The following is a 72,089-nucleotide window of genomic DNA, read 5'->3' as shown; positions in this document are numbered from 1 at the left end:
CCGCAATTCAACTCCGATGATGATAAAGTTCAAGGAAATGTGGCACAAACTGAACCTCCTGCACACATGTATGAAGCTGATTATGGTGCAATGTACGGGCCAGAATTTGCGGATATGCCTCATCTCGGTGACTATGGATATTACTCATAAATAAATAATGGTGAGTTATCTTTAGGCATAGAGTTTTCAAGCAAAGAAGAAGCGATGATGGCTATAAAAAATTACAATATATGTAATTCTGTTCAGTCCAGAGTCAACCAATCGACGACCGAAAAATATGTATGTTACTGTGCTCGACACGAAAACGGATGCAATTGGATGGTTCGCGTATCGAGAATGAAGAGGAAAAACAACTAGCAATATACAACGGTCCTCACACATGTTGTGCTGGAGGGGTCAACCAAGATCATCCCAACTTTGACTCTGAAGTGATATGCCAAGCCATCATGCCCATGGTAAAAGCAAACTTTCATATAGCTGTTGCAGTGTTAATTTCAGCTATACAATCGCAGTATGAGTACACCGTCTCCTATAAAAAAAGCTTGGTTGGCAAAACAAAATGCCATTGTCAAACTTCATGGCGAATGGGATGTATCTTACAACAAACTTCCAGGTTGGTTTAGGCTAGTGCGGACGTTGAATCCTGGGACAATTGTGGACTTCGAAACTTCCTATGCATACCATAATGATCGAGTTATTCGCGATCGATGCAAATTCTACCGGGTTTTTTGGAGTTACCCACAGTGCGTTAATGCTGCCAAATACTGCAAGCATGTGGTCCAGATCGATGAGACTTTCTTGTATGGAAAATACAAGCAAGTTTTATTATTAGGAGTTGCCCAAGATGGAAATCGCAACATTCTTCCAGTTGCTTTTGCTCTTGTCGAAGGAGAAGATACAGATTCTTGGGCTTTTTTCCTTCGAAATTTACGTGCACATGTTATCACGAGGGAAAAAATGTATCATTTCAGATCGCGGAGCTAGGATTAAAGCAGCAATGGAGTCTTTGGGTCCAATGTGGCAATCACCCTTTGTCCAAGATATGTATTATCTCCGACACATTGCTACGAACTATCATGGAAGGTACAAGAAGAATGATGAGCGTCAATTAATTGTGTGCATGGGTAAGTGAAAGCAAGTTAGTAAGTTATACATTTTTTGATCATTTTAATTTTGCAAAGAAAACAAGTTAGTAAGTTATACATTTTTTGATCAGGTTACGAACTACTTCCTCGAACGTTGCAAGCAATGCTTCAAGATTTGCGGGTGAAGAACGAGGAATGATACGATTACATCAGCCTCATCGATAAAGAAATGTGGACGAACGCATATGATGGTGGATATCGATATGGACACATGACGACCAACTTGGCTGAGGCAATCAATTCAACCTTAAAGGTGCATGTCACTTACCTGTAGCTGCTTTGGTAAAAACTACATATTTTCGTTTGGGGGCGTTTTTTGCGAAGCTCGGGGGACAAGCTCAAACCTGGATGCAAGGCGGTCATATCTATCACCCTAGATTAGTTGCAGTTCTACATAAAAAAATTACTGCATCAAATGAAATGTCTGTAGCAAGCTTCTCTAGAATGCATGAAATGTTTCGTGTCACAGAGTTGCCGCAACCTCTTCAAGGGATTGAAGCTGTGTCATTAAGAGTAAATCTAAGGGACAGAACGTGCGACTGCGAGTTTTTTCAAGCTCTGAAGTATCCATGCTCTCATGTGATAGCAGCTTGCTCGCATACACGTCAAGACTATAACCATTTTGTGGATCCCGTATACCTACTATATGAAGTTTTTAAGGTATACGAATTTGATTTTCCCCCCATAAGTAATGACAAAGACCCTGATAAGGTTCAAGATTGGCTTTCGATTGTACCAAATCCGAGTTTATTGAGGGAGCGTGGTCGTCCAAAATCCAATCAAATGCATTGCGATATGGATAATCGAGAAAGATTTAGACAAGTCAGAAGATGTGGCCATTGTAGAAACCCAGGACACACTAGAAAAACATGTCCACTTCTGTTGTCATCAAGTAACAATTGATGAGGAAATGATGTATTTGTTTATCAAATAATAATTATTGTATTTTAATTTGCATTTACTTCAAGTTAACGTCATTCGATAATCGCCGATGAAGATTAAAAAAATGAACACAATCATTAAATTTTATCAAACTAATAACAATTTGGAATTTAAATACAACAAACTTACAATAAGAATTAAATGGTAAATAATAACCAAATTACAATAACTGATATTAAATGGTAATAAACAAAATTAACTGAAATATATTAAAAAAAAGTCCAACAAATTTAACAAAATAAAGTAAGTATTAAATGAGAAATAATAAAAAATTACAATTAAACAAAATAAAGTAAATACAAATATAATAAAAAAAATCTATCGATGCCTGCGTCGCGAATGTGTTCCGCAGTGCGGTGGCTGTCGGTCTCGAGGAGGATTTATTCGTATCACTGGTTCTAACTCTTCGTTGTCATCGTCGTCGTCGTCGTCGTCGTCACCATCGTCGTCGTCATCTTGAGCAGGTATATTAGGTTGATGAGGAGTTGATGATGATGAAGCACCTCCATAGAATAAGGACCCTGGAGGTGTATGACTGACTATCCCACCGGCCTGCGAAAACTGGGAAAACCCAGACATCGCTGAGTGTGAAAACTGTATAGGAGGTGTATGTGCTGCGGCCATGGGTGATGAGGCTAAACCCGCCAAATATCCAGCATATGAACCCCAAGTCGGATCTGTAAACATAGACCCATAATAGCCTCCAGGAGGGGTCATCTGTGACGATGGCAGTGGCGGGGTCATAAAACCAGGTGAAGGCGGCGGCATCTGGTAATTAAAAGGCGATGGCAGCATCTGGTAATGGAAAGGCGATAGCGGCATCATATATGGCTGCGGTGGCTGCTGGGAAGGTCCTACTGGTGCAGCTGAGGATGAACCGGAAGCACCTGCTCTCCGTCCACGAGTCGGGGGACGATGATGCTGTGTCGGTGAACGTCTCTGTCGATGTCGTGGAAAGGTCTGCCCTCGTGCATCCTCGGGAAATAAAAATGGTTTCCCGTTACTGTTGAACCACTCATAATAATCCTCAGCATACATCAAGAAGTCAGTAAAAATGGGCTCTCTACGTGGAAGGCGCTGATGTCGATCCTCCCACAACACGACCCACTCATGATGCCTCACCAGCCAATTTGTATCTGTCTTGCCGCGTCTATCTAAGCTATGCAACTCATCCATATTGCGAGGTGCTTCCGGAATTGGTTGAAAACAATCAAACTACCGGAGCACGCGATCAGTAGAGTGCCACTCGACGGTCGCATAACAGATCAGAGGGACCATCGCCATTCAAACATCTGATGGACCCCTCAACTCAGGTGGGATCACCGCCCTCACATCATCAGTAGAATATGGCACCCATTCAAAATAAAACAAATAATATATAATTTTTATCAAAATAATAATCTAATTATATAACTATAATCTAAAATCGATTTTTAAACATTAAAATTCATACCTGTGTGACAGCCTTCTGATCGATTAGCGCCCTAATTTTTTCTAAATCATCAGGTAGCTCCTGATGATTTTTCCTATCAGTAGACCACTTATTCAAGGAAAAAAATTTGTTATACGCTGTATAAAATTATTAGTATACAAAATCAGTTTTATAATTACCTCAGAAGTAGTGGAAATACGAATGGGTTCTTCACAACGGGACATAAAAAGGGCAATCGATTCCATGCCCAAGAATGCAGCAGCATGAGACATCCGCCGATAGCATTACGTCTGTAGTTAGTGGCTCCACACATCTCCCTGTACAACAAAGCCAAAACTGCCGAGCCCCAACTGAATGATCCGGCGAGACGAAAGTCGCTAAGATGTCGCAACCACATGCAGTGAACTAGGTTGCGCGATTTGTCCGACATCAGCAACCCTCCTATCAGCTGCAGTATGCATGCCCGTGCATACATCTTAACCTCATCCTTAGAGGCGTCTGCGCTCAACTCCCAAAAATTGGCATCTAACCAATTTAACGGTATCATACATCCGATAAAATTTTCCGAGACACGTTCTAGACTATCCCGACACAAAGTAGTCCAAGAACCGGAAGCTATCCCCGATATCACATCTTCATCCACTGGAAGCCCCAGGTGCATAGAAACATCCTCAAGTGTGATCGTGCACTCTCCGCACGGAAGATGGAATGTGTGGGTCTCCGGCCTCCACCGCTCTACTAAGGCAGAAATCAGGTCTGGCTCTATCTTACAGTGACCCTGATATCTACCTATGTAACCGAATACAACCTCTACTAAATACGGCAAGACACGGATGGGTATCACTAACTTAAGATTTCAAATAAAAGGATCTAATACACGGTCCTTCTCCTAAAAATAAATAATTACAAAAATTAATTCTTAATCTAATAATCATGCATTAAATAAATCAACTAATTATTACTAATAATTTAAATTAAATTAAAACGTTAAAATGTTACCGTATCAGCAAAGTGTCGAGATATTTAATTCTTAATCTAATAATCATGCATTAAATAAATCAACTAATTATTACTAATAATTTAAATTAAATTAAAACGTTAAAATGTTACCGTATCAGCAAAATATCGAGACATTTAATTCTTAATCTAATAATCATGCATTAAATAAATCAACTAAATATTACTAATAATTTAAATTAAATTAAAACGTTAAAATGTTACAGTATCAGCAAAGTGTAGAGATATATGATTTCCATCCGAGCGAAGTAGACTGCCTTCCATTATATATCTGAAAAAGAATTATATTAGTAAAATATTAAATAAAGTAAATACATAATAGTAAAAATATTATAAAATATACCTTAAAAAGAGAGATTATTTGAGAAAAATTTAGAGAATTTAGTGTGATAAAAGTGATTGAGGATGAAGGTATTTATAGGGAGGATTGGGATGTGAGAGGCCGGGTATTGACTCCAAATTACCGTATAACTTAGTTCAAGGGGCGCGCTTTACTGCTATGGGTGTTAGATCAAGAAATATAATATGACCGATGTTAGATCAGTAAATATATCAATCACCGATAATTTATTAGGAAAATTGCCAGAAAACACCATATTCCCATATAACTTGGAAATGATGATCCTCGCTTTTTGCCCCCCCCCCCATTAAGATGTACGTACAAATTAAAAGGTTTTATACTTTGGTTTATATCGAGATGCTCACGTAAACCAATACCAGCATTAAATAATTATGAATTTTTAATCTAATTCAAAATTATGTATTCTTTAAGTTTAATTTTCTTCTCATTTTCAATCCTACAAGATAATGAACATAACATATATATAATGATATCATTGATGCGTTCAACTGCAAACCTAAAAAATTAGTTTATATAAATAAATTATAAAACGAACATGAGAATAAATGTTCACACAAAAAGTTAAGAAAAATGTGGCTTTCAATTAAATCAACCCCCTAAATTATATGCATACTTTTTTCAAAAGGATAAGATAGAAAAACAGATGAGTTATAGGCCTTTTTCATACATGAAAACAAGATTCAAAGTGGGGTTTTAGATTTTGATTGTGTTCCTTAATAATTGTGACAAGGGTTCAAAGGGTATAAAGTTAAGCTGTTTTGCTTGCTTATTAGAAGCGACTTACGATTGGGACAATGTTATGCTCTCCCGATTAGGTGGGCACACATTAACTAGGGAGTTAATGTGCCCCAATACAAGCATGTACGTGGTCTCTCAAAGAGTTGACACCATTACCTTTTAGGGTTTGTTCTTGGTTTTGATTTGATTTGATTGCTTTAGCTTCCTAGCTCCATCTTAACACTATTTTGCTTCTTTATTTCAACTATTTCGTTGGACTATTCTTTTTATAAAGTTTTGTTGTCCCATTAATTCTGATCGTTTTAAATTAGATCAAATTTGGATAAAATATTTTTAAGTAATAATGTACATTTTTCTCATTTAATCTAACGGCGATAAGAAAATATTATTTATTCGATGCAAGTGTGGTGTGTATGGATATTACAAAATAATTGTATGAAAATATGATTGTAATTATAAGAAATTCTACAGTAATTCTCATGTGAATAAAAGATAAACTTTCATGTAAAAATTAATTAAGAAAAGTCACATATGAAATTAATACATGATTACTTGGAAGTTTCTTATATAACATACAATCATTTGTATTAAAATTCCTAAATATGTTTATAAAAAAAATCCTAAGTATGTGATTAAGGATCGAAACTTCCATATGAATTGCAACTTACAAACATATTTTTTGCTTTGTTTATTCTTATTTATTGTCAATAATTATTTAAAGGAAGAAAACAAACTCAATCATAGAAAATTATATACATTGTCTTTGTCAATGATTAGCAGATATATGAAAATAGAGGTAATGAAATTGCAACCTAATTAATTATTGGACCAATCATTTATTTCCTTCTTACTAAATATGACATTTTATTAGTTTAATTAGTTAACTTGTCCACCGAGTTGCGTGGGTACAGATAAGTGATTATAAATAAATTATAGATTTTGTCACGTAAACCATGCAAGGAAAGAGAAAAATTAAGACTTTACATTATATTATAAGGATAAATATTTAATTTATACGTGGATATATTCTTTTAGAAAAAATATTAAATTTAATAGATTAAAAATGAATGAAAGTTAGATTTAATATATATATATATATTAGCATTTCCCTCAATTAGGGCACGTTGAGTCGGTGGGTAACTAAAAATTTCGTTTTAAAATAATTAATTTTATGCATCGATTTGTCACTTTCAAGACTCAATGGATTCTTCATTTATTTAATTTAATTCTCAAGAATTCATTGGGAAAACTCCCTCAAATTTTGGATCGCTCCAAGACTCTCATTGAATAGTCAAAAAGGGAAGTAAGTAATCCGAGTTGTAAATGCATTCTCAGCACCGCTTATTCCTATTGAGGTCCCCCTCCTGTGCCATTATTTACTCTATGCTATTTAATTTTCGATATTATAAATTCCAATAATTCATTCATTTAAATATTACAAATTTTACAATTTCATTATTTGTATATAATTCATATTTTAATTGGATACTTTATGATTTGTGACTTTCAACTTATTGGGTATAATAAGTAATAATTATAGTTCGTTTAAGTGGTATTACTTATTGGGTAACTACAAATGAACTAACTTATGTTACATTATGATCATCGATGTTATCGATTTATTACAAAATGATCACTCGAATGTTAATTATTATTATATTCATAAAAACATTAATACAAAATTAATTTTTAATTTGATCTCTAGTTTGTAGTTAAAACACCAATTTAGTATTTAAACAAATTTAAGTTCAGAGAATCAAGTGTGAAAACATATGATGAACAAGTTCAAACTTTGAAGAATGAGATAAATGACTTTAATTAAAAACTCTATGTAGATAGAACACCAAAGTTGAAAAAGGTGTTTTAGGTTAAGTCTACATGCAAACTAGGGATGGGGATGGCTTGGGTTTTTGGTCCACCTGACCCGACCCGAGAACAAAAGATCCTCTACCCGAGACCCGACCCGACCAAAACAAAATTTCACCGACCCAAATGTGGCCTGACATATAACTTAGAAATCTAACCCGACTCGACCCGAAATAATAATAAAAATATTATTTTTATTCAATAAAAACAATGACTTAATTGAAAAAATTATATATAAAGGGGTATTATTGTAATTCTTTCTAAATATATAAGATAAAATTATTTTTTTTTGTCGAGTCGGATCGGATCGGAACCCGTTGGGTTCAGGTCCCGTGCCCAACCCTAATGCAAACGTTGCAAGTGTAATAACTTGATTTAACTTATAATAAGGGAGGAACCCATGTTTTTAAATTAGATGCATGAATTTTTAATAAATTGTACGAAAAGGTTTAAGGGATATAAAATTATATAATTTCAGAAAGTATAAAATTGAATAATAAATAGAAAATACAAAAAATACATAATTATGAGAATTTAAAATTTAAAAAAAAAATTAAAATTATTTCAACACCTCTCTTGATTTGTCCCTAACTATAATACCTCTTACAATTCTCGAGTTCTTTTCTCTCAACATGTCGTCTTGACTTTTCTCTCAACAAGTGATTAAAAGTTTTCACTTTAGAATTCTCCTTATTCTCACTTTGTAAATAAAAATTATTAAAAATTAGATATTTCTTAAGTAAAAATTAATGATAATTATTTCTCTAAATTTTCATATATTTACCCGTTTGGGCTATGGCCTGTATTTATTTTCTACAATCTCCCGTCCCGATAAAAAATGATCTTGTCCAGTTAATTACAAATCGAGAAAATAACCTCAGTGATCGAAAATACCTTATAATATACGATTTTGACCAACTTTTTTTCGATTTGCTAAAATGACCAACAAAATCGCAATGCGATCTCCAATATCGCAAATCAGTTTCCAGATTCGCAACGCGATTTTGACTATCGCAATGCGAATATGTAAATCGCAACACGATTCTAACTATCGCAACGTGATTCTGACTATCGCAACACTGAATTTCAAATTCGCAACACAAATGTTTTGGGTATATAACTACGCAGCAGCATCAACTCATAACCTAAATACCTAAATCGTAACTCATTCCATCTCCATCTATCACTCTCTCCGGCGACATCCGTTCCTATATCCAACGACATCCTATATCCAACGACATCCTTCCCCATCCGGCAACAAGTTTTAGTTTCGTAGCTCGTTTGTTTAGTAAATTAATTTACAATAATGAAATCATCTAATATTGATCATGTTTGGATATATTTGTGTTTTGGAGGGTCATGAGAGAATGTTCATGGTGTTTTACAATATATGTCTTTAACCATGAATCTTCAACTAAAACTGTCATTAAAAAAGTTAACTTATGGAACTCTAATGTTACATTTTGTAAATGAACTGAATTTAGAGACCCTAAGTGGATTTAGGCTACCTTATCAAAGAAAAGATAAAGTTTAATTGTTAACCGACAATGAAGACGTTGAACGATTCATTACTTACATTAGTGTTTCACAAGATGATGTTACATTATATGTTGTTGAACCTAGAAGTAGTGAAGTTGGGTCAATAGCGGGTAATAATCAACTAAGTTTTTCAACCCCAATTTATGGTGCTCAAAATTTAATGGTTTCACCACAATTTCATCACCAAGCAAATTTTGTTTCACCACATTTCCAATACTAAACACAATCTCAAAACCCACAACATTTCCCTAATCCAAATCCCAATCAACTTTCAGTACCAAATTCCGATTTTCGTATTGACCAGTTAGATGATGATGAGCCAACAGAAAAAATTGTGAGTACTAGTCAGTATTCGAAATTTGATCTTGGTTAATACCCGGACTTTGATCTTGGTCAATACTCAGATTTTGATGATGTTTTAGAAGAAGAAACAGACCCTGCGTGTAATGATTTTGATATTGGTCAATACCCGAATTTTGATGATGAAACAGCCGCTGCCGAGGAAGATGTTGTTGATGATAATGAGGAGGAAGTTACGACTGTGAATGGACATGTTGAACATCTATTATATAATTCATATAACCCTAAAGAAAAAAGAATAAGAAGAAGAAATCCCTGAAGAAAATGCCACAGGAGTATAACTGGAATATGCCATAATTACTTCAGATACCGAAAGAAGAGTTGGTAAAGATAGCAGTTGATTGTTACCCAAAAATTATTCGTATCAAGAAAGATGATTGTTTTGATACAAAGGAAGACTTGAAGATAGCTTTGTATACGAAATGTGTGGAAGATGGCTATCAACTAAAAGTTAACAAATCAAGCAAAGATCGTTTCGAAACAATGTGTATGATTGACAAAAACTGTACGTGGCGTATGATTGCAAAGAGGATAAAAGATTGCGAAATGTTTCAAGTTAGGACTTTTATTGATAAACATACATGTTTAAGAACCCAAGTTTTTCCTCACCATAGACAGGCAAACAAAAAAGTGTTGGGTGGTTTTCTGGCTGAGTTAATGTTTTTGAATGGCAGGGTATATCGGGGATATGAAATTATGACTGACATGAATGCTCGATTCAAGATTAGTATCTCATATTCTCAAGCTTGGAGAGCCAAATGTTATGCCTTGGAATTGTTGAGGGGGTCGCCAGAAGCATCGTTTGCCCAACTGTCGGCTTATTGTCACAATTTAAAGCAAAAAAATCCTGGGTCGGTAACTCATATCAAAACAGATAGAGATGGACGCTTTGAGTTGTTGTTTATCACCATTGGTGTTGCGGTTAGTAAATCAATATAATTTTGTTGACTCATTTTTGTTAGTTACAAGCATTTCACATTTAAATGATTATATTTCTTGTGTATATTATTTTGTAGATTCGTTCGTTTATTACTTGCATGCGCCCAGTTATTATAGTTGACGGAGCACATTTGAAAGGTCGATACCTTGGAGTAAACTTATTAGCAGTAGTCATGGATGCTAACAATGGGATATTGCCAATAGCTTACAGGGTTGGCAAATCTGAAACCTCTGATTCATATACATGGTTTATTGGGCATCTTAGGGATTACATAGGTCCTATTAGCAATCTGACAATCATATCCGATAGGACAAACTCAATTGACAACGCTGTTAGAAGGTGTTTCCCAGATGCTTTTCATGGACTTTGTGGTGTTCATTTGTATAGAAATCTAAAATCAAGGTATGCTGGTATAAAAAATCACAAATGGACATACTGGAAGGATGTAAAAGCTTATTGGGAAGTAGATTTTAATAAACATATAAATTGTTTAAGACGTGTTTTGCCTCAGTGTGCTCAAACACTAGAAGATGTCGGGTTTGAAAGATGGTCAAGAGTACATCAACTTGGAGCAAGATATGGTTTCATGACGTCTAATAGTGCAGAATCAATCAACGCTCTAAGTCGTCATTCCCGGAAATTACCCATTACTATGTTAATGGAGTTTTTTCGAGCCTCTATTCAACAGTGGTACTACAAGAAAAGAAACCATGCATGTATCATTTCTTTAAATTCGTAACTTATCATATATTTTACTAAGTATTATTTATTTAAATTTACAGGAACATTGGAACATCGTGTTACACCGTGGACTAAAAAAAGATAACGAAACGTGTTGTGAAGTCAACGTCATGGAGTGTTGAACCATGTTCAAACACTTTGTTTGAAGTACTGGATAATAACTTAAATGGGCTTGTCGATCTAAATGCAAAGACGTGTAGTTGTATGAAATGACAAACATCTGGTTATCCGTGTGGCCATGTTATAAAAGTTGCTCTTCATCTAAACCAAGATGATTCAAGCATATACGCTATGGATTGCTACACTACAGAAGTATATCGACAGACTTATGCCGAGATTATCTGCCCTATTCCACATCCTTTCGAGTGGGACATACCAGATGACTTACAAATAGTTTTGCCACCAGCCATGGACAGAAGGCTACCTGGCCGACCAAAAAGTCACGATCGTAAACCGTCTAAGGGTGAAGAGAAGAAGAGATCGACATGTAGTCGGTGCAAGGAAAGTGGTCATACAAGGTTGACATGTGGATCACTAGTGCCATCACAATCATCTTTTCCTCTACCAAAATATGGATCCTCATCAAAATCCAAAGCTCATATGGTGTCAAGCAAAAGGCAATCAAAATCGCAATCAAAATCAAAATCCCAATCACAACCGGCTTCACCTTTTGGGACTATTAACTTATGTGATTTTTAAATGCAAACGTTGTATTATGTGTATTTTATGTGTAAACTTTTAACATTTTCAGTTAGACATGTATTAGTAACTTAAGTTTGAACATTGCTATGATCTGTTCAGTTGTTATCACTTATTACACATTCATTTGAATATCGCAACGCGAATTTGACTATTGCAATGCAAAAATCGCAACGCGAATTTGACTATCGTAACGTGAATTTGACTATCGTAATGCGAATTTGACTATCGCAACGCGAATTTGACTATCACAACGTGAATTTGACTATCGCAACGTGAATTTGATTATCGCAACGAGAATTTGACTATCGCAACGAGTAAATCGCAAAGCGTATTATACTATCGCAACGCGAATTGACTTTCGCGTTGAGATTTTGGCTTTCACATTGCGATTTTGACTTTCGCATTGCGATTTTGAGTTTAGCGTTGCGAAAGTGTACTTTAAATAGGTCTTTTGCCTTAAATATGATGCAGATTGAAATCAACAAATAAACCTTTACATTTCAATCAATTAAACAATCACAAATAAGAATTATTTACACATCAATTAAACAAATCAACTTTTACAAATCAATTAAACAAGCAAAAAATAATAATAATTCTTATTTTTCTCATCAATTAAACAAATCAACTTTTAAGAATCAATTAAACAATAAAAAAAGTGTACCCAAGACAGTTGTTTATGCACCCATACATCAAATTCACGCAGCTCACTTCAGGATTAACCTGCAGAAACCAAACATTTGCTCAAACAACACTTTCTACACATCTAAAACCAACAAACAACAAATTATTGAATTCTAGGTACTTAACAACACTTGCATTTGACTTACCAATTGTTTATGGACACTTTCATAACACGGATGCAGGTAGACAGCGTCTCGCATAAATAACTCTAGCCATAAAATGTCGAAACCACAAGCATATTGCACCTCTATCTCTATCGGTGGGAGGTAGAAACTGTATACTTCATGTCGTCAAACGCTCCAAGCACATGCATACGAGAGGACCACAATCCCCTCTGGCTCCTTGCGTTTGTTGTGGCGCGATCTCATCTCTGATAACTGTAACATTGAACTTCTTTGGCTTCTTGTTTCCAGAATAAGTCCAATAATTAATCGCATCCAATAATTTAGCCAAATGAGAGCTCCATCCCTTAATAATATCTCTCAAATCAGTCAATGATATGTAATTTATCATGATGTCATATACTATTGTCTTCAGGGATGGGAAATGAAGCTCGACGAGAAACCAATGATTATATTCCAAAACAGGGATAAACAACTGTAATCATAAGTAATAATTCAATTGTGCACTTATTTATGAACACCTTTAAAATATTTAAAAAATAAATACTAACCTTATTGACCTCTCATCATGCAGGATAAAGTTTAGCTTGTCCATTACCCAACACATATGATTCATCTCGTTGAGTCTTCAAGTGAACTACGTGAAAAGACGTCGGCATAATTGTATATCGGGTATTTTTTTTTATTTTTCCTCAGTTTCCTCATTATTAGAAGACGTGACACTCATGCATCAATATGCTTTTTTAAAAAAAAAGACATATATTAGTGAATTACATAAATTTTAAAAAAATAATCAAAATGAAATATAAGAAAAATATAAGACTTACCCCCCATCGAAATAGCATTGTCTTCAACCCCTAATAACACGCCCCACCAAGACCGATCAAGAAACAAATACATATCATCGTTGAGTTTGTATATATCAGCGTAACACCCTTGGCTCCGCTCATGTAGATAAAAACCAACTGCGGTCTTAGCCCAAAGAGTATTATCCAGAATTGTTTCTAGTAGTTTTCTCCTATCCACTTCATCTGGTAACTCATACGAAAGCCAACACTCATCCATCATGTCCAGCACGTGAGAGGGTTTCTAAATAATTCGACATATTACGCCGTGTGAATCGGGCTCTTGAATGGTGGGAGCGACCTCTTCAACGATGACAGGGGCCTCTTGAACGGTGGGAGGAGACTCTTGAGGGATGATAGGGGCCTCTTGAACGATAGGAGATGCCTCTTGAACGATGACAGGTGAGTCGGGCTTCTTCTTACGGAGTCTTTGCACTATTTGGGTGAACGGAGACGTAATGGCACGTGCACGTCGTCTGATGCGTGAACCCCGTCGTGCAAGAAAAACCCGACGCAAAGTATCCACCTTATCTAGCCGCTAAAAATAAATTAATACATAAATCAGTAAATAAACACACATGATATTAAACAGTGAAAACAAAGACAAATATGTTTCAAACTTGCACGGTATTCACCAAAGTCATTATTCTATCATAGTTCACAAAATGCATCAGATAACATTCCAGAAGTAAGCACTTATATAAACATTTAAAATGACAACATATAGGTTTAGTGCATGTTCAAGGACAACATAAAGAGTAGTAGTTTATTCTTGAAACTTAAATTTGCAACACTGTAAAGTTAGTATTTGTCTTTGTCTTTTGGTTGAAGTAATGCAATCCATTCAAGTTTCAATTTGCAGAAGAAGAATAGTTTCTGAAACTTAAAATCGCAACACGAAACTTAAAATCGCAACGCGGAAATGACTATCGCAACGCGAATTTAACTATCGCAACGGGATAATCGCAATGCGAAATAAAAATGGCAACGTGAAAATCGCAAAGCGAAAATAAAAATCGCAACACGAATTTAGTTTCGCGTTGCGATTTTTATTTCGCATTGCGATTATCCCATTGCGATAGTCATTTCCGCGTTGCGATAGTCATTTTCTCGTTGCGATTTTAAGTTTCGTGTTGCGACTATTATTCTTTTGCAAATTGAAATTTGAATGGATTGCATTACTTCAACCAAAAGACAAAACAAAGAAGAATACTAACTTTACAGAATTATTTTAGAACTGTTTAGCAGTATTGGCAGCAACCGAATGAATTTACTAAGCAATCTAAGTGAAATGGTTAATCTAAGTGAAATTACGAGTAAATCAAGTTAAATATAAAAAATCTTAAACTTACCTCGTTGCGTAGAGTATGAACCTCATTCTGCAACGATGCTACCATCTCACGTAGAGCGGCTACCTCACCACGTAAAGTAGATACCTCATCACGCCATGCACCATTGTCATCGCGTAAAGTACCGACCTCCTCACGCAACGCATTGACCTCATCACGTAACTCCCCTAACTCATTCCGTGGAGGTAGAGAACAGGGAGATAAATTTTGTGGCATCTTTGTCGGTCGCCTATCATGAGGTGATGGTGGAGAAGAGGCTCGATGATGTGACGGAATAGGCGATGGCTCTCGTTGTAGAGGTGTATAGTGTGGTCGATCAGGTGATGGCTCTGGGTGAGGTGATGGCTCTCGAAGTGAAGGCTGCTCATCATCCGTGCCATCAAAAAAACGCTTACTAGCTTGCCACCAATCAGTGGCAAGCTCAGCCTCTGTGGGTGTCAGCATCTGTAATGGAGTGTTGGCCTCCTAACAATATAAAAGCTCAAACAAAGTTAAAAGTGTACTAGTAATAACTTGTTTATATATAGTAGTATTTGTGTTAACTTACATCATTTATTGTCGTATACCGTAGTAACTCTTCCTAATCCAATAGCCGTCATTTCCTCTTCCAGGAAATAGCCCTAGGAATATCATTTGAAGTTTTTAATGCATATGTCTGCATGCAGGGAAAAGCCTCAAATATCGAAATCTACAAACAATATAATATACAAATATTAGTAATTGTTAAATAATTAATTATAATTTTGGAAACATTATATAGAAATTCTTACCTTAAAGGCCCAAATAAATCCTGACAAAGTGTATTTAGAACCATCGCCACGCAAACTTTTTTCGGTCATCAAAGGCAGACGACAACTTATTCCATGTAGGTTTCCATAGATATGAACCCTACGGAAACATGTTCCATGCATTTAGGTCTTCTACCAATAATATTAGGTCCTTAGGAATAGGTTGTCTGGCCTCTCTACCTAAAAAGCCAGTATGCAAAAGTACTAAAAGGCATACTCGGACAACATCGACGTCATCCATACGAGTAAAACCATCTTTCTTACTAAATAATCTCGTCAAGTCGTCGACGTGTAAATTCGGATTCTCCATTGACAGCTCAGGAAAAACCCGGGATAACCATGATGGACAGGTAATATGACTAGTATATCGACCTACATCATCGTGTCCGAAGTGTAGACCAGTGATTAAGCAAAACTCCTCCCGCCCAAAACACGTATACGCCGGTGGAAAATGAAACCATATCTCTTCATTACCACATTTTATACTCTCGGGTATATCGCCAGTCATGGTCTGAAGCCACAAATGGGTCAACATAGCATCTCCACCCGGATGTTGTACTTTCAGCCATGGCTCGAAGCAAGTATCCTCAAACAATTTTCTTTGTACAAGTGAAAACTTCGACGCAATTGTAGTGACTAGGCTTATTTTATTTCTTAAGGTCAATTGAGCCGAAAAAAAGTTCTACAAAAACAATAAACATACCAAGTTAGATATACCAAAAACTACACTATGAAGATATACCAAAAACAATAATAAACATAAAGAGTAGTAGTTTATTCTTCAAACTTAAATTTGCAACACTGTGAATTTCGTATTTGTCTTTGTTTTTTGGTTGAAGTAATGCAATTCATTCAAGTTTCAATTTGCAGAAGAAGAATAGTTTCTGAAACTTAAAATCGCAACACGAAAATGAAAATCGCAGCACGAAAATGACTATCGCAACGCGAATTTGACTATCGCAACGCGAAACTAAAATCGCGTTGCGATTTTCATTTCGCGTTGCGATTCTCGGTTTCAAATAGTCATTGTCTAAAATTGAAACTTGAATGAATTGCATTACTTCAACCAAAAGACAAAACAAAGAAAAATACTAACTTCACATGGTTAAAGACTAAACAGTTTAGCAGTATTGGCAGTAATCGAATGAATTTAATAAGGAATCTAAGTGAAATGGTTAATCTATTATTGAAATACCAGTAAACTTATCATCAATTTCAATATGAAAAACCTAATAATAATGCAAAAATTTCAAAATAAAAATAATTAAAAAAACTAACCTTCCGTGGTTGATTTTCCATTTTTGACCGTGAATGATTGTGAGGGTGGCTCTGAGAGATGGTGATAGACGGATTTCGCCGGAGATGGGGACGGATTTCGTCAGAGATGGGGACGGATGTCGTCGTAGAGAGTGAGAGATGGAGATGAGACTGAGTTGTGATTTAGGGTTTTATGTTATGAGTTACGATTTAGGGTTTTAGGTTATGAGTTGCGATTACGAGATATATTAATATTCGTGTTTGGAATTTGAAAATAAAATACGCGTTGCGATACTAATGGCGTTTTGAAAATCGTATTGCGATTTTATATTATCGCTTTGCGATTCTGGAAACTGATTTGTGATACTGGAGATCGCATTGCGATTTTGTTGGTTATTTTGACAAATCGAAAAAAATTAGTCAAAATCGTATATTATAAGGTATATTCGGTCACTAAGGTTATTTTCTCTTACAAATCTGATACTTTCTTTTTGAAAAATTTAGAACTAGTTTATTAATAAAAAAATATATTATATAAATAGGTTCCATATATATTTTTCCTTTATGGATCTCTCAGTTTCAGAGCTCATAAACAAAGCTTAAACTCTCAACTAAGCTTTATCGGCCACCAATACTACCCAAAATGTCTCTTATTTCAACCCAAAAACAGAATTTACTTCAATTTAAATGATTTTTCTTTGATTTTCAAGTTATTAATTGATATTTTTATTTGTTTGTTATAGCCGTTTTTGTTTGTTGCAGCTGTTGATTCAGTTGTGATCGAGATCGGAGGGGAAAAAACAATGCGGATGAAGGAAATGCATCCGCTGTGTTGTATATCGTTGGAGAGTCCAGGCATCGGTGACCAGTCACCGGAGATTTCGTTGAATCGATCTCGGAGCATGCCGGCGGAGGCTCTATCCGGATCTGAAACGGGCAATGCGGCGAGGTTGACGACGGGAGGATCCGAAGGTAATGTCGCTGGAATTCTCTACAAGTGGACTAATTATGGAAAAGGATGGAGATCCAGGTGGTTTTTGCTTCGTAATGGAATGCTGTCTTACTCGAAGATTCGCCGGCCGGAGAGTCTGAACATCCCCTCTCCCGATGAAGTCAGATGGATCGGTGATATCTCAACCAATCGGCTTTCGAGGGCCGACAGTTGTAGCGGTAGACGGAGGAACCAGAAAACCGTTGGCATTGTTCATTTGAAGGTATACATATCAGAAAATCAAAATCAAATTTCTAAAGTTACATCCAAACTAAAAAGAAAAAGGAAAGAAAATTGAACAGACAAATGATCGGATCGATCGATTTCGCAGTAATATAATTTTTTCTAGAAATATTTCTTATTTTATTTTGTTCTAAAAAATGAACCGAGTGTTGATAAGTATGTTTTACACTAATTTTACTAACCCTGAATCTTTTCATCTTAAAAACAAAATAAACTCATCAGTGAAAAACTAGGCATTGGTATCTGAGCTAATAATGGAAAGGGGAAAATTGAAGTGCAAGAACCGTAAGTTTCTTGCATTATTCAGCAAGTAATTTACTGTTTGATCTGTAAAAAGGACCTTAAATCTGTAATTTCTCTCTCCTTATTTGAATATCTGCTTTCTGATATTCAATCTTCATGTTTAACTTTGGGGGGGGGGGAAATAAAGTAGAAAAAAAATTATATTTTAATATAATATTTACTCTTTTTAACTGGTTGTTTATGTAGAGTGGGTCACATCAGCAGATGGACTTGGAGGGCTGTGATAGCGCATGCTTTAGGTCTAGGAATTAAGCTCTGGTCAGTCACATCATCGTTTAAATTGGTATTCAATGGATGGGACGTTTTTAAAGCCATCAACGTCGATTCGAACTACTTGAAGCCTGATGTTTTCGCCTCTTTTTTCCCGCATTTCTTTCTTTTGGTTTTGATCTCTTTGCCCTTCTTTTTCTTTCGCTCCTCACGTTTTATCGTATATATTCCCTTTGCTTGCCAGCTGATGCAGTTTTGGCCTTTTGGGCTCTAAAAAACCTGATTTCCCCCCTAAGGTGATGATGAAAGAAAGTAGAAACTTCAAATGATTCTCATTGATTTAATCAAACTCACATTACCACAAGCCATGTATAAGTAAAAAATGAGGATATTAAGCAGTGTTTCTCTGAAATGTAGATGTGGGTTTTGTTTGTAGTCGTCCTTTGATTGAGTTTTGTATTATTTGTCTTGTAACAGTGAGGTAACTTCTTTTTCTTTATTAGTTTTTACATGGTCTTCTCTAGTTTGTAAGCATTGAAATAAACAAAAGACAAAGTGGGGTGCTTGAGGCTAGTTGATGGGCTTTCGTGGTTAAGATTGTATGGAATTTTATGGTGAATACTGTTTAGAAACCCGTGAAAACTGAAAGGATATAATAATATTTCTTTCCCTTATTGTTTTTAAGTACATATTATCCTATGCGAAAGTCGATCCAAACGGTGATTCAGCGGCTCCGTTTAATCCCTTGGCAGTTGTAATGCTTAAGAGGTAGAAATTAGCATCGGCTTCTGTGATCAATTTTTTTGTTTAAAGCGGGATTTTTATTGTATTTGTTGCTAAACCAATATTCTCCTGTTATAGACTTTAAAAGTCTTGTTACTTTGTGCAATCATCTGGTGTTTGATGGTAAATGCGGTTTGGCTTCTGCTGAGGTTTCAGCTTCACAGATATTTGTTTTTCTTCAGGCGGGTTTAGAAAAATTTCAGCAATAATGACACCTCAGCGAGTGGTTCAAGGCTTTAATTTTGTTCTTTTCAACGTGCATCGTCTTGAATTGATAGCATTTATTCCATTTTATTTCTGGAAAACGACTTCTATAATATGTATCATTCATGTATTTCTTCTGTGAATTTATTCGATGTGATCATGGAATCAAGCATAAAAATTTTTGGTGATCTATGTGATTATACCTCAGTAATGGAACTCTTGCATTACTCATGCTGTTGTTATTTGAATTCTTGTAGCAGATTTCATCATTCCGGGAGAGCAAATCTGATGATAGACGGTTTTACATTTTTACTGCTACAAAGACCCTACATTTGAGAACCGATTCAAGGAAAGATCGGGTTGCTTGGATACAAGCTTTGATATCAACAAGAAGCATCCTTCCCCTGAGACCATTAAACGATAATCTCAACCTTGTACCCTATGATTTGTCTATATCAACTGATAGGCTCAAGAAACGGTTGCATGAGGAGGGAATCAGTGATAACCTTGTGAAGGATTGTGAGCAGATTATGCTCTCAGAGTTCTCGGAGATACAAGGGCAACTTAAAATTCTTTATGAAGAAAGATCTAATTTGCTCGACACATTAAGGCAATTGGAGGTAGTGTGAGCTTAGTAGTTACTAATTAGTATGTGTCTTTGAATGAAAATGCTTGAACTTGAGTTATTCACTCCTTCTAATAGTATGGAATCTGAATTGTTTGGAGAGCTAAATTAAATTTCTTCCTTTCTAAATTAGAGTGAAGATCAATTTAGTTAGATTCAGACGAGTATCAAGTTCAACCTAGTAAGTTAAATGATAAAAATGCATTTTTTTAATCCTATGGTGTTTTGTACTAAAAGAGGGTGTCAAGCCTTTGGCAGGATCAGGTTGGTAATTAGCCAACTGGTGGAGCCTTGAATTCAAAGTCAATAATATTTACTTCATGGGCTGAACGGCTACTGTTCACAAATGAGAGTATAGAGGCCTAGTAAAATTAGTATCAATAATCTTTTTATATGTAATATGATGAAAATTATCCTTGATTGTTCTGATGACTGGTGGAAATGAATGTGATGTGAAGAAAACTATCCTGAGTGTTATGATGGCTAGTGGAAATGAATAACAAAACTTTTGGTCAATAGTAAAACAAATATATTCTGTTATTTGATGCATTGGAGTCTATGGGTTTTCTCTAGGCTATACTAGTGATGACTGGTAATGAAGGGTAAATGGTGTAGTGATCAATTAAAACTGATTCTGTGTTTGCAATTGTTTCTCATTGTCGAACGTTTTATTGAAACTTTGGCAATGTAATTTAATACAAATTTTATGTTATAAACTTTATTGAGTTCTGCATTGTTCTAATCCACATTTTCTCTCATGTGGTATCCTTTGTACAAGTATTATTGGTTTATTGCATTTTGTAACATCATAATAACGTATTTCCATTGTACTTTTAACCTTCCTTTTGGTAAAAGGATTGTGATAGCTTACCTTAGATACTTATTGACAATGGAAACCCTAGTTGATCATTAAAACTCTAATAACTGTATTGGTGGGATTGCTGAACAGTGTGTTTTAATTATCTCATCTTTCAGAATGCTGTCTTATTTTTGGTTTTAATAACCTCATCTTCTAAATGGTTGATTCTTTTACGAAATTGCATGATACCACATCGTAATTGACTTATCCTATGCAATATTTTGCTAAGCTATATTGTTTATGGTGTACTGATTTTTTTAAAACATATTTGCATGTTCAGGCAGCTAATATTGAATCTGAAACCTCTGGATTTCATGGGGAATACCAGTTGACGAAGCATGAATATTCCAGTTTGGGGCTTGGAAATAGTGGTACATTACCATCTGTAACTCTGGCTTCATCTTACTTCATGCATGAATGTCCGACTCCTATTTTGATTGTTAAAATTAACTCGATTTTGGAAGGTAGTTCTTGTTGTTTTCTAGTAGTCATATCTGTGGTGGCACTCTATGGATACTGATATCATTAGTGTTTTAGATATGCATTCTTGAGTAAGAAATATGTTCTGAACATCCAAAGTTTCAATGGCAATTTCCTGTCCTCTTATTTGTCATCATCATTCTCGTTTTATTTAACTTTGATGCATGTTTGTTCAGAAATGTTGTGATAAGTAATTATCTTATCATTAAGCTATGTTTCTAGTTACTAATTGTTGTCCTGCTCTCTTATGACCTGACACTTGTTTGGGTTCTCAGAATGCAGCACAACTGAATCATCTGATGATGTAGAGAAGCAAGAGCTCGAGGAAGTTTCTCATGAAGATGGAACCTTGTTCTTTGATACAAAAGAGTATTTTACTGAACCTGCAGTCGATCATGCATCTAATATGAAAGAAACTGAAACCCGACTTGATAATGTGGAAAAGATGCATGCTGATAAAGGAGATTGTGATTCCAGATATCCTCAAATTGAGAGAAGAAAAAAGCTTCCCAATCCAGTCGAAAAAGAGAAAGGGGTTAGCCTTTGGTCTATGATCAAAGACAATGTGGGAAAGGATCTCACACGAGTATGTCTCCCTGTTTACTTTAATGAACCAATATCATCCCTTCAGAAATGTTTTGAGGACCTAGAATATTCTTATCTTTTGGACCGAGCGTATGAGTATGGAAAAGAAGTACGTTATTCATACATTTCATCTTTAATATTTTGTGCTTCTCTTGATAAATGCACTATTTATCTCCTGGTATTGCAAAATTAATTCAAGATTTCAGACAATTTTAACCTGATAGTACATCTAGAATTTGAGAAATTGATGTTCACTCTTAACTGAAAAGTAATAATATCTAGAGTGAAATTTGAGAAATCTCATTCCCTCAGGCATCTCCTGTCCCAAAAGTTTTTGGACTATTTGCAATGCTTTTAAAAATTCTGTAAACATAGCAGATGCTCTTGCTTTATTTCAGTTCAATAATGTCTGGGTTTTCTGTACATTCTCAGGGTAACGGTCTCCAGCGGATTCTTAATGTTGCTGCATTTGCTGTTTCCGGGTATGCTTCCTCTGAAGGCCGACATTGTAAGCCCTTCAATCCGTTGCTAGGAGAAACTTATGAAGCAGACTATCCTGACAAAGGACTTCGTTTCTTCTCTGAGAAGGTCAGTAGTCAGAACCGTAAATGACTAAACTTCATATTAAGAAATTTGCAGCTTTATATTGAAACTGAAACTGACAAGCTATGAACTTTTTTTTTTATTAATTTTGATTACATCAAGTGCTTTTGACTTTTCAACAGTTGGGACAAGATATATTTGATGATATACTTTTGCATACCCTTTGGTAACACACGCATTTATTTAAAAATAAATAAATAAGAGAGCGAGAGAAAGGGACTGTCATCATCTTCTTCATTATGGATAATCAAGATGTTGGAAATTATTGCCTTGGTAGTGTCCTCAAAAATTATTTGAACTATTTATGGGGAAAAAAGTTTCTGGACATTTCTAGGAAGGAAAACTTTCATGTTCATGCAATTATCGGTTTGACATTGTTAAGATAGTGAAGAGAAACATTACAAAAGTGTTTTTGAAGAACTTGGAAGGCAAACTTGAATTGTACTAGTTTGTAGGCCTTGGGAGTACTTATCTTCCTATGTTGTTGCTTCTATTTACCTGGATGTGAAAGTGCAAATATTGTACTGCAGTTCCATAGCACATATGACTTACCTTTCAGGTTGAAACAGGTTAGTCATCACCCAACCCTTATTGCCTGTCATTGTGATGGCCGAGGGTGGAAATTCTGGGGTGACAGTAACCTCCGCACAAAGTTTTGGGGGCGTTCAATTCAGCTCGACCCTGTTGGAGTTCTGACTGTAGAGTTTGATGATGGTGAAATATTTCAATGGAGCAAGGTCTGCACTACTGGGCTTTGTGTTTACTGGATGTGCTATTTAGGCATTTTAGTATACTAGCTTCCCCTTTTGTGTGGTATGAATTATTTGGACCTCATTCTCTGCAGGTAACAACTAGTATTTATAACCTTATCCTTGGTAAAATATATTGCGATCACCATGGCTTGATGCACATTCATGGGAATCGCCAGTATTCATGCCAACTCAAATTCAAAGAGCAATCTATTCTTGACCGGAACCCTCACCAGGTTAGTTGTCAATATCAGGGTTTCAAATCGTGGTCGCGTTTTTCGGTTATTTCGGATTTACTGTGATTGCGGCCATCGCGGACGCTATTGCGGCCGTCGCGGGTAACTCGGACGGTGGCGAAACTGCTATATCGCGGCCGAAATCGCGGTTGCCGACCGTTTTTTAAAACCCTGGTCAATATAATTGTTTTAACCCTCTTGATTGTTTCATATCCTTGGTAGTCCATCCTCTGTGCCTTGAGAGTTATTTTATGTAGTAATTTCTTATCCTGTCCTTAATTTAAATAGGTCCATGGGTTTGTCGAAGATCTTTCGAGTAGAAAAGTCGCAACATTTATATGGCAAATGGGATGACAGCATGTATTACATCAACGGTGATGGCAATGGCAAACCAAAGGACTGCAGTCCTTCATCGAGTGCCACCTTGCTATGGAAGAGGAACAAACCACCTCCAAATATGACTCGCTACAATTTAACATCATTTGCAATTACACTAAATGAACTAACGCCTGGACTGCAGGTAGAGATGATGTATTACATCAGTTTCTCATAAGCAATTTCATTTTCCTCTTATGCATATCTAATTGTTCTCTATAGCGCTGTCTGACTTGGGGTATTTGATCACGGATTAAGGAGAAGCTCCCACCTACGGATTCAAGGCTTCGACCAGATCAACGTCATTTGGAGATTGGGGAATATGATGGAGCAAATGCAGAGAAACAACGGTTAGAGAGGAGGCAGAGAATAGTATGTTTCCACTGCCATGATTTTCATGTTTCTATGCTCATGCATTTATTTGTTGACAAAGTAGCCTCCTTGCATGTTTTGTTTTTTGCGTCTTGATTTCAACGTCTGCCCGCATTCACAATTTCATTCAAATTTAATTATATCTGATTTAGATAAATTACCTATAGTATGCCATACTGTTGTATTCTATACTATTGCTTCATGTTCATGCTGTCTCTGGTCCTGCACAGTCAAGAAAATTACAAGAAGATGGGTGGAAGCCTAGATGGTTCCAGAGAGACAGTGAAAATGGATCATTCCGTTATGTGGGCGGTTATTGGGAAGCAAGAGAACAGGGAAAATGGGATGACTGCCCGAATATATTTGGTGAATTCGAAGAACTTGTTGATTCCTCCGAATGATGCTGACTTCACTATAAGGTTAGTAAATTCATTCACCATAATCTAGCTGTGCCATACTTTTGTTACAATGGATTGGTTTTGTCATTTAGACCTGACCATGCATAATTTTTTTGATCGTCTAGAATTGGCAAACATTCCGGACAATAATGGAGGAAATAGAGTCGATAAACACGTACATAGCTTTGATTCCCGGTCGCCATTTCTAGGCTTCTGCAAAGATTGCAGACAAGATTCATCTTGGTCGTCCGAGAGACAGCCAAGTTAAGAACATGAATCATTAAGTAGATATAGTAGGTATAGGTGAGAGTCTGAAGAGTGGGAGTCGTCTGTGTAATGTAATGTCTCAATAGTTCATTTATTTCTATAGCTCCTTCACTCCAAAATTTAATTTCATAAATATTTGTATTTCCATTCAATAAATGAAATGAAACAATTGAACCCAAAAAAAGGAGAAATGAAAAAAAAAGTTAATAACAAGTCTTATGTATTTATTATATTTGATATTTGCTTAACTAATAATATACATATTTATGACATGATAAATCCGTTTTAAGAACTAGTTGAAAACACAACAGTAGTTAATACCCTAGCAGAAAATCACTTTGGCTTGAACCTAATAATAGGAAAACAGTACACACTATTTTCAGTTTTGGGTTGCTAACGAAAGTATGGGAGACCGAGGTGGCCGTGGCAACCGTGCATGATAGCTGAGCTCTGTTTTCGATTGCCTCGTTAATTTTGACAAGCATAGCAATTAAAGAGGACAAAGGAAACCAGGAGGGTCTTTCCCACAAGTGATTAGAGCTTGAAGAGCATGGGGAATGCGTATAATAATTAATGTTCAGGAGCTCAAGTCTTATAGCAGTGAAAAGACAAACGTTGGATTCGAGCTTGAGAAGACCTCCGAGAATCAGACAGCAAGCATTTTCAACCGGGTTTCCTAACACAATGTGCATCAATCCACCAAGCACATCCTCGCATGGTCCTAGTTTAAGTGAATCTACAGGGCAGGGGCAAGTTGGTTGGGTAGTTGGCGGAGCGATGGTAACATGAGGGTTGGTTATGGAAGCGGTTATTACAGGAGGGTTGGTTGCTGACGGGACAATAACAGGTGGCCACGGAGGCTTTTACAATGGTGGCTTGACCTTCAGGCTGCCTGTGTGTACGGTGGATGCTTGATGGTTGGAGAGTTCGGGTGGTGGTATTCCGGTTGTTTACAAAGGACACAAGCATACATGGGTGGCAAAAACATTAACAAGAAAATCAACAAGATGAAAACTATTGCTTTAGACTTGGAACCCTATACACACACACACACACAGCTGAACTTGATGTGGAACCCATGGCTTAGGGTATCAAATGATGGATTGTCATACATACACGCATGCATGCATATACATGCTAAGTTGCTAACATCTTTCTGCAACTGGAGCCATCGAATTCAAGTGATCGTTACCATCAAAATGAACTTATTCACATCGAGTGGAAATCATAAAATTTATATACAATATTCGGCACCGTATTGTCACCAGTTCTTTAAATAATACTAGCCATAATGAAATTACCGTCCCAAAGGCAATGGAAATTGTGATGCCAGAGATGATACACGGGTCTGGTGAAATAAGGAAAAGATAAAAGCAACGTCGGGAACAAATTTACCAAAGGCTACTGAGAAATCCGATCCCCGAATGTGTTCTCCCCACTGTAAGAAACATAAAGAAATCCATCTTCATCCTTCTTCTCTTCGTATATGGCAGACATAATGGCACCTGCAAAAAGAAAAAGGAGTTTAGCCCCTTTGAATCAGATAGCAAAGGTAAGAATCGAGCAGCGATGGGTGTAAGTGCAAGGGATTACCAGTTGGAGGGAGAACATTGTCCACAAATATGAATATTGCTTTTTCAGCACTCAGTTTGATCCTTTTACGGATAACATATACAAATTGTCCAACGGTCAAATCAGCTGGGACAAGGTACCTGTAAATTTCGGAATCATAGCAATTTGAACGATTTCATACGTCCAAGGCAGTAAAAATGGTGTAAAATGCACGGAATAGCATCCACATCAACACAAGAATCTATATTCATCATCATACACGCACCTAGGGATGCCGATCACCGAAACCATAGTGTCGGAGTTGCAATATGATAGAGATAGATAATTCAAAGAAACTAACACCAGACAACGTTTTTAAAAGGATGAAACAATGAATCAAGAGAATCTAAAGCCACAAATAATATGTAGGTGACGCTTACTTCTTCTTGTCGATGTTCGGGATATCACTCCTCTCTGCTTTCTCCACAATCACCTTAAAAATAAAAGAGGATAATAAACAAGTCAAGCTTGGACTTGAAATCACCAACAAATATACAGACTGATCAAAACCGTAGAACATATTAGACTAACACTAACGATAGATATCAAGATCGGAAATAAAAGTAGAATTGTTACCGGGATCCTATCCGGGTATTTCTCCCGAATCCTAGCAGCCTCTGCCCTCCTCTTCTCTGAAGCCAAAACCAAACATGAGAAAAACCATTAGCTTTCACAAAATATAAATAATTGACTTCCCCATAAATAGCATTACTCACACTGGTTCGCCATAAATAACAGAGAAACTAAAGATAAATATGTTCATAACAAATAAAAGGTTTCAGTACATACCCAGATCATGCTCTTGCTTGAAGTAACTCTTTGCCATTCCTCCTGAAATTACAAGCCAAAAAGAAAAAGAAAAGTTGTAAAATTGAAGACCCAAATCTTATCCCCGATCACACTGTTGTTTCTTTTTAGACAATTGAGGAAAACAGAATAAAAAAGCCCCAAATTTCAACTGAAACTATCCATTCTAATTACCCAGAAAAAACCAACAGAAAATAAAGAAAAAGATCTATCAAATATACATGAAACAGATTGAAAATACAAGGAAAACCCAGAAAGGCAAACCTTGTGAAGATGAACCCAAAGCAAAAAAGGATAAAGCTTTTATCTTTTTCTCTCGATCAAAAGAAATCTTCCAAAGCTTGAAGCTCGTGGTTTGGTTGACAAGATAAAGTATAAAATTAATATAGGCAAAAGCCTTTGTCTTTTGAGTACTTTTTCTACTCTTTCAGCCAAGCTTGTTTGTTTTTTAATTAATGATTGATGAAAGGTTTTACAAATAGCTCATGGAAGGGCCTATGTGTAATTACGATTGCTATGCTATACACGTGGGCTGACATTATTGGTGTTTGTTGGTTAAGGTGTTGGTTAATCCTTGTTGATTACGGTAAGACGGACAGATCATTTTCATGTGTCGATGTTCTTTTGGATAAGGTTGAAAAGTATGTGAATCGGACGGCTAGCAATGTGGCGATGATCATGAGACATTGTCAAACAAAGAGGGGTCGAATAAATTATAAGAATATTCCCGACTCTTCGACCATTTAAAAATGAGAGACTATATAAGTTCTACGGTGAGACATCTTAATATAAGATTAAAATAAGATGTTATTAGTTTTGTTATTATTTAAATAATAAAATTGATAAAAAAAATATTTAAAACATTATTATTTTATTTAAAACATCAAATTTTTAATATTTTTGGTAAAAATGCTCATTAATAATAAAACTAGTAGCGCTTTACAAAATCCGGTAAAACGCCCAATAATAACAAAACCGATAGAAATAATAATGTTTTTGGTATTTTTTATTGGTTTTGTTATTTAAATAATAACAAAACTGATAACGTTTTTTTTAGTTATATATTAAAGTTATCGCACGTGAACATTTCCAACACTGGATCGAATTCTAATTTCTCTAATTTATAAAATTGAATTTTAATTTTAACTATGTGATTAGAACGTTAAATTTTAATGACACTAATTAAAATTTTTTGTTATTATGGTGACATGGATAAAAGATATCGTTTTGGAGATAACAATTTATTTTTTGTCATCGTATTTCTTCGATCGTCAATTATTGTTCATAATTGGAGATCGGTATCATAATGTTCATATTCCACTTATCTTTTTTGTTCTAGGATTGATTTTTCATGAAACACATTCAAAATCGAAGAAAATCTATTTAAAAGTTTGACGTGGTAATAATCTGATCTCTTCTAATAACCATATGTTGATACTAATTTTGAGATATATTATCTGTGTTCTCAAATTAATGTTTCTCACCGTTGGGATTTTCAAACAAACACCCCATATCCTTTGAATCTAAGAAAGTCCCAAACTCCTTAAAAAATCATTTTTTTAATCTAATTTTGTCAACTTTAAGTAGATTTTATGAAAAATCAATTATATGAGAAGAAAGAGGAGTGAAATAAGAACATTTTGATATTAATATTGTAAAAAATAAGATAAATGACGGATGATAATTGACTACCAATGACATCGAAAAAAGTGCAAATGGTAAAATGTGAACTACATAAAATTTAACAACAAAATCGATACATCCTTAAAATTTAATATCTAAAATGACATTATTTTAGACAATAAAAAATGATATCCTTTTCTCAATATCATCTCACCATTTAAGTTTTAGCGATTCAATAATATAATTGAAATTAAAATCAAAATTTAATTCTATAATAGAAGGAATTAAAATTTCAATAATATAAACAATTTGTAATATATATTCCAATATACGTCAGATATAAATATTTAATAAAATGAATATATGAATATTTTTGGACCAACAATAAGTTGGTCTAATAGAATGAGGAATTGGATTTTTTAAGCATTTGCGCATTGAATAAACTGGGTTGGGAGGGTCGCCCTTGTCTCTACAGTACCCGATCTAGATTAGTCGATTAATAGATTGAATATCAGTGATTAATTTAAAAGAATAATGCATGCTTTTGGATCAGGGCTAATTCGAAAGTTATATAGTCATTATTCATTAAATAATTAATACCATTTCTGGTATTACCAGTACCTGAAATGAACAAAAAAATAATGATAATTACATAAAGAATGCAACAAGTTATTGGATTTGCAACTCTACCAAAGCCTTCACAAGGTTTGCTAATTCCATAAAGCTAACTAATGCAAGTACCAGCAGAAGACCTTCCCTTCACTGCACTTTACTTCTCCAGACGAAGGAAAGTAGAGGGAAAATTGGGCAGATGAGCCGACTCGATCATTCGCGGTTCACGATCTCTTCATGACATATCCCGCGATTAATCCGACCAAGCCGATCAAGACAACAAGCATGAATGACAGACCGCCACCACCTTTGCTGGTTTCGCGCTTCAACAGTTCCTAAACATTTGTAATTTTTACATGTGAGAAACTCTGCAAGGCTCAAAATGGATCAAGAGAACGTAATAAACCGGTCGGAGACAAGCATATCGAAAGCACACGTCTATCAGGTGATGGAAATTTTTAACTGCATTTCATAAGCAACCATCATTAAGATGGCATCGGTTTGAAGGAAAGAAGAGTAGGGATCATGCTGGGTCTGAGATGTTGAAGGAAAACAGAAGAGATCGATGTCGACTTGAAAATAAAGGGTCAATGAATTTACTGACTTGGTCATCTATAATGAAAGAAAACTGCAGGTGGAAGCATAGAAAAAGACCAATCATTATAACCACGATTCATATGGTACGGTCACGGTCAGTTCAACTCACCAGCTCTTTGCGAAGCTTGTTATTCTGTTGAATTGCTTTATTTTTTTCTTCAGTCAACTTTGTTATAAGAGTTTTTGCCTGCAATTATAGCAAGTATCATTGAGGCAATAGTCTAAAAGCGTCGAAAGCAATGCAAATATCTGAGTAGAAAAATATTTGATTCGGGTGTGATTTCCGGATTACGGGTATGTTTCCAAAGCCGAAAAGTTCAAATTTTTTCAAAGTTCTTTCATGTATTTGGAGGAAACTGGAGGATCATATTTTCACACTTGATAGCGAATATAGGTGTTGGACATGATTTCAAGAAAATAAAGTGGTGAAGCAACATGGATCCAAATACCAAAATAAATGAATAACAAATCACATATATGCAGCAGTATAGGGTGACATTGAAGATACCGAATTCAGAATTTACCTCAGGAGATTTATCTTAAAATTAATCTGTAGATATCTAACTGGAAAAATATGATTCTTACTATATACAGAAGAAAAACTATGTTACTGATTCCGATGTAAGTTTTAGATACTGGTATGCATTGAAGGATCATATCTTTCGTACCGATATTTGGATATGCATTGGACGATCATAACCGGAGCAAGTTCTTTCATGTATGAAAACGTATCCGTATTGGAGGGAACATATTTTCATACTGATTCAGATATGCGTTGGATATTGGTGTTGGACACGAATATTTCAAGAAAATATCGAGTCAAAGCAACATGGATCCGGAATGCCAAAATAAATGAACAAATCATGCATATGCAGCAGTATGGGGTGACACAAAAGATACAGAATTCAGAATTTACCTCAGGAGATTTATCTTGAACGTCATCTGTAAATGTTCTTGCAGCCTGCATTCACCAAATGCAAACTATTAGCATTCCAGAAAACAGTGTGCAAACAACAGAGGCAATAACAAAAATATTCGCAGCAAGATCTTGGTTTCGGTACCATAACGAACTCAGTAGCATTCGCCTGGCCATTGTCTGAAACAGCTCCTCTCATTGAAGACCCTACTTCAGACCCATCATGTGCAGGTGTATGTTGAGATGAAAAAACATAGACCACTCTCAACTTGCATTCCTCAACCACATTCCCAGCTTCTCTGTTGAACTAGAAAATCGAACATTCGCATAATCAATCAAAACCGTACATCCTAACCCTCAAAGTTATTAATTATTATATAATTATGTTACTCGAATTTGAATGTATATGTCGGAAATGGATACTTCAAGAAAAACGAAGGGCCGGAATAATAATATCATACCATTTCCGCGGTTATATCCTTTGGGGTTGCACCATCAGGGGCTTTTACAGTTTGAAGTAGGAATTTGTCCTTGCATTGCATATCAGCAGGGACCTCCTTTTGCGCTTGCATGGTAACTAAATAAAAGAAGAAAAAACATTGATTGTTTTGAAGATTAATCAGAAAACAACAATGATAAAAATCTGGAAAAAAATGTATTTGATTATTGAATTTGTACGTTGTACCTATAACCTCACATGTCGATATAGGCAAAACGATACCCGTGTTGGGACGAACACAATACTTTTTCGGATTTGTTGTTTTCACCTGAAAAACAAAAGTCAAATGGAGTATTGATTAATCATTCATTCATTCCTGTTGTTTTTTGTCAGCTACCAACCAGATCATTACAAGTCGACATTGATGAACGATACCTTGAAAGCTACATAATCATCAGTTTTATTCGACAATTGAAGAGAACATGAGATCTGCTTCTTCAGCTCAACTATTGAAACGCCATAAGCAACAACAACGAATCAAAACTAAAATCCCAGAAGAAAAAAAACAGAAATCAAAGAGCGGGGAGAAAAGGGAAAGAGAATCCCAGAATAAAAAAAAACTTACAAGGAAACTTGAGCTCTACAGAGTCGACGTTCAGAAGTTCGCCCGTGCTCATTTCGAACCAATGATATTTAATCGAGGACCCAGTTAATCTCTAAAAAGAGAGAAAAAAGAAATGAAAACGAGAAGGAATCCAATCTCAACCTTTATTATTGGTTTTTATAAATTAATTGTTTCAAAAAATTTCCTTTTTCTTCTTATTATTAGTTAATATCACTTGAACCGACCAAAATTATTGGATTGATCGCTTTTATATCTCCATCGTTAATTTGGGTCAGTTTTATATTTAGATTGTTTATAGTTGCTTGTTGAGTAATGACCCTGGATCTTAAAAGAAAAAGGCTCGAACTTTAGTGATAGTTAATTTATGAGATTAGAAAATATCAATGGCTTCCATTGTTCCTCGTTTTGGACCATACTATGGCTTTGTTTGCTACTGATCATATCATCTGTCTATGATTAAAAATAAAAAAGATTAAAAAAAGAGGGCAATTTATGTGCCTAAGGTCGAAATCCGAGCAGTGTAAGCAAAGAGCCCAATCCAAGAGAAAGCAAAGAGTGGCGCAAAAATGGCGGCTGCTGCTGCTGCTCTAATACCCGCCACCGATTCAAACCTTACTCTATCCTCCGTTTCCTTTCATTTTATTCCAAAAACCCAACAAGTCCTCGCCTTTTCCCGCCGCTTACTCGGCGGCCGGCCTCCTTTCACTCAACTGTTCATCGGGAGCGATCCTTCTGCTCCGTTATTTCCGCCGCGCTGCAGTCCGGGGAGATGAAGGAAACGGAATTCCCAGGAAAGAAAGTTGGCGAATTTAGGAAAAAAGTGAAGATAGTTGACATAAAAGGAGGACCTGATGAAGGTTTGAATCGAGTTGGGCAGACTATGGTGATTACGGGCTGGGTTCGAACTCTCCGTGTTCAAAGCAGCGTTACATTCCTTGAGGTAAATTTGAAAAAGAAAAGAAAAGCGTTGCCTTTTGCCTTCAATTAATGTATGTGGTTGATATTATATTCGTAGGTAAATGATGGTTCATCTCTTTCAAACATGCAATGCGTGATGAATTCGGATGCCGAAGGTCAAGATCAGGTAATACAACATTAGTTTTGTTAAGAGTTTCTTAGCACCATTTGTAGTGTGAAAGTGGAAAACTGGAAATTTCAATATATATATATATATATATACTTGCAAGTTATCTATATGGGCGTGTGCAAGGGACTTTGGTGGCTAGCCAAGGATCAAAACAGAAGGTGGAATTGAGGGTTGAAAAAAGTTGTTTTGGTATAGCAGATTGTCCCCTCTTTCATTTTGTTGAAGTCGATTATTGTGATATGTAGGAGTTTGTTCATCCATTTTGCCTCGAGAATTGACCCGGGTGATCTCCGTCTTTTACCATGGAAGCCATTTCATGAAATCGGAAAATTATTTTCCTTATTGTACTTCTGTGGAGAGAAAAGACGGTTTTAAGTTAATAACTTTTAGCCTATCATACTTGCTCTATGAACTGTTATGTTGCGATCCTAAATTGGTTTCTGTCTTACCCTTTTTCATGGTATTTTATTACATGAGTGTTAATGTATGTTCATCTATCGGGTCATTGAAAGAAATGTCTTCCCCAAATTGAAGGACAATTTAAATTTTAAACTTCTAGTGTCTGAACTAATTGTATTGAATATGGATCTTTTGTTTTTCCTGCAGGTCGGAAAAAGTGATCCTTCCTATCCCATTCAAAAGAAAAGGCTCAGCCGAGAATTTTTGAGAGATAAAGCTCATCTTCGTCCTAGAGCAAACACATTCGGTGCGGCATGGTACTGTTGCTCATTCACTATCATCTCTCGTTGCTATTATATCTAGTTTTATTCTTGCCATAGTTTGTGCAAGACATTATCAATTGTATTACTTGCAAGTTGCAACTTTCACTTGCTATTTGCCAGCATGGTTCTTTTGCAGTCTTTCTGCTTGTACTTTTTCGGTTGAATGTTTTGCCTTCCAAATGAGATCATGGTGATTTTCTTTGCATGTTTGTTTATCGATGTGTACGTTCTCTTTAGGTTGCGTGAGTGAGGAATGCTTAGGCTTATGCAACGCATAAATATTTTCAAGAAAATGATTTTGTATGGATCTCAAGTCCTATCATTACAGCTTCAGATTGTGAAGGAGCTGGTATGAACGTATCGATAATGGATCTATTTATTTCTTCCAATAGTTGGATATTGATCATTGGAAGTTAATCTATGGCTCCATAGTATTTTAAATAACTTTGTGTATTTCCTATCAAAAAAAAAAAAACTTTGTGTGAAGTTAAGCTATTGTCGATCGGCGTACTTCGAGCATCTGGACTTAAGGGAATTATTACATTTTGGATAATTTTCTAGCATCCTTATTGCATTGTTAACTTTGTTTCTAACTTGGGGGTGGTTTAGACTATGTTGGGCTTGTTGATTTATACGTAGAATCCCGATGTGTGTGAAATGGTTTCAATAAGAACTCATTAGCAATTATGACTCAATTGTGTTTGAGCTTTTCATTTAGCGTTTTGACTTCTAAAGTCTTTTTTTGTTGTTGTAATTAACAGATTCCAAGCTCGAGAGAAGCTCCTGATTCTCCTGTGAATGCCATTCCGAGTACAAAGGATGGGTTAATAGATTGGTCACAGGTGAGCTAGTTTTACTTCACACTGCTTCTGATACTACTACATCGAGTTGCATCCCTATTTAAAATGCATTAACTTTTATAAAATAGAAGTACTCTCTTTGCATTTTGAGGTTCTTTAACTGCAGAGAGGCAGCCGATTGAATGTCATTTTATCACTTTGCTCCATGCTTCATCTATGGAATTGATGGATTGGTTCATAACATGTTTTATCTGGAAATGTACTTGTAAACTTTTCTTGTGCTGCAATTTCTTCATTGTCTATCACTCCGTGTCCGAAATTATAGTAATGTAGTTTCAACTCTCTCAGGAATTAGTATGTTTTTGAATTCCCCTAATGTCATTCCCTTATGTCCTATTTTTATGTGCCAGGATTTTTTTGGAAAACCTGCATTCTTGACAGTTTCCGGCCAACTGAATGCTGAAACATATGCTACCGCTCTTTCGGATGTATGTTTCCACTTGTTTTCGTAGTAATTCAAAATATGAACCAATCAAGACGTAATGCGTACTTATACTTTGTTAGGTGTACACATTCGGAGCTACCTTTCGAGCAGAAAATTCAAACACATCTAGGTACTTGGCTGAATTTTGGGTAGGCGTTTGTGGTTTAGCCTCGCAAACTTTTAACATTCTTCAGGTCTCTACCTGTTTTTGAGCATTTGATCCGACCTTCCTAAACCTTGTCTTGAAGAACTTATACCGGCTTTTGTTTAGATGATTGAACCAGAGCTAGCTTTTGCTGATCTGATTGATGACACGGCCTGTGCTACTGCATATCTCCATTATGTACTATGTTACTCTTCACATCTATTATGAATTCTTCTTTGTTGCTAGAGTGAGAAGCTTATAGGCAGATACATTGAAATTCTTTACTGTAATGTATTCTCTTTTCCTTGGAAGTTGAGACTCGTGCTCGATCATGGCGTGGAAGACATGGAATTTTCAACGCTTGGATCGAGAAAGGGGTCATTGATTGATTGAATGTATGAGCTCAATGTGTATCTTAACCTTTTTTTTCGAATTTGGAGGGGGTTATTACACATTATTTGCTCTTCTAGATTTTTATCAGTTCTTTTGAACTTGAAACCGTTACTGGCAATGTTATTGTACTAATAAAGGGTAACTTTTATTTGGTTAATAGGATGTGGCTAAGAAAGACTTTGTGCAGCTGACTTATACTGATGCAATCGAACTTCTTCTAAAAGCAAATAAGAAATTCGAATTCCTGGTATTGTGTTCTTTCTTTCTTTCTTTTTACGGTTTCAAACCTATAAAAAATCCTTCTCTTGCATCCGTTACATGCTTGTTCAGTTATGTATAGGAGATTTCCAACTCGTGGTTTCTTTTGTAGGTGAAATGGGGATGTGATTTGCAGAGTGAGTATGAACGATACGTAACCGAACAAGCATTTAATGGATGCCCTGTTATAATCAGGGACTATCCCAAGGCATGCAATTTGCCTCAATCACTCTTCTCCACGTCGGGATTTTATCGGCTTTCTCAGTTTCATGCCTAAAAGTTCTTGAATGTAAAACTCACAAGAGATAAAGGCATTCTATATGCGCAAAAACGACGATGGAAAGACTGTAGCAGCAATGGATATGTTGGTACCTCGGGTAAATTTTAATTTTCTTCATTTATGGTGGCCAACAATCTTCTTTTTTGCTCGGTCGGCGAGTTCATTCTAGTTCCTTGTCTACATCTGGTTAGGTTGGTGAGCTCATTGGTGGAAGCCAAAGGGAAGAACGGCTTGATCATCTGGAAAATCGTTTAGATGAGCTGAAGCTTAATAAGGAGAGCTACTGGTGGTACCTCGATCTGCGTAGTTACGGTTCAGGTTAAGGATCCTTCTCATAAACTATAACAATAGCTGCTGATCCTGGAAAAGTTGTTGCCATGGTTTCTGTTTAATGACCATTTCATTGCATTTTCCAATTTTATCAATATCTCTTAGGTTATCCTTTGCCTGTTCCTCATGCGGGTTTCGGACTCGGGTTCGAGAGACTGGTGCAGTTTGCCACCGGAGTTGAGAATATAAGAGATGAATACCTTTCCCAAGAACACCTGGTTCTGCTGAATTTTACTTTGCTACAATCATTTTTCTTGGTCTATCAATCATTTAGAGAATTATAATTTTTCAGATTTTTGGAAGCAAAAAGTTTGCTACAATGAAAGCATAACCATATTCAATAATGATTACTACCCAGAAAAACTATATATGAAACAAATCCATGTTCTAATCAGTGCCTGCAATGAACATTTGATTGCAAAAGCAAAGGATGGTACGTATCTTTTAGCAACCGGTCACACGTGAAAACATCCTGTGGCTCCAAAACGTCATAAGTTTCGGCCCTGCCGGTATCTGAGAATCTCCGGAATTTTCCATCCCTTCTGCTGACGAGGAGATATCTCCCATGGACATACGTCCGGCGGTGACCGCGGTCGCCGATATTCTTCTCAGCTACAGAATCATAATTTGGTTCCATATAGAAATGACTCAGACTCGGACTCTGAACGTAGCAATCCGAAATGTTGTTGTAATGTTGAGGTCCGCCCGACGAGAGACACTCATATTGCCGGCGGGTTTTGGTGTTCTTCAGTGTTCGGTAAACCAAAGGGATAAGACCCTCCATTTTCCGGGATTCTTTTTTCTGGTTTTTTACAGAAGAAAATAGACTTTGGGGGAAGACTTTTGGTATGTTGGGTTTGGTCGGTGATGGACTGCTCACTAAAGACTATATATATATATATATCAAGTGTAGCACGTCATCTTTTTGACTCCAATATATAAGAATTAGGGGCATTGAATATTTCATATAAATCTTCAGAGTTGGTTAATTAAATTAGATAACTAATTGGGTTCAGTAACATAATACACACACACTGCCAGATGTATTCTGATATTAAACAATTCTTTCTTATAATACTAGAGGAATAATTGGGTAAGGCCTGCATTCTCGAGTAAGCAGATTATAATTTTTTTTTATGTTTATTGTTATTCGATTTATTAGTCAATTAATGTTATATAGGTTTATGAAATGATTTACATATTTATTTGGATTCAATGATGTTAGCTCGATCGATAAATCAAAATATGTCGGAGATGATAAATTAATTCAAATTGATTATCAAAAGATAAAAAAATTGTATATAATGATTAGAATTGCTCTACTCCTAGTTTTTCTGACATTTTATATAATTAAATTTATATATGACATATCTATTATCATTCCATTTCATTTTAATTTTAAATTATTTATTAATTTTATATATTAGTTTGAAATAAGACGATGAACTGTTAAAAGTTACATTATCAAGCTACGAATTTTAATTCTTAAAATTTTAATTTTCATATCATTCCATTTTAATTGTATTATGGAAGAAAATCATGCAATACAAATCGATTCATTTTTGTTAAAATACCGAATCGAACCCCAAAAAATACACTTCAATATATATCACCCTTAGTTTTTATCTCACTACATAAGAATCAAAGGGTCTTCTACGACGACGTTTAAGTCCCCAAATAACAATAAATAAGAGCCAGTATCAATGAGAGAATATAGATAGCAAACTAAGGCCAGGCTGAGCAGACCCTTATTTTATCATACACTTCAAACATTCAACCAACCGCGAGGTGATTGTTTAGAGTCTCGAAGTACGTAAATGTTGTTTCAAAATCGGCCGGATATACTCGTGGTAACCGTCCGGCACGTCATTATCGTTCAACCAACTCTTCCATGCTTCCTCGTAGAGTTTTCGATACACATTTCCGTCGTAGCGACAGAGAACAGAGCCAAGGCAGTGGTCGATGCGATTGAATGCATCGACAAGGGCGATCGTATTCAAACATACCTAAGGTTGAAATGAGATAAAAACATTTCTTATATAATCATCAATGAAAATAACAAATACGAACATCGTCCAGAGAAATTTCAGTCATTGAACAAACATCGAACTCAACTCAACTAAGAGCTTAATAACAGTAATATATAACTAAACATGACATACTTGGTGACACAAGAAAAATAATTAAAAAAATAAATATATGAAAAAGGGCTTTGTTGTGACCTGCCTGACCATAGACTCGCCGCATGTCTCTTCGAAAAGGCTATAAATTTTTAATGATCTCAACCTCAAAACATGGATCCCATTTCACTCAATTAAGTCCATAGTTATATACAGAAGAAAACAATAATGAAAAAGATTTGTTTGGCCATTGTTCTGATCTCAATGTTCGTAATTCTTTGAGAGGATGATATGATATGATGTTGATAATATTCTAATTGTTTTCGGTGAAATTCTTTAGTAAGCAAAGAGTAGAATCTTGACTCGAGTAGCTGTTTTTAAATGAGTCTCAATCGAGACAGATTTTCAATGTAGAAACATATGTCTATAAGTGTTGTTTTGGGAAGAATAATGTCTCTTGTAAGGTTGTAGTTATTAACACAACTAAGATAAATATGTTTGATGGGACTGTTTGAAAACTTGGTAATGTAAGGTATGATCCATATTTAAAAAGAAATATGATTTTATTAGATACTCGAGACTCCAAAAGATACAAATACTCTAGTGAATGTGGAGTTACAAAAATTTGTAAAGGCTCTTTTATTACGATGAAACGACGGGAAAAGGTTATCAGATTTTATAATCTACAGGTTTAAAAAATTTTAGGTGTTGCACTTATTGTTTCTCCTTCCATATTAGGTGTATACATTTAGTAATTGAATTGTTTGTTGTGGATGTACATATATGTACTTGTGTGTAGCCAAGTTTTTGAAATGTGTAGTTTTATTATTAAATTTGTTGTTTGTATGTTTCGAATGATATTATGTGTATTTAAATGTTCGGATTATCATATTCATATGAAAATCGGAGGAATGTATACCTAACATCAAATGGTTATGATCATCTCTGATGGTTAGGGATGAATAATCAAATGCAGTGTTTACATGAATTTTATTTGGGATAACACCACTTATAGCATGCATATAGTCTAGCAGTTCCTTTAAAACCAAGGAAATAAAGTCCGAAAGAAGAAGAAGAAGAATTAATAAGCTTTTTCACCCTCAATGTTTCCAGCAGGATAGTAGCTGCAAATCACATAATACCATCCGTTTGTACACTTTTCTCTAGCGCACCCAACGTTGGTCGTCTTTCTCGCAACAATTTGAGTATAGTGGCCGCAATCGAATCCGCCGCTTTTACATTTACCGGAAGCAGGATCATAGTCAGGCTTCTCTGTAGCCCAAAATCTCACGGAATCCGCGATAGTGGAGTCTTCATAGCCTCCGGCAAGGTTTTCACCGTAGGGTCCCATGGAATGCTCCATCTTACAGTCATTCACCCTTTTCTTGGCATAAACTTGAGCATATTTAGCTAGGGTTTCATTCCAAACCAGTGGAGGAACCCCAACTTGAGCACGAAATTCATTATGAGCTTTCAAGATGTCTTCAGGAGTTTCCTGAGCTCGTGATAAGAGAGAAAGCTTTAAGGTCATGCAGCATATAACAAATAAGAGCTTAATAAACAACACTTGGAACTAGTTTGCAGTACGAGGAAACATAAAAGGTTTTTTGGATGGTTTATATTGATTGATTTTGCTTACTAACCTCCTTTGGGTGTTTGCTTTTGGGTTCTTCTCCCGATTTCGCAGCTTCTGCAGCGTTACCGACGATAGAATGGAGTGAAAGAATTATGAACATTGAGATCAAAACAATGGCCAGATCAATCTTTGTCATTATTGCTTTCTTTTGTATATAGCTATGGACTTACAAGTGAAATGGGATTCATGCTTTGGGTTTGAAATCCTAAATAATTTATAGCGCTTTGGAAGAGACATATGCGGCGAGTCTATGGTCGGGCAGGTGACACCAAAACACAAAGAAATTGAATAAAGTTCAGATATTTCAAAAAAAAAAAATCTGTGGAGGAAGAAACTGTATCACCTTATTTATGGCGAATATTCGGGGAAGACAACGTTGGAAAAGGGATATTGTAGCTTTTTAGCAATCATGGTGAAATATTAGACGTGTTTATTTCTTAAAAAAACTATTATTAGGATTTATGAAACTCAAATTGACAACCGAAAATAGTGTCAATAGAGGATGAATTGACTTTTTGATAATTTTATAGAGTAAGGAGTAAAAAAGATAGAAAATTGGTGCACAACAATTTATAGTAATTCGACATTTTCAATCAAAGTCTACATCCACTATCTAAGCTTCTCACTTAGAATTTTCCAACAAATGTCAAATCACTAATTTGTTCTTTCTTTTTCAGAGACAAAGAGATAATCTTTACAAACTCCCTACCTTTTCAAATGCTTAGCTAGAACAAAAATCCTTTTATAAAATGATAAAAGAAGTAAACAATAAAACCTCTCAAATGTAGGTGTTTACAAAATTAAAAATCACAAGAACAAAAATATTTACAAAATAAAGTAAAATTGAAATAAAAAGCTCTTCTCTTGTGTTTGATTTCTTGAATAGGTGTTCTAACCCTTGTTCAAGTGTCTTGAACTTGTATTTATATGTTGGAATGTGTTTGTGGTCGTTTCTAGCCGTTGGAGATGATTTCTAGCTGTTTGTGATGTTTTCTCTGCAAATTAAAGCTGCCCAGTACAAGGAGTATCGGTACTTTCTTTATTATTTTTAAATAAAACTAGTTGTTATTAGCCGTTGGGCCTGACAGTATCGATACTGTGACCATGGTATCGATACTATAATGTAAAGTAGTATCAGTGTCCCTTTGAGTATTGGCACCTATTTTGCATTCTGGAATTTGAGCAAGATTGTAGTATCGATACTACCTATAGAGTATCGATACTTCTCTTACCTAGAGTATCGATACTTCTCTTACCTAGAGCATCGGTACCACATGAATTGTATCAATACTATTCATATAATATCGATACTATAAGAATAGTATCGGTACTTTGTATGTTAAAAACTTATTTTTGCTCAAATTCTAGTTTATTTGACTTTGAATTATTTTTGAAAACTTTGAACAAATTTAATTAAATGCAAAAACATTTTGTCTTAATTTATTATATCAAAATATTATAAAACATGGTTCAACAACGATCCAAGGAGGGATGACGATAGGGTCTTGTTCGATTGTATGGTGCTGTGATTATCGTATCGTTGGTATTATACAATGAGCGGAAGTCATAGTGTAGTAAGAAAAGAGAAAACTCCGAACAGACACAAGGAGGAAATGGCTCGTGATTGTGTAGGCAAACAAACGAAGGATAGGTGGAGAGCGCTCACAAAAGAAAGGTGGAAGAAAAATGTGTTGAGGGGGTAATAGATTCAAACCAAGCTACCGCTGTTAAAGACTAGAGCGGTAGGATGGTGTTCTCGACCTTACAAAATTGGGGAGGTAGCACCGGAGACGTAGGAGGAAGGATCGGTTGAACCTGATATATCAGGTCGAAATCGGGAGATACAACAATTTATTTTGTTATGTTGTCATCTCTAATATATTCCAATATTTACTTATCAATAAGATAACAACACATATCGCAATCAAACATTTAACTTACTAAAAAAATGACATGTGGATATATCATGTCAACTATTGTTAATGATTTTTTGTGACTAAAATGAAATTTTTATTACTTCAATAATAGTTTTTGGTGACTAAAATGAAAACATTCTAAAAGTTTAGTGACCAAAATAATAATTTTCTCTACTCTAATGAAAGTTATTCGAGAAAGCAAGTGAAAACGACCTAAAAGTTGAGTGACCATTAGTGTAGTTTATCCTACCATTTATCATTGGCACAGCCTGCTTATCAAAAGACCAACCTGAGACTAATCGGTCCGAGCGAATAACTTGACCCTGAACAGACTGAACAGAAGCACAAATACTTGAGGTATGAAAATTGAACTGACTAAACTTCGAAGTTAGCCATTTTTATGGTACATAACCTCATATGTCATCATCCCTGTCCCAGTTCATATCTCATCGATTTGATGAAAAACAATCAAAACAATATTTGCTTCTGGGAGGACCTAAAACTTTTCTTTTGACAAACAAGTACAATCCAACCTTGACTTATAGCTTAAATGCTATAGTGCAGCAATGACTGAAATCGAACTTAGCCTGAGATTGGGTGCTCATTGAATAACAGCTTAATCTCGTAATAGTCGAATGTCTGACTGAAAGCTTCAAATTCAAAAGCGCATATACAGACATGCCTTCCAAGAAGAAAAAGAAGCATCGCGATGGAATTCTATCGAGTAGGTTATCAATGAATAAATGTCAGAATGCAGTCGGAGTTGGACTCGAACATAAATCGTATTTTCTCATAACCTCGATACTTTGTGCTATTGTTGAACCTGCGGTCCCAACAAAACCAAATGAAGCACAACTGCAAACTGTTTCTTCTATGTACAGGAGTACATCAGGTAATACGTCAGGAGAGCAATGCTTCACCTTAGCCACTGCATCCAAACTGCCAGGAACAGATTCAAATCTAAGACCACGTCCAGCTAGTGCTAGTTTCTTTGCCGTATTCATCACCAAGAGATCTTCTTGTAGAAAATATAGCTTAAAGTTCGCTGAATCCCTAGCCAAATCACCCAAGTAATTCCCAGTCTAATTACCTCGAGGGAAATCGGTCATCAGAAAAATACGCACTGGTCGAGAACCCAACTGCCTTAACGAATCTAATTTTTTTCTCAAACCTAGAAAAGTAGCTTTCCAGTGGTTCTTGAATTGTCCGTCGAGCAGCCTAAGCTGTGCACAGAGAAAAGGAGCCTTTATCGTCTCAGCAGCAAACTGCTTTCCCGAGTTTATAATTTCAGGGACAAATGGAAGGAACTCAATCTTGTTGATTAAAGATCCGATCCTCGGATCTCCTGGTGCCTTTTGGATATCAATATAGAGCTCAGAACCTTTATATGGGGAAGTAAAAAGGCTTCCAAATGCAAGCACAGTGGCTGATTCAGCTTCACTTCCAGGTCCAAGAGCCTTATATACATCTCTACGTCTTTTAACATAGGAATTTTTCTTCTTCTTCTTGAGTTGTTCATCAGGTTGGAATGGATCTAACGTCCCATCTGCTCCATATTGGTACGTCCAAACTGTTGATCTACAATCTTCATCGACGGCAAATAAACATCGATCAATATTAACATCAATCCCAGATAGCAGAGAGCCACATTGTTTTAAGCTATCAACCAGAGATGGTGGTGCATTCGATTCATTGGAGCAAACCAAATCAATGTTCAAACCACACCACAATGACACGAAAACCCTGAAATCTACGGAACGAGTGAAGATGACAGTAATGAAGAAACATCAATGATATCAGCCATGGAAACATACCTGCAACAAGAGGTAAGCATTAGCTAAAAACTACGTGGAGTTAAAGCAATGTTTAATTCACCTAGGGATTGAAATTTCATACAATTCATCAGCAGTAAATTTGCAACAACAAAAAAACTAAAACTTGTTTTCTTGTAATAAGCTGAAATAATCTAGTGACTTAAAATGTTCATCATTCATTAGAAATAAGTAAAAAAATCACAGCCCCGTATTCTGAATTTTACAAATTTAACCACATTTTGCCACAATAAAGCCAATAAAAGAAAATTAATCTTAAAAAAATAATATCACATATTTCAAACATAAAAAGGATCTAAAATTTACTAGAGAAATTAAGTGAAATGGAAATATAAATAAAGAAAATGGGGAATACCCGGTTACCTCCTACTTCTAAGAAGCTCAACGGTATGATCCCAAACGGAAACCCGGATCTTTTTAGGGCTCTGAACCCTAAACAGGGCAGCTACCAAGAGCTACGGCATGGTGATCGAGTATCGGAGGGACGATTAAGGTGCGGTTCAAAATAGACGCCATTAGAATCGCATTTTTGAACTCAGAAAGCTGGTTGCTAAACCCACTATCAGGGGCATACCACAAGAACTTCTCCCTTTGAAATCGAGTTTCGCAATGTGGGTAGTTTTGGGATAGGGCTATATTTGGGGTTTTCGAAGAGGTCGAGAAGAACGAGTAATTGGGGAAGGGAGTGTGAGCGAGGAAGAAGAACAACAAGAGGAGAGAAATTAGAAAGATTGAAAGGAAAAATAAGGGAGTTTTGCGCTTTTTTTTGTTCCATTGTTTGGGATTGGCGATCGCTCTATTGAGGTTGAAGAACATGATTTTTTTCCGGTAATTTTTTGGCGGTGGCCGATGAAGTTTTGTGTTGTCGATTTGATTGTGTGTGTGTGCCGGAAACCGTCGGGAATTGCTTGTTGGGCTTCTATGGGCCTTTTACGGCTGCTTAAAAGTTAGGGTAATCTACATGTTCAGTACATCAACTATAACTCTTACTCTATTTTTATCGTCAAATTATTTTTTTATCAAAATGATACCTAATGTTATGTTATACTTTTATTTTGGTCAAACACCGTTAAAAAATTAACAGAATTATTGACGTGATATTTTTATTTTTCAATGATGACGCGATATTACCTTATGATAACATGTCAACATCATCGTTAATTTTTTAATGACAGAGGAACAAAAATGAAATCAAAACTAAATGTTATGTATGTTTTTAAAAGAAAAAAAATATTTGGGTGATGAAAACGAAATAAAAGTGATAACTGGAATAGTAAGTGATAACTGGAATACTAAGTTTACCCTAAAAGTTAAATTCCTATGTATACTAAAAATATTAGAGTAAAATATGAAAATAGTCCCCAAATATAGACTATGAAAACGTATAAAATGGTCATATAACAAATTTGTATTTTCTGTTAAACTTTTAAGTTTAATGCAAAAATAAGTGCACAAAGTTAATTTTAGGTGTCTAAAAAATTTTTAGCTAAAAATAGGTGTCTAACGTTTTCAATGTTACACTTTTAAGTGCATACAATTAAATTCATTCATTAAGTGTCATATGTCACGCTTATAAAAATTTAATAAATTTATTTTAAAATAAAATATAATTTATTTATAAAAAACTCAATTAAAAAAACAAAAACGCTAAAAACCTAATTCCAAACCTCTTTACTCACGTCGATCGTTGTCGATGTTGTCTTGGAAGTCGTCCTTTCCCGTCAACCATTTCATCTAATCAGATTCCAACGCACGACGGGAGGAATCATAGCTTGAATCGTTGGAATCATCGCTCTTAGTCAGAATCAATAAATCACTACAATCGTCCAATTTTTTTCTGCAATCATTGCTTGAATCATGGGGTTCGGTCGTTAGGTGTTCGAGCGATTGGTCGCCGTTGAGATTTCGACCGATTGGCAGTGATTGTGGCGGCTAGTGGTGTTGAGGAAATTGAAATTAGGATTTTTTCGGGATTTTGAGATTTTTTATAATTTAAAAAAAAATGGGTTTTTAAAAATAATAACTTTAAGTATTTTTTTAAATAAATTTTTATATGTTTGACACGTGTAATATAATAATCAAATTTAACGATAATTACGGTTCATACACCTAAAAGTTCAATGTTAAAAACATTAGATACTTATTTTTAACAAAAAAAATTAGGCGCATAAAATTAACTTTCGATATAGTTTGAACACTTATTTTTATATTAAACTATATTAAGCTAACTTTTAACAGTAAAACTGCAATAATAAAAACTTTCAAATTTTACATAATATTATAATTTTGTTTTAATTCTTAAAATCAACTCTTAATACTTTAAATTCGCATCAATTTAATCATTCTTTTAATCCATTTTTAACCATGATTCCGTTCCTACATATTGTTGTTTTTTATTTTGAAAAAAACTTATATTTATGTATAAACTAATATCCAATAGTTAAATCAGTGAGAAAATTGTTGAAATCCATTAAATAAATTTAATTAAGAAAAATAAATATTAATTAAACAATATTTTTCTTATCGTTGTTATGGTAGTTGCACTGGCAGAGCCAGGCTATACGGAGGGATGTCATGTGACACTCAAAAACTTTTGGAAAAATTCTTTTAATATAAATTTTATATAAAAATACTTAAAAAATAATAAAAATTAATATATTTTTAAAATAATGTTTAACACCCTTAAACATAAATTGACCGTCGTTATTCATTTTTATTCACTAAAAAAATCTTCATGCAATTTTTAAATTTAACACCTCAAAATAAGTTTTCTCTAAATTTGACACCCAAAAAATAAATATTCTAACTCCGCCCTGAATAGTTGGCTTTGCCCCGTGTCAGAACACCTTATTTTTCAAACAATAAATATTAGCTTATAATTATTTCAAATTATTTTAAAAATTAAAAATGTAAATGTGTAAAACATTTATTAATTACAAGTCAATTCTCCAACTCGACCGTATTTCAACAACCAATAATGATTCCCACCTGGTTTTGGGTTGAATATCTTTTATGGCCCGGCATGGACTAATAAATTAATTAATAAATAAATATCTTTTTTCATCTTGAAATTGAGCCGTGCAAGTTATAATTTTTAATGTAAAAAAATACAATATTTTTTTAAATTTTTAAAAGCCGCAAAATGCTAGAAGATAGCGGTTAATATACTCGCACACACGTGCTTATAATCTCTTCGATTATTATTCATAATTAAGGTAATGCATTTCTTTATAAGTCAATCTTCAAATTTGACTGTTTATTAATTACAAAATCTATTTGTTGACATAATGTCATTTTTATTACTTGTAGTAATGAAATTTAAAGCAAGAATAAAAGAAAAAAATAACAATATGAGTGATATGATATTATTTTTTAATTGTTTGTGTATTATGAGTTTTACAAAGTTATTATTTATAAGACTAGGATTACAGGCACAAAATGGGTTTTACAATGAGGTGAAACATCAAAAGTTTAGGGAGATGAAAGGTGAAATCACATTTATATTTCATAGAATTCATAATACTCTCTTTTTTATGTCTTAAAAAATGTATTTTGTGAAAATATTATTAGAGAAAATCTCGATGGAAAAAAGCACGGTAAAAAAAAGTACACCATATTTTAGTACACATAACATGATGCCCTATTAAAACCATTTCTAAGAAGTCCTAGTGGGACAAAACCATGGGTAAGGAGAGAATAGTGCAACGAGTGTTTTACTCCCCTCGTAAATGCATCGCTCGAGATCTTCAAAATGACGTAGTCAAATGTTGAAGATTAAGTTCTCAAATGTAGCAGGAAGGAACATCTTAGTACGTAATTTTTTCAAATTATCACTTGAATTAACACGTTGAACATCAATGTCTCTTCTATTTTGTACACCACGAGTGGAAAAAAATAGTGATATGTGGTGTGTTATATCACTCATTATGTAATTTTGTTTAAGTAGTGAAATATATATTGTATTATCTTCATATAAGATTGTTGGAGATTCTTCTTTGAAGCATGAACCACAATTTTATCATATAGGGTGAATTACAAATCTCAATCACACGTTCAAAAATAGCCTTACGGATAACCAAAATTCCAACTTAATTAGAAGAAAGGATAGTTATTTCTTGTTTCATGGAACGTCAAGAGATTGTATTACCACGAAATATAAAAATATAATCAGTTTGTGATATAGTATTACGGAGATCGAATAAATATATTGCGTTTCCAGCACCAAATAAATATGTTTTAGATAAATCAAACAAAAATAATATATTATATTTCGTACCTTAAAAATAAGTAAATATATGTTTGACTTTATTTTAATTATACCATTAAAACTTAAATAAAATTTAGTATAGAAACTAAACGTTGAGTTTCAAAATTTAAATTCTAAAATATCTATTTGAATTTCTTTAAAAATCACATAAAAACACAATTAAACATTTGGTAAATAAAAGTCAATTCTCCTATTTGACCGTATTTCAACAACCAATGGGTTGAATATCTTTTACGGACTGGCATGAACTAAAAAGTAAAATATAAACGTATATTCCTCCTTTTTGAAATTAAGCCATGCAAGTAATACACTATGTTTTCAAATCCTTAAAAAGAAACAGATTTTTAGAAGATATTAATTAATATCATCGCTCACACGTGCTGTTAATCTTTTCAACTATTATTCATAATGCATTTGTTTATAAGTCGATCTTCAAATTTGACTTTTTATTAATTTTAAAATCTTAACTACTAATAACACGCATTCATCATCATCAGATGTAATTGTTTAAACTCGAGATCTATAAAAAAATATCACTTTAATTAACCACTGAAATCACGTAATATACTACTTAAAACTTATATTGTATATGATTTAAAAATAAAAAACTAAATTAAAAAGGGATAGAAAATGGGAAATGCAGACTTTTCTGCGGTCAAAGTCATATAATTGACCAATCTGTTCGTTAACTTCTTATTACAACGTTTTGGTGTGGTTGGTTCATGAATTCAACTATTTTCCTTGACAAAACCTTGAGTGTTAGCTTCACATTGTTTTGAAGAGTGGTTTTGAAAATTATTGTTAGAAAATATTTTTTAAAATTGCTTTTAGAAAAGAATTTGAAATTTTAATATTTGTTATTATTGTAAAAAATATTATTCAGAATATAAAATTCTTGGATATGATATTGTAGGATTTAAAATATATTAATTTGAATTAAATTTTTTATCTCTTTTGGTTTAAACGAAGAATCACAGTAGATACGATGATATAATAACTGATCGATATTTGGATTTTCTGATTCTATAAGAATGTAGAAGAGGGAGCAATAGATAAAAATGTTTCAATCATTCACTTAATTAGTCTTAATTAGGCATGTAAACGAATCGAACGAATAGGAACGAGGGTATGTTCATATTTGTTCGTTCGTTTAGATTTAACTAAACAAACGAACGAACACGAACAAATAAACGAACATAATTTTTCTATTCGTGTTCGTTCCGTAAGGAACGTAGCTTATCCGTGTTCGTTCATTTTAATTCATTAAAATGATAAACAAGCACAAACGAACGAACGAACATAAAATGTAACTTTAGGTTAAATCAAGCAAATATTCTTAAAAGAATATAGATAAACGGAAATAAATATAAATTTAATTAAACAAATGAATATAAATGAACGAATTACTGAACGTAAATGAATGAATTATTGAACAAAAACGAATAGATTACCAAACGTACACGAACGTAAACGAACAAACGAGCCATTTGTTCGTGTTCGTTTGTTTAATTAAACGAACAAAAAAATTTGTTTATGTTCGTTCGTTTAATAAATAAGTGAACATAAACGAATTTCCTGTCGAACGGTTCGTTTACAGACCTAACCTTATTCAAGAGATTTTAAAGAGACTTTTAGTGTTGATATCATGCGTTAAGCGATGATAACTATTTTAATTTGAACAAAAAACTACAATTAATGATGATACGATGATCGATCAATATTTAGATCTTTTATTTTCATAAAAAGGTAAAAAAAAAGAACAATAAATAAAGAGACTCTAATCCTCCATTTAGTCTTAATCAAGAGGTTTTAGAGGAACTTCTTAAGAGATGCAATGTTTCGAAAATTTTATATCTGAAGATGTCACTTTAAAATCTCAACTGCGTAATAATTATTAAAAAAAAATTGATGTACGAAAATAAAGAGACGATACAACAAGATTTTAAATAAACTGTCGACTTTAGGCGAAACTTATCCAAAACTTTATTTACATTATTTTATTCTAGAACATGTCTAGAGGCGATGTATATCTAATGAAAGAGGAGGAAAATGTGAAAAGAAAACGATTTGCCAATGAAAAAGAACAAGTGGGCAATAAGGCACGCCAGCCAATAGACAAAGCAACAATTTGCTGCTGTCACATGATGACGTCATCCTATACGAATTTGGAGGTACCCGACAAATCCAAACGCATCATCACGTGTCCTAAATGAATCTTCGATGCCCTACAGTGTTATTATTAAAAGAATACGAATATTCAAAATTTAAAGGGAAAAAAAACCAAAATCTGTAAAATACGGTTGCTCTGGTTCATGCATCTGTCTTCCCTATATAAAACCCCATTTCCCTTTGCCGAGGAAAATTGAAAATTTTGGAGAGAGTTAAAACTGTTTTATTTGGCTATGGAGATGTATTCAAATTCAAATCATTCCGATTTGGCTATGCTGGACTCAGTTCGGCAGTACTTACTCAACGAGTCATCAGACCTTCGACTCAATGCCTCCACCGATTTTCTTGCCGTTCCTCCCATGTATTGCAGGAGCTCAAGCTTCAGCCGTTTGTATCCTTGTTTCACTGAAACCTGGGGTGATCTTCCTCTCAAAGAAGATGATTCCGAAGATATGCTCGTTTTCGGACTCTTACGAGATGCTCTAACCGTCGGCTGGGCACCGTCCGATAATTCTTCGACGAATTTCCCGACGATTAAGCCGGAACCGCAAGAATTCTCAATGGAGATCACATCCGTGAAAAAAGTTGATACGGCGGAGGTGACAACGGCTCCCGCGGTGGTTCCTCCAAAAGGAAAGCATTACAGAGGCGTCAGGCAGAGGCCGTGGGGGAAGTTCGCGGCTGAGATTAGGGACCCGGCTAAAAATGGGGCTCGAGTTTGGTTAGGTACTTTCGAGACGGCTGAGGATGCAGCTTTGGCTTATGATAAAGCGGCTTACAGGATGCGTGGCTCCAGAGCTTTGTTGAATTTTCCATTGAGGGTGAATTCCGGTGAGCCTGATCCGATCCGTATAACGTCTAAGAGAGCATCGCCGGAGCCATCTTCGTCGGGAAATGCCTCGCCGAAAAGGAGGAGAAAGGCGGCTGCATCAGCTCCTGCTGTGGTTCAAGCCGGGTTAGACATGGGTCAAGTTAGTTTCTGTACACGTGGTGAACAGCTATTGGTGAGCTAATGGTGATGTGGCATTGGATTAACGTCAGCAGTGAGCTTATGTACAATATTAAAAGTACATTCCTTGATTAAAAAGCATTCGTTTTGGAATATTCTTTTAAGAGTGGAGATATTGTTTAGGGATGGCAATGGGTCGGGTTGGGTCGGGTTTTTGGGCCACCCGACCTGACCCGAAAAGAAAGGGTCTTCCACCCGTGACCCGACCCGACCCGACAAAACTATAATTTCACCGACCCGACCCGACCCGATAGACAATTTTAAAACCCGACCCGACTCGAATTTATTTTTATTTATTAAAAACAGACCCGACCCGACTCGATCATATCCGACCCGATTTTAATGTTTATTTATCCCAGCAGCCATTGGAGCTCTTCCAAAGCTCCAAGTCTTTCACTTGCTCATAACAAGCAATCAAGCAGTTTGATGAACGCAATGTGCTTAGCAAACACGGTTTGGGTTAGTTTTCATTTTTCAAGGCTTGTTACAAATTACAATCACAGATCACAGAATGGTGCTCTCTAATAGAAACGAGGAATATTAAATATATTAGTACATATAGTTCACAATTACCGCTTTCAAAACTAAATTCATAATTAAAATACATTCAGATTATCATCCTTATAAGATACATCTCATATGGTGCTCTCTATCCCTATCAAAACTAACACTTAAAAACTCAACATGGAAACAATTTTATAAATCCATAATTAAAATACATGTTCACAATTAAAATTATAAATCCATACAATACTTAAATAAGTTAAAAGTTCAAACATAATTATAATAAAACGAGACATAAATACGGATGTTCGATGGAAAAAAACATCCATTACCATCGGCTTGACAAGTTCACATTCTTCAATCTTAGCTAACCACTCAAGTAGTCAAATCCTATAAAATAAAATTATCAATTAATATTTTAAAAAAAGATTATGATAGGAGTAAAGTAACAAATATGAAATTATTACTTACAGTTATCTCATCTTGTTCGATCTCATCATCTTCATAAAAGTTGCCCTCATTTGAGTTTGATTCTAAAACATCGTAATGAAAATAAAATCTAATAAGAATAATGACAAAACATATAAGTAAAACAATGCAAAATTACTTGATAAATATGTTTGTACCTTCTTCGGCCCATAACCAATTTTGACAACAAGCCAAAGCTTCTACAGTTGAATGATGAAGTCTATTACGTTGTGCATTCACCAATCTCCCTCCATTACTAAAAGTAGACTCCGAAGCAACAGTAGAAACCGGAATGGCATAAATATCTCTTGCAATAGCTTGCAATATAGGAAATTGTGGCCCAATTGTCTTCCACCAAGTCAATATATCAAAGTCCGACGTCCTAGAAATAACATCCACTTCTAAGTAACGGTCTAACTCAGATATGACTTGTGTTTTCTTTTGTCTCTTCCTTGAAACGTAAGCATCAAAATCACCTGGGTTACCCAAATCAACTGGAACACTATCCAAAGATGCACCGTTGAAGGGTTGAGGTTCATTCTTTGAGGACATTATTCTTTCTTCATACTCTGTGACCAAATCCCGACATAATTGCACAATTCTTTCAACTTCATGTTCAGCAGTAACCCCATAAATATTTTCAAAGTAATACTCCAATAATGTTGTTTTGTACCTTGGGTCTAAAACTGTGGCAACACCCATGATACCATTCATATCGTTCTAATATTTCTCAAATTTCTCCAACATGCACTTTGCCATTCTCGAAATAATGATATCACTATGTGTAATCCACTTATTCAATGCCACCCTAATCCTACAAATACTCGGAAAATAAAGATTTGCTGTAGTAAATTTTGTACCTGAAAAACCTTCGGTGATCTCGTAGAATAACTTCAACTTATCACAGATCACCGATGCAAAAACCCAATCATCATCTGTTGGCAAGTACTTGTACAAAGGGTCACGATGTAACTGCACACAACGAGTAAAAACATCCTTATAAGATAAAGCTGTTTGGAGCATCAAGAAGGTAGAATTCCATCTTGTTCTAATATCAGAACATAGTTTTTTTGTAGTTGAAATACGCAATTGTCGTGCCGCCTCTTCAAATCGTTCCCACCTTTTTGGGGTAGCGCTCCAAAAAAGAACACTATGACGGATTCTTTCTATACCATCTCTAATCACACTTAATCCATCTTTAACAATCAAATGCAATATATGTGCACAACAACGCATGTGGAAAAAAGCTCCGTTAAGCAATAGCGTATTAGCTCCCATCCTATCAACCAACAACTTAATGACACCATCATTCACACTACAATTATCAACTGTAATAGATGTGAGTTTCCTATCAATATTCCAATCTAGGAAACATTTCATCAAACTAGAAGCAATGACATCAATGGTATGTGGAGCTGGTACATATTCGAACCTAATAAAACAACAAATAAAATGAATTAATTTTAAACATATCGAAACATAACTAAATGTATAAATATATTTAAACAATTACCTTATAACGCGCTTTTGTAAACTCCAAGAGTTATCAATGTAATGTGCAGTAACAGCCATATATCCTTTATTTTGGTGGTCTGAAGTCCACATGTCAGTTGTTATAGCAATTCTGCCTTCATTAGCCTCCAACTTTGACAACATATTTCTCTTCTCCTTTTCGTACAGATCCAAAATATCACGTTTGATAGTATTGCGAGTAGGCATTTCAAACATAGGTTGTAGACTAGAACAATACTTTCTAAACTGTGAATGATCCACTATCGATAAAGGATATTCATGCATGATTATCATCTTCGAAAGCTCTTTCCTTGCCACATATTGATTAAATGAGAAAGCCCCTATTGTTAATTTTCCATCCAACTTCTTTTGATTAGCTATTAAGACTTGTTGTCGAATGTCTACTTGAACTCGCTTCTTGCACCTTTTGATATGATCACGCAAGTGACTTGTCCCATTCTTAGATTCACCATTGAATTTGTTTTTGCAGTGGTTGCATATTGCCTTCCACTCATTGTTGATCTTCTCTTTTTTAAAGTGATCCCATACCATAGACTTTAGTTTTGATGAAGTGCATTCGCTTGACACATTATTTTCAACCACAACATTTGGTTGACTTAATGTAGGAACTGAATTTCCTTCAGAACTTGGTGATGGACTTCCCTCGGTTGATAGTTGTGGAGAGTTAATAGTATGAGATGTGGATGAAATGGAATTCTCTCCCAAGTTAGACATTTCCTGTACAAATAATGATAAAACATCAATTAATATATCCTAAACTTAAATCAATTAATATATCCATAACTGCAAAAGTTAAGTTTATAAAGTAAAATTAGCTACATCAAATGAACACAACATTTAGAAAGAGCAAAAATACAAGGAGAATACCATTTTGTCAACCTAAGTTTCCCTTGTAGGCTAATTAAAAGTACAAGTTGAATCTGAAACACACATTCGCTTATTATAGGTTACAGATACTAGCAATATAACAATCAACAACCGAAAAAATGAATCTTCATTTTAGGTTTCAAAAGTGAAAATAAACAATGATAACCGAGTAAAACTAGAACAACATATGTGTGACTATATATATATATCACTGTGATACTCAGATCCCAAAACTAACATAAAATCATTTTTTGCTCGCATTATGAGAGCCAAAGCCGATCCTCAAAAAGTCATAAAATCAAGCACCCAATACGATCTATGTGAATTTGGAGTTACATCAGTCGACTAGTAACATGAGGCTTTGGCCATCCTCTTAGCATGCTTCTTCATGGAAAAAAATTCAACAGCTAAAGTATAAAGAATGGCATTTCCTTGATATCAATAATAATTTTACAGTTTCCACCCAGGGAGAAACAATATTATTATTGTCTCACTGAAAAGTGAAACCATTAAAACAATAAGGTTTTATCAAACAGAAAAATTATAGATATCACCAGAATTTTGTCGTCAAACTCGAATATTCCAAATTCAAAGGCAAACATCAAACAAAAATGTTTAAGTACGATGGAATATGATTTAAAAAAAAAGATGAAATAAGCTGGATCTAACAATAAACCAGAATAACTATCAAAATGAACCATTTATAGTGAACTACAACTGTCAAAATGGAATATTTACACTGAACAAACAATATAAAAACATAAGGTAATTGTTAAAGCTGGATCTAAAAACAAATGCTGCAAACAAGATTTGTTGTCCGTAACAAAAATCAAGAAATGATATCTCAAAACAAAATTTAACAGAGAGAATTTATCAGAGATACATGAATGGTTATCTGTTTTGTTGCTTAGAGAATTTAACAGAGAGAGAGAGATGCAGAGATATCAAATACCTGAAGTATAGAAATCAAAAAGTGAGTTGTTGCGCTTGCGTCGGTGGCTCAAACCCTCGGTGGAGAATTTACAAAAGAAATTAGTTAGAGATCTGACCTCAGCGTTTAACTGGTTTAAGTGTTTGAACTTTGAAGATATGCTGCAGATGCTTTGTCGACTAGGGTAGGAAACTAGGAACAGGGAAAGCAAAAAAAGTAAATATATATATATATATATGCAGTAACTATGCGGGTCGGGTCGGGTTATTTTAACCTTAAATCCGACTCCGACCCGACTCCGAAAATTTTAATATAAAATCCGACCCGACCCGAATCCGAATTTTTTTTAAAAAAATCCGACCCGATCGGGTCGGGTTCGGGTTCCATGGCCATCCCTAATATTGTTTGGTTTGTGAATACAAAGGGATTTTTTTTGTTTATATTATTTTTTATATTTATAAAATTAATTAAAATATTAGTAATTGACTTAAATTATTTTTAAAAAATAATTTAAGTTGATTATGAGATAATATTATTATAAAAGTATTTTTAAATAAATATATTTTTTTAGAAATAATGATAAATACAACGTATGCAAATTTCACGAGATAATGTTATCGAACTTTTTATTTCACGAGATAATGCTCTTGCCATATTATTTGCTGAGATAGGGTGAATTCTACATTGCAGCATTAGGTCGCCATGGCATCCGAGCGAGCTTGGAGGTCGCATGGTAGGTCGCCATGGCATCCGGGCGACCAAGGAGCTGGATTGTGTAGGTCGCCATGCACTCAGGCCGTAGGTCACGAGCTATGCATGCATGTGGGAGTTTCACGAGCTATGCATGCATGTGGGAGTTGTGCATGACTTATGCACGTCGAATGTTCTTGGGGTAGGTCACCATGCAGTCCCGACGACGTGGTAGGTCGCCATGTACGCCCAGCGACATGGTAGGTTGACATGCACGCCCAGCGACATGGTAGGTCACCATGCACGCCCGGCGACCAAGCTTTACTCTGCTCCCACTGCTCCCTCATGCATGCATTGCATGCCATAGCTGGAGATTCCTGCAGCCATAGCTGCATTATTGCAGCGTTAATTTAGCTGCTAAATGCAGCAAATATTGCTGTTGAATTGCAGCCTTTCAATGCTCAATAATTACACGATTCAAAGCTCAATATTATTTGCTTCAACGGTCAAATTCAATGACGCTCTCCAACACTCATTTGCTTTATATAAAGGATATGGGGTTTAGGGTAGAAGCAGAAGTAGAAGCAGAAGAAGAAGCGATATAGAAATTTTGCCGAGAGCAAGGAAAGAAGAAGAGTAAAAGAAGATAAAGGCTCAAACATCGTTCGTGAGGTAATTTTTTATTGTTTAATTTAGTTTATTATATGAAATTATTAGTTTGTTAGTTTAGGGTAAAACTAAAATTTAGTTAATTAGTTTGTTAGTATAAATTATTAGTTTGTTAGTTTAAGTTATATATTATATTATATAAAAAATTAGTTAATTAGTTTATTAGTTTAAGTTATTAAATGTAAAAAAAAAATATTTAATTAATTTGTTAGTGTATTTAAACGTATATTAGGTTGTTTGTTGAAGTTGAAGTTATATTATAAAAAAATTAATTAGTGCTTAATTAGTTTGTTAGTTTGTTATTTTAACTAAGTTATATTATAATAAAGAAATAGTTTATTAGTTTAAGTTATATTATAAGAAATGACCATCCAGCTCAGTTGGTAGAGCACAAGGCTCTTAACCTTGGGATTATGGGATCGAGTCCCACGGAGGGCATTTTATAATTCGGAGGTCTCCTACGGAAGCTGCTCTTAACCTGGCGTTGGGGGCAGCCTACTGTTTTACCTCATCCTTACCCTATTACATATGTGAATAAGGGTCATCTAATTTTTTTAAGTTATATTATATATTAGATTATATAAAATTAATTTGTTTAATTTATTGTTGTTTAAAGAAATATTTTGTTTACACGAACAATGTATTATTCTATAACATTTGCTCACGTACAGATTAATTCAAAGAAAGAAACAAGAAAGGAAAAGAAAGGAAAGGAAGAAGGCATAAATACACGGGTAATTTATTATTTTTTGCTGCCCATTTTTTGTTGTTGTGTATGTGTAAATTAGTTAGTTAGTAAGTTTATATTAGATTATATAAACTAATTTGTGCGAGATAATTCCCGTTTAAAAAAAATATTGTGTTTAAAAATATTGTATGTTGTTTTAAAAAATATTTTGTTTAATTTATATTTTATGTGTAAATTAGTAAGGAGTAAAAATTAATTGAATGAAATAATTCTTTCGAAAACATTATCTCGACTTTGCTTAACAAATTTGTTTGATATTTAAAAAAAATAAAAAATATTATCAAACTAATCATTATTTTTAGTAATCATTACTAAATGATTAGTATCAAATCTAAATCATTAATATTTATAATAAATAATTATTAGTAATCATTAATAAATCATATTATTATTAAATCATTAAATATCAAATCATTAGATTAATAATAATTATTAAATCATTATTAATAATATTAGTAATCAATCAATCAAATTAAATAATAAATTTTATTTGATCGTTAATATAATAGTATATTATATTATATTATATTTAATTATTTAATGATTTATGAAATTATCTAATCTAATTTTTTAATCTAAATTTATTTTTTTATTTGTAGAGAAAATGAGCAACAACTTTTTCACGATTGTCCATTATAATGGACATATTATGGAAAATGAGGTCGAAGTTGTTTTTCAGTTTGAAAAACCAATAAATATGATGTTCAAAAAAGATATCACATTTATATAAATGAAGCATAAGATAGAAAGAAAAATTCGAGCTGCAGTTGATGGTTTGAGGTATAGGTTTATGATATGCCCCAGCCCAGTCAGATATGCTGCAGTTCCACTTGAAGAAGATGATGATATTGGAACCATGGTTGGATTACATGAGTCAACCAATATAGCAGTTATTGAGTTATTTGTTGATGTGCGTAACATATGTGTTGTTCCTGGTCATCAAGAGGTGTGACCCAAAATCCATCTGAAATAGTTTTCGATAGTGAGTTTGAGAAGCCGACATATAGGTTCCCAAACAGTTTTATGGCACTATTGAAAAGTGGAAATGAAGTCGGAGGGACATCTGTAACAACAGAGTATGAGACGAAAAACATAACGGAATTGGTTGTTGATATTGATGTTGAAAATTGATGGGGAGAAATTCATGATGATTCAAGCGAAGATGAAGAAACCGAAGAACCCGTTTTGGGCGACGATGAAAATATTTTCGGTGGAGGTGTAATTGATGAAGTTCTAACACCGTATGAAGTTACTTCTCACATGTACGAGGCAGACTATGATGCGCTGAGAGCACCTAAATTCTCATACATGCCATATTTACCTTCGTATGAAATTATTATTAATATTTAATGATTTGATAATAATAATTACTAATGATGAAATTATTATTAATATTTAATGATTTGATAGTAATGATTAGTAATAATGAAATTATTATTAATATTTAATGATTTGATAGTAATGATTAATAATAATAAAATTATTATTAATATTTAATGATTTGATAGTAATGATTTAGTAATGATTAATAATAATGAAATTATTATATCTTCACATTGATTTAGTATTTATGTAATTTTTGCTGATAAATTATTCAAGCAAACTTTTTAAATAGAGTGACCTAATTGATATGACATTCATGATTAAATAATGATTAAGTAATAAAGAAATTGTAATAATGATTTAATCATTAATAATGATTTATTTTGTAACAAATAACAAATGAGTTTATAAGTGTGGACTACTCGAATTTAAATTTATACATAGACTAATTTATTAATGATTTCTAAATATTTAATGATTTGATACTAATGATTTAGTAATCAAGTTTTTTAAAGAGATTCGAACGTTAACCATTTAATTTTTAGCAAAAAACAAATAGGATTTTTTTAATAATTATATGATTTCGTAATGATTTGATAATAATTATTTTAATATTTAATGTACTGATGATTTAGTAATGATTTGATAATAATTATTATAATAATGATTTAATAATAATCATTATAATAATGATTTGATAATAATGATTTAATAATGATTTAATAATGATTTAGTAATTATTATTAATATTGATTTATTATTAATATTTAATTATTTGATACTAATGATTACTAGTAATGAAATTATTTCACGAGATTTGATACTAAAAATCATTATAAATATGTCGAATTTGTTAAAGTTAAAAAAAGCTAGTCTAATTTCAATATTTAATTTGTAACAAATAACAAACGAGTTTACAATTCTTGCCGATGACGGGGTGTTGTTGAATGATAATGTCGGGGCGGACGTCTAATGCGTTGTGGCCGTTGCAGTTGCTCAGGAGTATGGTACCCATCCTCCTCATTCATTGGGGGCATTTGAACTGTCATTCCACCAGTTTGCGATTCCATCCCTCTTGCAAATGTTGACTGACAAATACTGGTATTTGACATCATAGATGTCATATGTTCAAAGTCATACGTCGACACAAACATAGGAGAGTAGATGGGTTCCTCAGGCTGCACAAACTCTGGTATGTATGCCGGGATAGTAGAATCATCAAATGCGTGATGCAATGATCTCGCATCGTCGAACGGTTGTGGTGCGCTATTATCCACATCGGTCATTTTCGCTTCAGGTTGTTGAGATGAACTCCCACTCGGTAAAGAGTATTTAGCTTTACCAAATCTTTTCTTAAACATAAAAAATTGTCGCCTCTTTACCATTGTTGTCAGGAACGGCTTTCCATTATCCAAAAAATAAGCAAGGTAAGTCGAAGTCTCAAAATTAAAGTCGTCATCTTGGATGTCGTCAAGAGTTGGCATGAATGAAGTCCTATTGTTTCAAACATTAATGTAGGTTGCATGCTTCTCAACCCAATTCACCTTTTCTTTGTGGCGACTATCAAATATGTGCAGGTGGTCATGCGTCTCAACCCAATTCACCTGATGACGACCATCTAAGTTTTGGAGGAGGTCATGATCCCATGGACTCCGTGGAATAGATTGGTGGAAGTGGTATTGCCTCAACACTCTATCACCAAATTGGATCTCAACAAAAGCAAAATTGATCAATGGTGTAACAACAAACCAATATTGAAACCCATCTAAACATCGTGCGACACCAACGCCAAAATTTCTTCATTCATGTATAGTCTCCAATTAAACTGAACTCTTTAATGTTGTTGTGCACCAACCCCGTGCCTTCAATTTTATGCCTCTATCTGTATATCAATCAAAACAAAAATATGGTCATTTTGTTCAATAATTTTATAATTAATATTTTATATTAAAATATGTTGAGTTAATCGATCGATGGAATCGACCAAGAGGGGTGAATTGGCAATTAAATTTCGTGAAGCTTTTGTAGAAAATTGAAAGTAATTGCACAGCGATTTACAGTGGTTCGACTTTCTCAAACAAAGTCTACGTCCACTACCTTAGCTATCCACACTAAGGATTTTCCAACAAATTCACTAATTTGTTCTTTCTTTTGAGGCCAAAGAGATAACCTTACAAAAACCCTCAAGAGTATACCCCAACTCTTGAGAACACTTTTTTCCCAAAGAGAAGATTACAAATTTGCAAACTTACAAGAAAACCTCATAAGGTAAGATGTTTGCACAATTCTAGAACAAGAAAAGAACACTCAAAGATAATTACAAATGAGCACAAATGGTGTTCTTGAAAGCAAAATGAATATTGAAAGGAAAAAATGGCTTGATTTGTACAAACTTGGTGTTTGATGCTTTCTCTCTTGTTTCTCTATGATTTCTTGTTGATCAAGGGCTTCAGAACTTGTTTAAATACACCTTGAATCTCTTCTGAACGTTGGGGATGATTAGTGAAGATCATATAGCCGTTTTAGTGTGAAAACAATTAATAAAACAGTTTGGAGCGTGGGGGGAATCGGTACCCCCTATGGGGAATCGGTTCCCTAAGTGTAAAATTCAAATATTTCGACCATTGAACAGGGGGGAATCGGTACCCCCTATGAGGGAATCGGTTCCCTCCGAGCATTCTGGAAATCTCGGAGCTAAACCATTCAGGGGGGAATCGGTACCCCCTTGGGGGGGAATCGGTTCCCTCTGAGCAATCTGGAATTTTTGGCTTTAAAATGGTTCGAAATACTTTGAAAGATTATTTTGAAATTGTTTTAAGATTAAAACTTAATTTTACACTTAAGTAAGGATTAAAAATGATTTTTGAAATATTTTGAGTAATGTTTTGATATTCGAATAATTATATCGAATATACTTGGAAAATCATTTTGGAAAATCTTAAAATTCATTTAACTTAATTTGTTATATCGAAATATCAAAATGTTTCAACAATCTCCCCCTTTTTGATATAACAAAACATTTTAGTAATTTAAGATTTTGAAATCAAGTTTTAAAATTACTCCCCCTTACTTTAACACTTCTCCCATTTATCATTTTAAAAACGCACTTAAAACACACTTCTCCCCCTTTTTGTTAAATCAAAAAGATTCAAATAAACATCAAGAATATTAAGCCAATTGATTAGGTATATGTATGCATAAGCTGCTAAGATCACAATTAAGAGAAACGTTAGCCATTAGTTCCGTAATCAATATTCATAAATAATGTGATATGGCAAAATTGGTCATATTGCTAATAATGATGTAAATGATGCAATAACAAATAAAACATACCAAACATATAAGTTCACACCATCCATAAATCCAAAATCCAACAATCCACAAAATCAAACAATTCAAAATGTTGAAACAATATTCATTTTGTTCAAAGTTTTTAAGCTAAACACAAAATCAAGCATCCGGATCTGTAGGAGGAAAACGGGCTCGCATAGCAGCCATTTCATGAGTGAGTTCATTAATACGAGCGTTCGTTGCTTCATTGTTTTCATGCATCTCCCGAAGAATCTCTAATTGTTGAGCTCTCATTGTGGATAAATGAGACTCTATAGAGGAAAAGTACGAATCCATTGTCGCATATCGGAAATCAAATGTCTCCAAAAAGGATTGAAAATATGGAGGCATTTGAGTCGATTGTTGTGCGTGCTCCTCGGGTTGTTCAGGCTCAGCTTCATCGATATCCCTCATTAATTGTTCAAACTCGGGATCTTCGTCAGCTTCGGGTGGAGCTTGTGAAGAACTAGCTCCCGGAGTATTTGCAGAAGATCGAACCCATGCACCGGTTTCCTTATTTTTGACCCATCCCGCTCTTGTTAAAGAAAGAAGATTGATTTGTTTCTTAAGAGGAAATGAGGCATCTAGACCAACTCGGAGTTTGGCTTTAGAAAAGAGATTACTAAGGTTACAACCGTAAACTAGTGAAGAACAGAGTTTCTTATTTGGCACTAGGTTAACGGTTTCAACAATCTCAGCAAAGATAATCTCGGAGAGGTTTATTTTTATATTGTTTTCAAAACAATACAACCACCAAAGATCTAAAGCTCTAAGAGTTGAATATCGACCCCCGGATGGTCGAAACCACCAAGTGATCATGAGATGAAGAAAACGCTCATGGAGATCCAAAACACTTGCACTATCATTTCGTTTATATCGAGAGCCTAAAACTTGTTTTTCATTTGATAATCCTTCATTATCCAAGCCTAAGGCATTTGCTATGTAAGCCGGATCAAGATGGAAATATTGACCTAGGAGGTAGGAACGTACTCCTATGGTTTTGGTTTTGTCACGATTTTGATACAAACGACATTACTATAGAAGATACGAACAAGTTGATGATAGACAACGGGTTCAAGTTCGAAAAGTTTATCAAATTTCCATTCGTGCAAGATAGGGATATATTTAAAGTTAATAGCAACCATAACTTGAAGAGATGGTATCGTTTTCCCTAATCTTATACGAGTCAAAATATTGATAAACCAAAAGCGATAATCTTTAGGACCCGGTTGATTGAAACAGAATTTTGGATAGTCAAGTTGGGATCAAGATTTGGAATATGATTTTGAGGAATAGGAGGAGGATTTGGTGGTGGATTTGGTTGACGACTAGAACGACTAGATGAAGACCTAGCACGTTTAGGATTTGATGATGAAGGAAATCGGAATAGATCGAATAACCTGTAATTTTAAAAACAATGTATGCAATTCAATTAATCCCAAAACTCAATTGAGTCCTCAATATTTCAAGGTTCTCTAATCAATCCTATTGGGCAATGTTTTGAAAAACTTTTGAAAAATACGGTTTTGAGAAACAATATATGTATAGTTTTCATAACAACAACATAATTTAATCAAACACATAATTTGAATTTTTTATTATTTCGAAAATTTTAAAACAATTTGTAAAATTCTTGTGTTTTTGATGAAATTAGTTGTAACATCTAGTTTCAATCACTAAACAATCAATGCTCAATCACTATTTCAACCTAGAACTAATTAAAACTAATCCTATGTTCAAAACAATGAAATAGAGAGTTTAGAAAAATTTACCTTAAAAGATGAAGATTGAGGGGATTTAGATGTTGTTTGCACGATTTTAATGATTCCAACAGGTTTAGAAGATGATATTTGATGAGAATTCCGATTAAAAATGGTGTTTTGATGAAATATTGAAATTTGGAGTGAGAGATAGAGAGAAAACGGCCAAGTGAAAGAATAAGGGTTTTGGGGGTTTTCTACCCGATTTAACAGAACCCCAGGGGGTATCGATTCCCCTGTGGGGGGAATCGGTTCCCCTTCAAAGGGGGAATCGGTTCCCCTTCAAAGGGGGAATCGGTTCCCTCATGGGGGGATCGATTCCCTCTGCACCAAAATGCTAAAATACGACTTTTAAGCACATAAAATGCTAAATTAATCTTCTCTAGTGGTATAGGCAACTCATATATTGAAAAATAATTATGTTCAAACAATTAAAATAATTATTTGAACATAAATTAATTTTTCACTTAGAATCATAACTCCCCCTAACTAATAGCAAGAATGCAATCAAAATCATTATTATAAGTATTTTTTAGTATTTATTAAAAGTGCTAAATTATTTTAAACATTAAGTGAAGATAGGTTAGTTAAACCTAATTCTCTTCTAAGTGTCCAAAACCTTTCCTTGTCTAAGGGTTTTGTAAAGATATCCGCTAATTGATGCAAAGTTATCAACATATTCTAAACTACATCTTCCTTAGTGATATGGTCTCTAATGAAGTGATGTCTTATTTCAATGTGTTTAGTTCTAGAGTGTTGGATGGGATTTTTAGTGAGACAAATAGCACTAGTGTTGTCACACTTGATAGGAATGGTACCTACTTCAATTCCATAATCAAAAGTTGTTGTTTCATCCATAAAACTTGTGCACAACAACTGCCGGCTGAATATATTCCGCTTCAGTGGTAGATAATGCAACACAATTTTGTTTCTTTGAAAACCAAGAAATCAACATATTTCCAAGGAATTGGCAAGTACCGGAGGTGCTTTTCCTATCTAATTTTGCATCCTCCATAATCCGCATCAGAAAAGGCATGCAAGCTAAAGCTAGAGTCTCTAGGATACCAAAGTTCTAAACTAGGAGTGTCCTTAAGGTATCTAAAGATTCTCTTAACAGCTAGTAAATGTGATTCTTTATGACATGATTGAAACCTAGCACACAAGCAAACACTAAACATAATATCCGGTCTACTTGCGGTTAGATAAGAAATGAGCCAATCATGGATCTATATAATTTAACATCCACACATTTACCTCCTTCATCTAAATCAAACTTTGTTGAGGAGCTCATTGGAGTGTTATGAGGTTTCCCATTTTCCAGTCCAAACTTCTTGAGCATATCTTTGACATACTTAGCTTGATTAATGAAGATGCCATCTTTTCTTTGCTTGATTTGGAGTCCCAAGAAAAATGAGAGCTCCCCCATCATGCTCATCTCAAACTCACTTTGCATTAGCTTAGAAAATTCTTGGCAAGAACATCATTAGTAGAACCAAATATTATATCATCAACATAAATTTGAACTACTAATAAATCTTTACCTTTTCTCTTTAAAAACAATGTAGTGTCAACCTTTCCTTTTAAAAAACCTTTTTCAATTAAAAATTTGACAATCTTTCATACCAAGCTCTAGGAGCTTGTTTTAAACCATAAAGAGCTTTTGTTAATTTTAAACATGATCCGGAAATTTGAATCTTCAAAACCTGGAGGTTGTTCCACGTACACTTCTTCTTTTATAAAACCATTTAAAAATGCACTTTTAACATCCATTTGATATAATTTAAATTCATTGAAACATGCAAATGCTAATAACATTCTAATTGCTTCCATCCTAGCTACGGGAGCGTATGTTTCATCATAGTCTATGCCTTCTTCTTGAGTATAGCCTTGAGCAACAAGTCTAGCCTTGTTCCTCACTATATTACCACTTTCATCAAGTTTATTTTTAAAAACCCATCTAGTACCTACAGTAGATTTATTACTAGGCCTTTCAACTAATGTCCATACTTTACTTCTCTCAAATTGATTTAATTCTTCTTGCATAGCCATAATCCAATGTTCATCTTTTAATGCTTCTTTGATGTTTTTAGGCTCTATGCATGAAATAAATGCAACATAATTACATATATTTCTAAGAGAAGATCGAGTAGTTACCCCTTTTGATGGATCACCTATAATTTCACCATCCTTGACATAGTTGTACTCTCTTGGAAAAGATACTTCCCTTTCTTCACTGGTTGGATTCTCGAGGGGATCATGAGTTTCCTCATCTTTTTTTCTTCCTTTGATGATGATTCTCCAACGTCATGTCTAACGTCATTTGCTTGTACAATACCTACATCATCATTAATAGAAGAATCCTTTCTCGGAAGGGGATTATCATCGAAAACAACATGTATAGACTCTTCTACAACTAAAGTTCTTTTATTAAATACATGATAAGCTTTAGAATTTAAGGAATAACCCAGAAAAATTCCTTCATCACTTTTAGCATCAAATTTGCCAAGGTTTTCTTTACCGTTGTTTAAAACAAAACATTTACATCCAAAAGGATGAAAATAGCTAATGTTAGGCTTTTTATTTTTGAGAATTTCATATGGAGTTTTCTTTAAAATTGGCCTAATCATTACTCGATTTACAACATAACAAGCGGTATTTGTGGCTTCCGCCCAAAATATTTTGGCAAATTATTTTCACAAAGCATGGTTCTAGCCATTTCTTCTAAAGTTCGATTTTCCTCTCAACAACTCCATTTTGTTGAGGGGTTCTAGGTGCTGAAAAATTATGGCTAATACCATTAGAATTACAAACTCAATAATCCAGGATTTTCAAACTCAGTTCCATGATCACTTCTAACACTAGTGATAGAGTAACCTTTTTCATTTTGGATTATTTTTGAAAATGTGATGAAATTTTCTAATGCTTCATCTTTAGTACTTAAGAATAGAACCCAAGTGTATCTAGAATAGTCATCTACCAAGACAAATGCATATTGTTTTCCTCCCAAGCTAGTAGTTCTAGTTGGCCCAAAAAGATCTAAATGGATCAATTGTAATACTCTACTAGTTGATACATCATTAATAGATTTAAAAGAAACTCGCTTTTGTTTCCTTTAGCACAAGCATCACAGATTTATCATTATCAAATTTAAGCTTAGGCAACCCTCTTACTAAGTCTCCTTGAATTAACCGTTGTAAAAACTCATACTAGCAGACCTAGTCTCCTATGCCATAACCAACTTTCATGCTCATCCTTAGCAACTAGGCATAAATTAGTCATATCAATAGAATCTAATGCACCATGTAAATGTTTCCTATTCTATGACCACAAGCATAATCCGATTAGATGCAATGTCAATGACTTTACAACCATTAATTTCAAATAAGACATTGAATCCTTTATCGCATAATTGACTAATACTCAATAGATTATGCTTTAATCCATTCACATATAAAACATATTAATTTGTATGGAAGAGGTATTACCTATTGTACCAATACCTTCAATGTGACCTTTTGAATTGTCTCCAAAAGTCACTTCTCCTCCATTTTTGGCGTTAAGCTCAATGAACCGGCTTTTGTCTCCGGTCATATGTCTGAGCATCCACTATCAAGGTACCATGAATTTGAATTTATTTCCCGTGCCTTGTAGCAATGCTCCTTTCCCTACAAACATAGATTGATTTTGATTTTTGGTACCCAAATTCTTTTGGGTCCATATTCATTAGTTTCCAAAATCCTAGTCCCCTTAGGTATCCATTTGTGTAGGATATTTTTATCTTTAGTAGTAATGAGTTCTTAGGAACCATACTTCTAATGATTTTTCCATTAGAGGTTCTTTGGGGACCTCTATGATTGTAGTTTCTAAAACTTTTTCTAACAAAGTTGGATTTTGAATTTCCACCTTTTTCAAAAGTTTTGTTCCAACTTTATCAAAGAAGTTTTAAGATCATCAATTTTCTTTTGATGATCATCATTGATCTTGAAAGTAAATTTTGCAAATCTAAATTTTTCTTTTCAAAACTCTTCTAGTTTGATTGCAAATCTTTGATTTTACTTTCAAGATCGTTGTTGGTTTTGGATATGAGTTTGTTTTCATTTTTCAATTTTGAAACATCATTTTATATTTTAAAACAATTTCTCATAATCTGAAGCCAACCCATTGTACTCCTCAATAACTCATCATAAGATAAATCATCAAAATCGGATGAGTTAGAGGTTACCTTAGAATCTTCCCCGAATGCCATCAAGCACAAGTTTGCTACTTCTTGTTCCTCTTCATCGGAACTTCTTCATCGCTCCATGTAGCCACATGAGCCTTGTGCTTATTCTTTGATTGACTTCAATTGTGGGCAATCATATTTGACATGCCCCGACTTTTTGCATTCATAGCAAATGATTGGGTCCTTCTCTTTGGTTCATTTTTGAGGCCTTCGTTTCGTTTGAATTTTCTTCCTTGGTAAGGTCTCATCATTTTTCTGAACCGTTTGGCAAACAATGCCATTTCCTCGTCATCATCATCATTATTAGAATCACTCTCATCTTTTGTGGATTTGAGAGCAACTCCAATATTTTTCTTCTTCTCCTTTTCCTTTGGTGTCTCTTCAACTTTATCAAGGTCCACCTCATCTTCAAGCATCATCTCATGAGTGAGGAGTGAACCGATAAGTTCTTCAAGAGTTAAGGACGATAGGTCCTTAGACTCGATGATTGCCGTCTTCTTTGATTGCCATGATTTTGGGAGGGAGTAGACTAACTTCCTCACAAGCTTTTCATTTGAGATGATCTCTCATATGATTTGAGACCATTGACAATCGTTGAAAATCTATCCGTCATAGCTTTATGTCTTCATTTGGTTTCATCCTGAAATTTTCATAGCTATGCGTTAGAATACTAATTTTTGATTTCTTTACTCATCTGTACCTTCATGTGTGACTTGAAGCTTGTCCCATATTTCTTTGGCGGTTGTACACGATGAAACTCTTCCGTATTCATCTGGTCCAAGAGCACAAAAAATAATATGGATGGCTTTGGAGTTGAGCTGAAACATTCTTGTCTCTCCTTCACTCCACAACCTTGGATGAGTGAGAGGTTTGATATATCCTTCTTCTACAGCATTCCATGCTCCCATGTCACTTGCTTGAATGAAGTACATCATTCTATTCTTCCAATAGGCATAGTTAGCTCCATTGAAGAAGAAGGAGGCTTGTTGACGGGCATCGAATCGAGACCGGAGTCGAAGTTTGAAGCGGAGGCCATTGATGACTTTAATAATCGATATAACCCTTCCCGAATCAACTCAAGAGGCGATTAAACCTTCAAATGAGTTAGGCTCTGATGCCAATTGTTGAGTTAATTGATCGATGAAATCGGCCAAGAGGGGGTGAATTGGCAATTAAAATTTCGTGGAAGCTTTTATAGAAAAATTGAAAGTAATTGCACAGCGATTTACAGTGGTTCGACTTTCTCAAACAAAGTCTACGTCCACTACCTTAGCTATCCACACAAGGATTTTCCAACAAATTCACTAATTTGTTCTTTCTTTTGAGGCCAAGAGATAACCTTACAAAACCCTCAAGAGTATACCCCAACTCTTGAGAACACTCTTTTTCCCAAAGAGAAGATTACAAATTTGCAAACTTACAAGAAAACCTCACAAGGTAAGATGTTTGCACAATTCTAGAACAAGAAAAGAACACTCAAAGATAATTACAAATGAGCACAAATGGTGTTCTTGAAAGCAAAATGAATATTGAAAGGAAAAATGGCTTGATTTGTACAAACCTGGTGTTTGATGCTTTCTCTCTTGTTCTCTATGATTTCTTGTTGATCAAGGGCTTCAGAACTTGTTAAATACACCTTGAATCTCTTCTGAACGTTGGGGATGATTAGTGAAGATCATATAGCCGTTTAGTGTGAAAACAATTAAAAAACAGTTTGGAGCGTGGGGGGAATCGGTACCCCCTATGGGGAATCGGTTCCTAAGTGTAAAATTCAATATTTCGACCGTTGAACAGGGGGGAATCGGTACCCCCTATGAGGGAATCGGTTCCCTCCGAGCATTCTGGAAATCTCGGAGCCAAACCATTCAGGGGAATCGGTACCCCCTTGGGGGGAATCGGTTCCCTCTGAGCAATCTGGAATTTTTGGCTTGAAATGGTTCGAAATACTTTGAAAGATTATTTTGAAATTGTTTAAGATTAAAACTTAATTTTACACTAAGTAAGGATTAAAAATGATTTTTGAAAATTTTGAGTAATGTTTTGATATTCGAATAATTATATCGAATATTGGAAAATCATTTTGGAAAATCTTAAAATTCATTTAACTAATTTGTTATATCGAAATATCAAAATGTTTTCAACAAAATAGATAATTCATATTACTTTCGACAAGTGGAAAGTCAAACGTAGTCCGACTAATCGGTGTCAAAAACGGAAGTCTATGCCAAGCCCATGATTGTAGCAGCAATAGACATCCACCGATTTTGATGTATTATTATCATTCACTAATGACGCCTTGCACATCTCACGATACAAGAACACCAATAACGTCGATCCCAGCTATATTGCCTACTATTCTCAAATTTCTTAAAAAGAAGATATGAGTGTGAACATAACTACCGGATTTATCCGGCATCAAAATTACGCCAATCAATTGCAATATATGCTCGTGTTGCATATATAATTTCGTGCTTCGTACTATTTGGTTGAAGCTGAAATTCATTCTTCAACCATGACACCTCACACGCCACCCTTTACACTCTGGTGGTACGTGTGTTTTCCCAAGAAAAAACTGCAAAGTTGTGCCACATTTGTAAACTCATGTGTCATTACCACCGGCATCCCATTAGTTTAGACCCGAGTTGCATTGTCACATCCTCCAGAGTAATCGTACATTCGCCACACGGCAAATGAAAGTGTGCGTTTCTGGTCTCCAACGTTCAATCAACACACTGATCAAACTTGGGACCAACTTGTAATCTCGCACAAATGTTACAACCAAAATTCAACTTTTGCAGGTTTCTTCTATCAACGGTGCGCTTGGGCACTTTATGTAGCCGATGACGAAAGACTCGCTGCTCGTCCTCTGTAATTAAATAATGCAAAAAAATTATCACAATCATAAAATAATATTCAAATATTTATTAATAATAATTTATTAAACAATTATTTTATTCACAATTATTCCCAAATGACTTGAAATATGTTAATTGTCAAGTCTCAACAGTGAAATTTGGTCAGCCATTCAAATGAATCTGTAAAAAAAATTAAACAACAGTATTTAAAAATCATTTAATATAATCTAATGTTAAGTAACTAACTAACTAACTAACTAACTAATTTACAACACAACAAAAAAATATAATAACTTATAATTTACTACTAAAAAACTAATTAACTAAATTTTTTATATAATATAAATTCAACAAACAAATATAACTTAACTATTTAACTAAAACAAACTAATTACATATT

The 72,089-nt window shown here is 34.5% G+C and overlaps 6 protein-coding genes and 2 pseudogenes across 6 annotated transcripts; 4 read left to right on the top strand and 4 right to left on the bottom strand.

Moving 5' to 3' along the window:
* The first annotated feature begins 17,579 nt into the window (after positions 1-17,579).
* Positions 17,580-25,258, top strand: LOC120202588 (oxysterol-binding protein-related protein 2A-like). The gene is given in 12 exon segments (XM_039202993.1): positions 17,580-18,042; positions 19,820-20,182; positions 21,327-21,417; positions 21,802-22,220; positions 22,544-22,699; positions 23,284-23,451; positions 23,559-23,699; positions 23,988-24,032; positions 24,034-24,219; positions 24,333-24,446; positions 24,677-24,865; positions 24,970-25,258. Coding segments are annotated over 11 exon segments (2,265 nt in total). The 5' UTR covers positions 17,580-17,631; the 3' UTR covers positions 24,848-24,865; positions 24,970-25,258.
* A 1,049-nt stretch (positions 25,259-26,307) lies between these two features.
* On the bottom strand, positions 26,308-27,915 carry LOC120202589 (autophagy-related protein 8f-like). The gene is made up of 6 exons (XM_039202994.1): positions 27,794-27,915; positions 27,512-27,553; positions 27,299-27,354; positions 27,103-27,155; positions 26,705-26,823; positions 26,308-26,616 (listed from the first exon to the last, which is right to left on the bottom strand). The coding sequence occupies exons 2-6, from the start codon at positions 27,546-27,548 to the stop codon at positions 26,513-26,515; spliced, it is 369 nt and encodes a 122-aa protein (XP_039058925.1). The 5' UTR covers positions 27,549-27,553; positions 27,794-27,915; the 3' UTR covers positions 26,308-26,512.
* Positions 27,916-29,956: 2,041 nt separating this feature from the next.
* Positions 29,957-32,538, bottom strand: LOC120202574 (vesicle-associated protein 1-2-like). The gene is made up of 8 exons (XM_039202983.1): positions 32,342-32,538; positions 32,152-32,222; positions 31,963-32,044; positions 31,739-31,854; positions 31,423-31,584; positions 31,278-31,322; positions 30,471-30,548; positions 29,957-30,099 (listed from the first exon to the last, which is right to left on the bottom strand). Exons 1-8 carry the CDS (start codon positions 32,391-32,393, stop codon positions 29,989-29,991), a joined length of 717 nt encoding a protein of 238 aa, XP_039058914.1. The 5' UTR covers positions 32,394-32,538; the 3' UTR covers positions 29,957-29,988.
* Positions 32,539-32,830: 292 nt separating this feature from the next.
* Positions 32,831-35,839, top strand: LOC120202554 (annotated as a pseudogene).
* A 171-nt stretch (positions 35,840-36,010) lies between these two features.
* On the top strand, positions 36,011-54,380 carry LOC120202552 (asparagine--tRNA ligase, chloroplastic/mitochondrial-like). Its single transcript, XM_039202972.1, has 6 exons — positions 36,011-36,219; positions 36,343-36,607; positions 36,702-36,828; positions 36,961-37,087; positions 52,906-52,915; positions 54,330-54,380. The coding sequence occupies exons 2-6, from the start codon at positions 36,551-36,553 to the stop codon at positions 54,378-54,380; spliced, it is 372 nt and encodes a 123-aa protein (XP_039058903.1). The 5' UTR covers positions 36,011-36,219; positions 36,343-36,550.
* Positions 39,978-40,761, bottom strand: LOC120202586 (pathogenesis-related leaf protein 4-like). The gene is made up of 2 exons (XM_039202992.1): positions 40,604-40,761; positions 39,978-40,455 (listed from the first exon to the last, which is right to left on the bottom strand). Exons 1-2 carry the CDS (start codon positions 40,730-40,732, stop codon positions 40,042-40,044), a joined length of 543 nt encoding a protein of 180 aa, XP_039058923.1. The 5' UTR covers positions 40,733-40,761; the 3' UTR covers positions 39,978-40,041.
* Positions 42,978-45,251, bottom strand: LOC120202587 (annotated as a pseudogene).
* Positions 50,979-51,910, top strand: LOC120202585 (ethylene-responsive transcription factor 2-like). The gene is made up of 2 exons (XM_039202990.1): positions 50,979-51,065; positions 51,099-51,910. Exons 1-2 carry the CDS (start codon positions 51,014-51,016, stop codon positions 51,791-51,793), a joined length of 747 nt encoding a protein of 248 aa, XP_039058921.1. The 5' UTR covers positions 50,979-51,013; the 3' UTR covers positions 51,794-51,910.
* Positions 54,381-72,089: the final 17,709 nt, after the last annotated feature.

The sequence above is a fragment of the Hibiscus syriacus genome, unplaced genomic scaffold (assembly GCF_006381635.1).
Source record: "Hibiscus syriacus cultivar Baekdansim isolate YM2019G1 unplaced genomic scaffold, ASM638163v2 tig00008957_pilon, whole genome shotgun sequence".
Classification (NCBI taxonomy): Eukaryota; Viridiplantae; Streptophyta; class Magnoliopsida; order Malvales; family Malvaceae; genus Hibiscus; species Hibiscus syriacus.
This window is presented reverse-complemented; position numbering and strand designations above follow the sequence as displayed.

Excerpts from the sequence above, each read along its gene's own strand:
- LOC120202589 (XM_039202994.1), bottom strand. The coding sequence starts at position 27,548 with ATGGCAAAGAGTTACTTCAAGCAAGAGCATGATCTGG. Across the intron at positions 27,156-27,298 it reads AATACCCGGATAGGATCCCG|GTGATTGTGGAGAAAGCAGA; the intron begins GTAACAATTCTA and ends TTTATTTTTAAG. Across the intron at positions 26,824-27,102 it reads CCGAACATCGACAAGAAGAA|GTACCTTGTCCCAGCTGATT; the intron begins GTAAGCGTCACC and ends CGAAATTTACAG.
- LOC120202574 (XM_039202983.1), bottom strand. The coding sequence starts at position 32,393 with ATGAGCACGGGCGAACTTCTGAACGTCGACTCTGTAGAGCTCAAGTTT. Across the intron at positions 31,585-31,738 it reads AGGATATAACCGCGGAAATG|TTCAACAGAGAAGCTGGGAA; the intron begins GTATGATATTAT and ends TCGATTTTCTAG. Across the intron at positions 31,323-31,422 it reads ATGCTACTGAGTTCGTTATG|GCTGCAAGAACATTTACAGA; the intron begins GTACCGAAACCA and ends TGGTGAATGCAG.
- LOC120202552 (XM_039202972.1), top strand. The coding sequence starts at position 36,551 with ATGCGCAAAAACGACGATGGAAAGACTGTAGCAGCAATGGATATGTTG. Across the intron at positions 36,608-36,701 it reads TGGATATGTTGGTACCTCGG|GTTGGTGAGCTCATTGGTGG; the intron begins GTAAATTTTAAT and ends ACATCTGGTTAG. Across the intron at positions 36,829-36,960 it reads TCTGCGTAGTTACGGTTCAG|TTCCTCATGCGGGTTTCGGA; the intron begins GTTAAGGATCCT and ends ATCCTTTGCCTG.
- LOC120202586 (XM_039202992.1), bottom strand. The coding sequence starts at position 40,732 with ATGACAAAGATTGATCTGGCCATTGTTTTGATCTCAATGTTCATAATT. Across the intron at positions 40,456-40,603 it reads AAAGCAAACACCCAAAGGAG|GAAACTCCTGAAGACATCTT; the intron begins GTTAGTAAGCAA and ends TCACGAGCTCAG.
- LOC120202585 (XM_039202990.1), top strand. The coding sequence starts at position 51,014 with ATGGAGATGTATTCAAATTCAAATCATTCCGATTTGGCTATGCTGGAC. Across the intron at positions 51,066-51,098 it reads TTTGGCTATGCTGGACTCAG|TTCGACTCAATGCCTCCACC; the intron begins TTCGGCAGTACT and ends AGTCATCAGACC.